Genomic DNA, 62,021 nt, shown 5'->3' on the forward strand with positions numbered 1-62,021 from the left:
TAACTTTGCGTAATTAACTTTGCGATTGTTTGTCGTTTCTCTATTTTTGCTACTGAAACAGAAAGCACCCAAAATTGTTGGTTCGTGCAATTCGGACGATCTGCGACCGGTGCAGTGCCATCTCGAAACGAAGGAGCTGTGGGACAAGTTCAACGAGCTCGGCACCGAAATGATCATCACCAAGACGGGCAGGTAAGCTATTGGCAACAAATAATTACATTTTATCACAGACATTGATACCAAAGGCAGGACTGGCAGTAGTCATTAAACTTTATTTTAATTTCCCCCTGTTTATCGTTTTCCTCCCCTTTTCTTTAGACGCATGTTCCCAACCGTTCGCGTATCGTTCTCCGGTCCAATGCGCCATCAAACGGCGGCCGATCGGTACGCCGTACTGCTCGATATCATTCCGCTCGATAACCGGCGCTACCGTTACGCGTACCACCGCTCCGCCTGGCTGGTGGCGGGCAAGGCCGACCCACCGCCGCCCGCCCGCCTCTACTCCCATCCGGACACTCCGCTCGGGCCCGATGCGCTGCGGCGGCAGGTGATCTCGTTCGAGAAGATCAAGCTCACCAACAACGAGATGGACAAGACGGGCCAGATCGTGCTGAACTCGATGCACCGCTACCAGCCCCGCATCCATCTGGTGCGCATCGGACCGAACCAATCCGTGCCGACCAGCCCGGCCGAGCTGCAGGAGCTCGATCACAAGACGTTCGTCTTTCCCGAGACAATCTTTACGGCTGTGACGGCGTACCAGAACCAGCTCATTACGAAGCTGAAGATCGACTCGAACCCGTTCGCCAAGGGTTTCCGCGACTCGTCCCGGCTGAATGACTTCGATCGGTAAGTTCTCGCTCTAGAGGAGCATTGAGGAGTCTCCCTGTTTTTTTTCCGGATATTAATAGCATTCCCCTTCTTTTCTCTCCTTTTCTCTTCTCCAACAGTGATCCAATGGAATCGTTCCTACTAGAGCAGCATCTCCGATCTCCACTCCGGCTGTTCCCCGACCAGGTAATGGCCCAGCTGGGCGGGGCCGGTGGTCCACCCTCGATGCAATCGAACGACCCTTCCGTCCTGCTGGAGAAGGCTCGTCAGCAGCTCCATCTGTGGGGCAACCCTTCGGCCGCCTACAGTGAGCTGATGCTGCAGCAGCTCTACCACCAGCGGCCCAACTTCGGACTGAACTTTGGGCCACTGTGGCAAAGCCAGTGGCCGACCCAGCTGCCACCCGGCTTCCTGCCCAACGTAGCACCTCCGCCGGCACACACACCGGCCATGCAGGGCGTAGCGGCGGCCGCTGCTGCCGCTGCCGCCGCTGCTGCCGCCGCCGCCAACTCCGGCCAGGGTGGTGGTGGTGGTTCCAGTTCCTCGTCCCCTTCGGCAGCGCCTCCATCGGGACCGTCGGTTTCGCCGGAAGTGCGGCCGAAATCGTTCGCCCGCTTCACACCGTACCAGATTCCGCAGCATCCTGGTTCGCCTGCACCGCCCGGCCCGCCCGGCCATCCGCACCATTCGCCTGCAGCACGGTCCGGTTCGCCCGGCTCGTCTCGATCTCCTTCGCACTAAAAGAACACCCCTAGCCGGTATCGGTGCATGTACGTGCGTGTGTATGAGTGTGTGTGTGAATGTGTGTTTATAGCTTTTTTGTTGATCTCGGCGGACAGGGAAGCTAGAAACCACACGCAATTCGTGATAGTGTCCGGGGAGCGCATCCCGCGGCAAGTGTATTAGTATTAGTGTGCACACTAGAGAGGCTTCAGTTGAGTTATAGTGAGTTCGTTTATAGTGGTTGTTTATAGTAATTATTAGTTTCTCAATAGCGCATAGCCGTACCGACCTAACCTAATCGACACGTAGCCAATGTTAATCGTCATTCGCGTCAGGATCGTTTTGTTTCCTACGTTTTCCCCCCCACATGACACTACCCCTATTCAACCGATCCCCCTTCGCAACGAAAGCAAAACGAGCAAGAGTGTGTGGAAAAGATGTCTTTTCTTGCCTTCCGAGTCTGTATTGGTGTGAGAGATTTGTTCGGAATCGGGTAATTGTAGTCGAATGATGCTGTAAATACTGTCCTATCCTTCTGTACATATACATCACTGGTGCACGTTTCGGCGCAGCCCGCAAATCTCAAATCATACGGAAAAATAAAAATCATTATTTAAAAATCATAGCCAATAGAAAGATGCAATGTGTTCTGTGTATTTTTTCTCCCTCTCTCTCTAAAAAGTATTTGAAAGAAGTTAATTTTTGTTTAAGTCTTAAAAATGGTCGTTCGGTTATTTTCTAATAAATCTGCTTGTTCGTGTTGATAGGCAAAGAATCATAGTGCCAAATTGTTATAATTTTGTGCTGTTCCATCGTGCTGTTTTGTAACAAGGGTAATACTTCTCTAATGAAGTTGAATCAACTTCCTTCATACGATCTACATATATGTTTAGCCACACAAACCAAAGAGGTTTAATGAAAGAGTATATTAGTCAGACTAGAAGGTTAAAATCCTTAACCATATTAACATTTATATAATGTATACATCATGCAAAATATTCCAGATAAGCTATATTTTTCTTTTTATCTATTCATCCTTCAAATTCTATTTTATTATTTTCCCCCTAAAACATGAGCGGATGTGTTTTCTTTCCTTCACACATTTCAATAACATACATCCAAAACATTCCTAAATGAAATGTTGATAAATCTAGACGACAGGTCAACAATGGGACACTCTTGAATCGCGAGTTTATTAGTAAAAAAAAATCTACAAATACTTTCAAGATACATAAGTGTATCACATTTATTAAATCGATATCTCTGCAAAAATAGAACTACAATCAGTTATAAATGTGACACTCAAGAACTGTCTGAGAGCCACAACAAACAGCCTCAAATAAAGAAAAATTGAGCTTTTTTAGTTGAATTGTAGAAGAGTTCATTTACGAAAAGAAACGTACATTGCAATGTAAGAAAAATGCGTAAATTTATCAAGTTTATTTAAACATGTTCACTTTAAACATGTTCTGCGAAGCAATCTGACACTACTATTAAGATGTGTGGAATCTGAAAATAGCCTCTGAATCTGAAAACTGAACAATACTTGAATAATAAGTCGATTATTCAGATTCAGAGTCAGAAACGTGCGTCGTGTATTTGAGGCCTAATAGTTTTACTGAACGATAATCAATTTTTGCCTAACCTGTTATTCTCTAGGTAGGGTAAACTATTAGGTTGCATGGTACAATGAAACCTAGTATGTATAAAACCCGTACCATAGTCCCGTGAAATAGTGTCCACTTCGTACGACTCAATAACATGCCCGTCATGAGTTCAAACCTAGAATGGGTCGTCTCCCTGTAGCAAGGATTGACTATCCTATCTGGCTGTGTGGTAATGAATTAAGTCTCGAAAGTCTGTATAGGCTAGCATGTCTGCGTAGGACGTTACGCCAGATAGAAAAAGAAGATGTATAAAATCGACATATCCAAGGTAATCAAGAATAAAAAGAATAGTAATAAAATTGAAAATAATAACATGTATAAGTCAATATCAGTGTTTTAGATCAAACAGTCCCTGTTAACAGTCCCAATTAAATACAAAATTCCCCCAAAATTTGATATACAAATTCGTATCGAGATAGAACGATCCACCACAGCACCCTAATGGTGTAATACGAACCTCTGGCTTTGTTCAACCAATAAACTAGTTTGTAATGTGAAGTTGCACAAAAAACGCTTCATAACGCATGGGAACGACTCATGCCAAGAGATGAGCTTTTCAATGAATTCTAGATTGGATTTGAATTCCTAAAGCTGAGTAATAGTATAATAATAAAATTTAATTCTGATAAAAAAGGTCAGGCCTCATACCTCCAATACGGCTTGCTAATGAAGTGCAGCAGCTCGATTTATATAGTTTACTTAATTCATTTTTAAATTATCCTCAAAAACAAGCAAATAATTTTACTTCAATTATCAATTCTACCTTTGTGCTAGTTTAAATATCTCAAGTATAGTTTTGAAAGATTTGTTCACCTTATTCAAATAACTTTTATACCTGAGTGAAAAAATAAACAAACACATTTGCGTTATTTTAGCTTTCGTCACAAAGCCACGACGATGAAACATCTGATGGCCGTTAGGGATTTCTCAAGGCATTCCATAAACCATTAGCTCTGGGAATGCAAACGGTTTATTATTATTGCGTTCTTCACCTTTTTCCTCGATTGCTTTATCACCCACTGAGCTTCTGAGCAATTTACAAATTAACTTCAACTTCGTGTTTTGTAGCCAAAAAGCTTTGCCGGGTACCGTAGGATTTTGTTTACACGACTAATTCCAGCCCCCATATAGTCATCAGCTACCTTGTTGCTTAAATGATCGAGATTAGAGTTAGGCCTTCGTCGTGCACAACAAGTCAAGGCTCGCAAAGGAAAGCAAGGTAAAGCTAGCAGTGCGTGTGGATAGTGGCCTCTCTCTCTCTTGCTCTGTCTCCTTGATTCTGGAATGGAAGGTTTTATTTCCATCAGGGACAAACCATTCCCCGTCCGTGTCCTTGCATTGTTCCTGCCTTGACGGCTAAGCGCAAGAAGCGTTCCTTCCCAACTATCAACACACAGCATTACTTTCCACGCGAAAGCAGATAACACCGAAACCGAAAAGAGACATTAATTTTGAAAAACTCTCGCCATTTCGGAGCAACCTGTCGTTTGGGCCCGCGCTGCTAAACCTTCCCATAAAACTCGCCTACGGTGGCACGTGGCACAGCCTTGCCGGTCTTGTTCCTCGGCTCGTGGACGCTTTTATGGCACCCATCACGGAGACACACCATAACAACGAGAATATCCTTCGGGCCCATTTCTACGACAATACTCCCGAGGATACGCGTTTTCCAGCGTGCGGGACAGCTATGTATGTATCTGTCCTCCGTGGCCGGGGAAATAATTCCGATTCGATGCACCTTTCCTCGGAGCGTGGTAACCTTCCGCCTTGAAGCTGCGTGTACGCCTGCTGCTCGGGCTGGTGGGTCCATTTCGTCAGGGTCGCATCACCGAGTGTGTCGGTTTGCAGGGGGCTTTCGTGCAAATTTCCACTCGTCGCGGGTGTGCCCAGGAAGCCTGGCCGCTATCCACAATTTGTCTGGTCACGTGTCGACCTCGGCCCGATCGGCCTTGCCAATTTATCGTGCTTATGATTTTAGCGTGAAGTAGTTTAGTTGGTTGGTGTTCGCCCCGTGAGATAATTGGCCGGGCGTTGCCCTTGCCCGTGCCAGTGCGTACGCTCGAGGATGCATCCTTTTTAGGGGATTCGAGCGTGCGACACATTACTCGTTGCCGGGTGGGGCTTGAAGGTTGGGCAGAAGAATGAAACGATCATCATTATCGTCATCATCATCGTCACCACCAGCATCGTCATGGTCGTGATCAAGGTGATGTACATTCGGCGCGGGGTGATGTGTCATCTAGTGCGGTAGATAAACGCTTGGCGGGGATGATGTTTCTTCAACATCACATTGGTTTTAAAAAAAACTAGTATAACTAAAGTTCTTCCAAAAATAATACTCATTACTTTATGAAAATAGTTTGGAAAAGGTATACTTTTTACATTGAACTCTTCTGAAATTGGATTTTATAACACTTATATTGCATATTAAACTTTAATAAATTGTCATACATTTGCCATCTTTTTCACTCTTTATTCCAAAAAATCAGATTGAAAGGTTCGTCCCGCGATGCCAGTTTTCAAAGCTTCTGTTTCACTGAAGTGCTGATTCTCATAAATTTCGCTAGTGCCTCTACGCTGCAGTGTTTCGCGCTTTTCCGACATTAGGTTTGGAAAATGCTCTATCGTATCATTTCACCCTGAAAGCGCAGCTGGGAAGACTTTACGTTCGGCCACCACTCTAGATATCACTACCCATGCAATGTCCCAATAAGACCAACGAGCAAAATAAGGCCACCACGACGCCACATTGTGAAACGACATTCCAAATTCTTCGCCGGGATCGCCACTGGGACCGCACAAACGAGGGATGCAGTTTTATGATGACGTGGCGAGCCCGATACCACGGTCCACCGAAACCCAACGGCCGGCTGACGTGCGGCTGGCGAATAGGCAATTGCTTCGCTTGTCGTCGCGACACCAGCAAAGCATCGAGCAGAGAAATTGCGTCGACAATGCGTAAAAGGCACCGGAATTGCGCCCAGATCACGCGGGAAAGTACAATTTATCTAGGATGTTAGAAGTGTGGGAGGTAGTTTTTTTTTGTTCTATCGCGTCTCCCGTTGAAATGCCGTTGAATTTGCTGAAATTGAGATTTTATCGTGCGTCGTATTTGGCGCCCGCTCGCCCTTTTTGACAAAGGCCGCTTGTATCTTGTACGGTGTCGCGAGACTGTTGTTGGCCGAAAGTTGCCCGTGGTGGTGTGACGTCGCTGGGTCGCGGTTCGGTAAGTGCATTTTAGCACCCGACAAGCAAATTGGATGGTATGAGGTGACAAAATTTCGGCGGGCCTGTTCGATGCAGCGTACGAGGCCGTACGCAACGCCGGTCCGCTGAATGTGCGTTTGGCGGAGTGATGCTAAGAACTGTGCTGTAGTGTGAACACATTGACGAGGAAAACTATCCTCAGCATTTGCCAGTCGCTGACGGCGTGCGTTAATGTGGAAAGATGGTGATAGTGATTTAATAAAGAATGGACGAGGATATGCTTTGAAGAGATTTTATTAGGAAAATTTGAACATTTTAAAGTAAATTGAAGAAAGTTATATTCAATTACATGTCTTTGTTCTATTCTTCCTTTAACCTGTTTCTTTTATTTAGTCTATTTTGTACCTAAAATGGTTTATTTACCTCTTCCACTATTTGTAGCATTTTATTTATAAACAATTTTTTAATTTGTTTTTTTTTTTTGTATTTTATAACATTATTATTGTTTAACATATATTTACTTTAACTTCTTTCAATTTAAAAAGGGGCTATATATGTCATTTTTACAAGAATTTTAAATACTTAACTTACTTGCAGTTGAAAATGTCTATATTTTTTTCAGTTCAAAATGTCTTTTGATGTCAAGTTCAGTTAAGTCCAATGTTAGCGTGCGCTTGTAAAAACTTAAAAAAAATTTGTAGGTTAATCTGATCAAGATGACTTATTAAATAATTCATAATACATTAAAATAAAAGTATAATAAAATTGTAATATATTTTCCATACTTTGTCTGATCTAATTTAATTTGTAATTATTGATATTGTCTCGTCCTGTTTCGTCATCTCAGTTTTTGTGTTGTGAAAACCAGAAAAGATTAAAGATAAAATTTGTTCTGCTTGTGTTTTCAAAACTTCGTTTAACAACAAAGCCAAAAAAAACAACAATCCCAACACTGATTAATCAGCGTAAAAAAGGTTTCAAGAAACCATGTCTTGGCACTTCTTTAATCACATCACACTAATTTATGTATTAAATAATGCAATTATCTCTAAAACTAGTCATTGTCATCACATGATTAGAACACAAATTAGATGGTACCGTAATCATAGTAAAGAATAAAGACAATTTTATTACTGTTTGATTCCGAATAGCTTACTTAAACACTAGCATGTGCCGCCGTAAGAGATTCAATAAACAATTGAAATAAAAACGATAAGCCAACAATTAATCCACATCAAGTGGCCCACCGCCAACCGCGCAACGGGCGCGCCTGTTTCGTATTCTATTTTTCGCCCCATCAACAATGATGATAAAGCAAACATACACAGCAGCAGCGGCATCACACATGCGGATATATTGCGCACAGCAGCCCCGTCCTCACAAAAGGCCGACCGGCGCAAATGGAATGAAACATAAAATCAAGCATTTTACCAAGCACGGAAAAGCCAAAAATCACACCCAAAACTCGACGGGACGCCGTGGCACCCCTCGGGGGTATAAGGGCTTGCCCAGCCACCACCACCATCACCTCCGAGTCGTAACAAGCGTGAAATGATACCAGCGTATCGCAAGGGAAGGGGCAGCAAATACAATGAAAAGGACGCAATTCGAAAACACCCTTCAACGGGCCCTGGCGGTGTGGCAATGTTGTATGGGTGAAGATTGAGCACGAGCAGAATCCCTCACGGTGCGGAAAAGATTCCCTCGTTGGTAATGGAAAGGAAGGTACCGGCAGTGCGAGCGAAAGCGGGTGTGTGTGTGCACTAGCATTGCAGGAAAAATGAACCCAAGAAACATCCGAACGGAAAGCGATAAATTATATCAATTTAGCTAATGTCTAACACTTGTTCTGCGAGGATTAAGCGGTAAAGTGGCACTTCGTAATTGAGCTCGATTTCTTTTTGTTCGATCCCAATGCACAGTGTGCCGCACTCTCTGTACGAAGGGGGAATGATTGTTTTCCTTTTGTCATACCCGTTCCCTATTCCACCGTGAATTGATAGGGCATGCTCGGGTATGTATGTATGCGTGCGTGTGTGTGTGTTTGTGTGTGTAAATCTATATTTGAGCACAAGAAACGCCGCCGCCTGTGCTCGATGTTTTTCCGCGCGAGATGACGGGCGCTTCTTGGCGCTGTTCTCTCCCGGGGGAGAGAAAAGTTTTCCAATCGCGGAATCGATTTTTGCACAATTTTCCCACCACTCTCTTCCGGTGCGGTGGGATGTAGCGACGCAATTTGATGGGAACCGATCAGTGGCGGCACTCGGGCACCGTCCCGCGGGAGGACCGACGGGCTAGTGTACAGGGGAACAACGGGGGAAACCGGGAATCAATTGATACGCTGCTGGGCGCGGTACATTTGTCGTCGGGCGGAAGAGATTGATTTATCGGCTGGTGAAGCAGAATGGACAGGTTGTCTATTGTGCATGGGCGTATGGCGCGGCGGAGTCTTGGGAGTAATTTGTTGTAATTTAAGTATGTGTGTGGGTTACAGTTGCTATTTTTTTTTTTTGCTAGGCCATGAGAAATCAAAAAGAAATGGTTCATTTTTTAAGGGAAAATTTGTATTATCTTTTCCCTAGACAGGTTCTATGAGGTTTGTGAATTGTATTCTTATTGATTGTTGATTATTATTTTTACCTTTTTATAACGTATCTCAAGAATTGATAAAGTATGAAGATGAATACAATGAAAGTATGAAGATGAATTGAAGCTAAGCGCCCAGATATGATTTGGTGTAATACTTCACACTTGAAGAATTTTTTTTAATTCAGTTATAAATACTTTATTTTATTTGCATATTGATCACTACTTCGATAATTCTATTTCGTGCATAATTTTTCATTTATACTACAATTTATTTTTGTTTTTTTTGTGATTAAGCCAGAACTTTTTAAAACTATTTATGCAGTGAGTTTATGTTTAGTGCGAGAGAAAAATTCGTTTAGTAATACGCACAGAAGTTGTACAATCTATGAGGTAAATCTTTAATATATTCAACAACTTAAAAACATATTGTCTATGCCTTTAAACATACATTTCAAAATAACGACATAGAGAGACAAATTCCCACAAATGATCCGTAGACCTGAACATAACAACATGTTTGCAATTGAGGCTCGGAATAGTTATTTTCCTCGAAGTGTTTTAATGTTCTTTTTCAATAGTTTGACAGTTTGATTCATAAGTATTACTTTCATCAACCTTTTCATTCACACGTTCGACCAATATCATAATCATAAAACCATATATTGAACTAAACTAAACCATAGGAAGCCAAAAAATCTAAACTTGATCTTCGTTTAGCATTTTTTTGCAATTTTGCACAATATACAGTTCCCCCAAATACAAACTAAACCTAAACAATCAACCAAATCACCAAACCAACCCTTTTGACCGCTTTTGTTTTCGCTTTGTCAACCCCTATGACCCTGGGGTAGCCCCAAACCATCGTTAACGACTCGTTTTGCACATCACGCTAACACGTCATAATTATCACGAACCTCACATTCCTGAAAAGAGGAACACAAAAAAACAACAACACCAACAAACATGCATCGATCGCAGGCCACCCTCGTCGTACCACCCACGCCGGGGATATTGGAAAAGGGCACCGGACCGACAATGGGAACATTTATTAGCCGCTGTACGACAACCAAACAAACAAACAACGCTCAGCCCGCAGTAACAGTAACGATCATCATCCGTCGTCGATCGGGGCCCCGGGGAAGCTGGGAAGAGGGGCAGCAGTAGGAATCGGAACTAGAGCGAACGAAGCGCAGCTTTTGGGAAGCCGGGGGAAGAAAACGCAAAAGAACCTAGTCGAACATGGGCAATAGTGTCACCCCGGGGTGAGAGAAAAAACATTCGCTGAACAACGGCACGGTTTGTGAGGGCAGGCATTTGGCTCTAATTGCATATTAAGGATGGGGAATGGGAAAAAACACACACACACAGACACCAAACTTAGTGCAAAAGAAGATCCTAAACTGAAGCAGAAGAAGGCGCGGGTGAAAAATAGGCTGTAAAAAAAGCAAAAAACCAGAGAAGTACACAAGTGCAGCCTCGAAACACGAAACCGAAACGTACCCAAATATTGTGCCCGAGATTCCCTTCATCGGCATAATTTATGCGTTCCTTTGCTACTGGAGCATGAAGCGCATGGACGGGCGAACGAGACGGGTGGATGGGCGCGTGCATCCAGCAGGACGTGTGTGTGTGTGTGGCCGTGTTAGAGAAATGGTGCCGCATCACCTCACCAAACGAGGCCAAAAATCTCACCCAGCGAATTGAAGAAAGGAAGAAAAAATACACGAGAAGATCAAAACAAGAACTACGACTCTACAGAAGCCGAAAAGAAACACACGAACGTGATAAACCCCGTACACGATCACGTGTTTGAGCGAGGGGCACGCTGCGCTGGGAAACGGCAGTAAAGGCCTGGCACAACCAAAACAACCCATGGCAGTGTTGAAGCTGTTGAAAAACGCGATCTTATTAAAATTTTACACTCCACCGAAACGGAAATATTTATGCGGTTGCACGTCGACCCCGTCGGCATCGCGGCATGGCGCACCCCGTGCCAGCATCCGTGGAGCAGCACCAGCCGGGAGAAATGAAAAATGGGAACTTATGCAGAGGTTAGGTGGATGTCGTTAGCATGCGAGCTTACCTCTCGGTGCAGGGTGACACACTTCTTGTGGAATTTTCGGTTTGATTTGTGCAGATTCGAGCAATAGATGAGTTATGTGTTATCAAAAGAACAATCAGTAAATATTTTTTAAACATTGTTGACATTTTCCAAAGGAACTAGTACTTAGAAATAATGAAAAATATGTCCCACTCAGAGCATTGATATTGATAATACGGCAAGTGAAATGGCGAAACGCCTGAAACGGGACACCTCCGAAAGCTAGATAACCGGTCCCGTAACAGGATACGAACGTCCTCCTATCGCCCTGAAGAAACATTCGTGGGACAGACTTTCCCGGATTTGGCTTACCGATTCCGCTTGCGCTTCGTGTGTGTCCTTGCTGGATGAGAGAAGAACAAAAAAGAAACACAAATGTCAAAACGATGAAGGCGTGTGCGTAGGCGTTCGCGAAACTCCAACTCCAACCAACGGAAGAAACAAAAGACGGTGGGCAAGATTTATGTGAGCCGTGAGCGATGAAGCGCGATGAAGTTTGGTGTTCTTTCGCGTGTTTGGTGTTGTGGCACTGTTGTATTGTTTCCTCTCTTTTTTTCTTCCTTTGCTGATTTGTGTGTTCTCCGTCACGGGTGTGCGCTTTGCTTCTGCTCCTTCGGGAATGGTATTTGCCGGTTTTGTTGCTTTTTTTTTTAAATCGTTTGTCTCGTTTCTTGATGTTGTTTGGTGGGCTCTGGGTGGAGACGATTCTTCCCGGCACGTCCCTGTCATTTGTCCCGATGTCCTTGCGGGAAGAAATATGTAGGGAAACGATCAGGTTGACGTTGGAATTTGCCTCATCATGGCGGACATTGGGACGAGATGCTCGGGAGCAAGGGAATGTATAAGGTGAGTAAGAAAAAGGGAACACGTTAATCGCAAGAAAGTTGTGATAATAATTCATGAGATTATTTAAATTTTTAAATAAGTTTTAAATAAGTTAAACAAAATAAGTGTTGAAGTATATAAAATTAGGAAATTATAGCAACTTAAACAAAAAAGAAGCATAATAAATCTATTAAGAATTTTTTTTTGAAATAAAATAAAACATACTATCAGTGGTAATGTAAGAGAAATTTGTATCAAATGTTGTGACGATAAAAAAATGGAATAAAGTTATAAAGAAGAAACAAGACAAATATCGGGAAAGGAAAAATATTAAACAGTAAAACTGGTAAAAACAGAATAATGTGTAAAATAAAGTTGTAAATGAAAGGAATAAAAGCATAAGGAGAAAATAAATATTGTCGTAGTTCACAGAACGATAAAGTTCACAGCATCTCTCTTACAAAGCATTGTGATGAAGCGCTGATGTTAATGATGAACTATCGAAAGGAATAAACCCCTACCACTACCACTTCTATTCACCCGCGGAGGGTTTGCTGGTGACGCGACTAGTGCTTTGTGCTCAGTTCATCACCTTCATTTACAGATTTTCAACGGATACTCATCATCTTCAACATATCCGCGACATGCCAACCCTCGACCCGTCCAAGAAGAGCCCTCTGACCTCTGGCGGCGGTGACCCCTCCGATACACTCACCGGACAGGTTGCCGCAGCGTTCAGGTGGAACAAATTCCTGTAAATTGATCCCATTTTTCAGCCTCATTCCTGGAACGAACCAGAACGAACCGAACCGAAATCGTCCATCCGCTCGATCGATCGATCGATTGAGCGTGGCAATCCATCAGGTCCGCATTTAGGTGGCTGGAAGTGCACACAAACACACACAGACGCGCAAGACACAGCCAGAAAACATGTTACAATGCGCAACCGAAACCGAAACAAACAAACACGTCCAATCGAAACAAATTGAAAACAAACAATCGAACAAACGGAGTAATTTATTAACGCACATTTATTTCGCCCATTGGTTGGGTTGTTTTTTCTTTCTTCTTCTTCTTCTCTGGCTTGATCCTGGAACTGGCGCTGTTGGTGGAAAGAGGTGAACACCGGCTCACGAGAAGACCTGCAGTCTGACAGATTGATAAACGTCACTCAAGCGCCTGGATGAAGAAATACAAAGGCGCACACACGTACATCCAACACGTAAGGTGCCCTGGTCGATCGTTTTGAGCTCATTACTTCAGCCCAGCTTGACGAATGGCTCACATCACCAGGAAGGATGATCATGAGGATGGTCCGAAAATTGAATTTTATCAAACTCCCCGCGCATCTGCTGGTTTATTGTGACGGACCTCGCTCAACCTTCGCATGGACACCCGAACGTCTGTCAGCGGGAGGTATTAGGCGCAGAGGTTCTAATCCAGAATGGTTGCTCCAGCGGGCTGTCGCGCGCTACCCGTTGAAAGGTTTGAGTTTATTTTTCATCTTCATAAAGGTTTGATGAGTTCGAGTGAGGCTCAGTGTAGAAACCCCGTCTTACCCAAAGCTGTGATGAGGAATGAGTTGGTAATGAGACGGATCTGCCCGTAAGCCCGCTTGCTTGGTGCTTGACGAGCTTAGACACTTTGGAGCAATAATTTAAGCTGTTTCCCTAGAATTTCGTGTTAAATATTTTAACGAAACCTACCATATGAACACACTCACCAGGTATTTATTGCACACGCACATATGAAAGCATTTTGGTAGGCATTTCGGAGTATTTCGGGGATGCTGTGGTGGTGGTGGTCAGTGGTTTTGCTCGAGCGCGATGAAATATCGTCACGGCGGGTGGCTTCTTTTACGACGGTTCAGTCTCGTTTGTGGCTATAGCCACTGGCATTCCAACTGGACAAAAATGCCCACGAAACCCGCTAGAAGGTGAGGCTCAGCAATCGTCATATATTTTTTGGCCATCGGTGAATTTTTGGAAAGCAAGACTCCCGTGGGTGGAACGGAATTTGAATTTTTCAAAGCATTTCAGCTATTTCTTCACGCAGAAGAGAGCGGGAGAGCAGAGCTGCGAACAGTTTCGTTTGTTTGCTCGATTATGATTAAGCAATCTGGTGGGGCGAGAATCGGTAGCTACGATTTGCGCTATCTATCACCAATCAATGATGCTGGAGGTAAAATATTTGAAAGCGATCAATTTTTCACCCAATGTGTGGTTTTCTGGAGTGTGGGACGAGTGTGGGGAGAGTTAGCGCATGGTTTGGAGTTGAACTAGTCCGTCCTGTTTGTAGCGGTGGTTTTGGAGTGGGTTTTCTTGAAGTTTGTGGTTGAATTTGTTTGAATAATGAAAAATAATGGATCGTGGAAGAAAAGCAGGTCAGATCTAAATTAATGGTCGAAGGAATAGATACTAATGTGACTTTGGATTGAGTTGATAAGAAAGAAGGGTGGATGATTTAGTAGCTTAAGTAGATTTGGAAAGGCTTTATGTTTAGTAGTAATGCTTTATGTTTAGTAGTAATTAGTAACAAATATAGCGATCGTCTGAAGCTAAACCATGTAGTTCTTGTAATCTTTGAATTTAGATGGATCGTTGATATTTGATCCACTGTTTTAGAAACAAAACAGTCTACAGAAACTACCTTCAACATTTTAAGGTTACAACCTTTTTGTGAATCAGCCAAGAACAGTCCATTCAGCTTGTACATAAACTCCATTTTTGGGGCCCTTTCCGTTTGAAACTCGTAGGCTGAAATTTCAGCCTGTCAGCTGTTTGCATTGTATAGCAGTTATCGAGCAGCTATCTGAGGGAGTATAATATACAGGTGGGCTTATCCCAATGTGTATGAATTTAGAATGCTGATTTTTATCGCTTCTACTTCTGAATGAAGATATTAAGAGTGTTTTGATTATTCGTTAAGCCTTCAGAAAGCTTGTTTGAACTAAAGTTTTCACCCATCGTGTCATAAAGTGATATTCAAATTTGGTTTTAAAAAAACATACTATGAGACCACCTGGACTACATACACTTTGATTGTAGATTCCACCCCGCAATCTCTTTAATGCACCTTAGGGTAAATGTAAACAACACCGTGTTTTCGAGCAGGTACTCGAATCTAATTCTAGCTTTTAGGCTAAAATTTTCTAGACTGAAAATCGCAAGCTAGTTTTTTGTGTGGTTTTGTATGGATTGTTTACATGATTTCAGCCTCCAACTGTCAAACTCCATACAAAAAACTGACTAGAATCGTGAAGGCCCCCTTTATTTGATTTTTTGACACCTCGTTTCACCCTCCGTGTCCTAGAAAGACTAATTCATTTTAAGCTGATATTCATCCATTTCCAAACATTTATCATTTAAAAACCTACCATTCTACAAATCAAATGTTTTCATACATCAGTAGCTCATCAAATCTCCCTTTTCGCTTCATACATCATCATCACCACGGTGACATCATCTGTGCGGGACCATTTATCTTTCATCGACCTAATCGTTCAGAAATTAACTTTACGCTTCACTCACCAGCCAGTCCTCCGAAACCCAAACTGCGCAGAGTATATCAAATTTTGCTTCCAATAACCCACCATCTTTTTCTCTCTCTCTCCGTATCGCGCACTCTGCTCGAAATAAACCCCATGAAAGCTAATTGACCTCCATCGGCGGTCACGGAGTAAGATGTCAATCCTGCGCCGAAAAAACGACAACATCCACTTAATGATGGCAGATTTAGAGACCTCCCTTTCGGTGACCTCCAGATGTTTTTCCCCCCTTGCTCCTTGTTCCCATGCCCCATGCCACTTCACTGCCGACGCACCCGAAAACGCTTGGAAAGTTTTCGCAAACGTTGGTCCGAAAAGTTGAGCCGTTTGACGCCCTGCCGTTTCCTGCAGAGCCTTGTCATCGACTACCCCGTGGAATGTCGACGGTCTCGGGGCAAACGGCTTCCCGGCAAAACTTCAACAATCAAAACCAGATGTTCGTAATGTACTAACCCCGTTCAGGGTGTTGGTGGTGGTGTTACGGATTTTCCTCACAAGCCCACAACAACAACAACATGATCCGAAATACTCCTGCTCTACCCAATCTCACGCCCGGCCTTGCGTACCGAAGCCAAACCAGCCTTCTCGCTGTTCCATCAACCAGCGCGGGCAGCGGACGACAATAAAATAAAATGTTGACATCGAAATTATCATTTAAATAACATCGTTCCAAATGGATCACTTCATTTCCACCGAGTCAGCAGCTAGTTTGCCCCTTTTTGATTCTGCTGACGGGACGGGACGGGACGGCTCGGGCGTTCCGACGTTCCTGAAACGCATCGATCTTTTGCGATGAAGTTTTCGCTTGGATGGTGCCCGGTTTCAGAGCAGAGGAGGAAAACGGGATGAGAAAGGTTCAGGAAAATCCTTCGATTCCCTTGGCGACAAAGTTATTTAAAAATGAATTGCTTTCGCAACTGTTTCCCTTTTCGCTTCGGTTCAAATCAGTGGTTCTTTACTCTTTCTCGCTCCTGCTTTCTCTCTCTCTCTCTCTCTCTCTCTCTCTCTCTCTCTCTCTCTCTCTTACATACACCAGGCTGTTCGTTTTTTATCCCCCTCTTCATCTTACCAACAGTCAAAAAAGGGGTAATACGATTGGTTGCTCTTTTCCTTCCCTCACTGGTACGGCGTTAAACCGGGAACCCCTTCACCGATAGGATGCTCTTGGGCCTAACGATTTTCCGCCCCGATTTTCGACCACCGTTTAGCAAATAACCCATTCCGACGGTGAGGTTGGGGAGGGTTGAAAATTTTTCCAATTCAACGTGCTACACTTGGAAACGACGAAGGGACAGTGATTTGAGATTGAGAAGATGCTTGAGCAAACAGGGACGATTGAAGGGAGAAAAAGTTTCGTTGGAGCTTGGTTGAATGGGATTGGAAATGGGGTTGGTTGGGAAAGTTGATTTAAAATTAAGCGAATGAAAAGTATGCTTAATTGTAGTGCGTAAACTTGGCAAACATTTTTAATGAAAGAGTTTTGTATGAAAGTTTTGGGGATTGTTTGAAGAAATGATATTTATCGGCTAGTTTAGAAGCGCTCCTCAATGTTTGATCTTTTAAAAATCAACCTCATGCTAACTTTACAATTTATCCTAAATAAATTAATTTCATTAAAACTAAAAACTAGAATTTAAATAGAAAAGGAAGTATATGAAGCTTCATGAGTAAGTAAGAGGATAGAGGGATGATAATTTCAGTTGTCATAATGGGCTATAATGGGAGAAACCTACAGAAGAAATTGGTTTAATGAACTGAAGTTAATCATTTAAAGTAATTAAAGTTAGTTTTACTTGATTTAAATAATTTATATTTTCTATTAATTATCAACGTAAGTCTTATTTAAAGCGTTCAAACCCTTTCCTTTATGTATTATGTTTTATTTTCCAATCAGATAATAAATGGAATCATCTATTCTAATGTTTTTCTTGTACATTGTGAAATGATTAAAATTCTTAATTAGTGATTTCAGAAATATGTGTTTGTGTAGTTCTATTTTTAAACCACTAAGTTCTTACTATACTTTCTTACACTCTCTTAAAATTCGAATTCAATGACAAATCTCTACATCTTATTTTTGAACAGAATTTTAAATTCACCCTCGTTTTTTGTCCAAAGCAAAAGCAACAACAGACATGCGTCGGTTATGCAAACAAAGTTCTCGAAGCCCTAACACCGACAGCTCGAGATGCAATCCGACTTGTAAAACATTTATTCACACCCTATTCCCTACAATTCGCGAGGAAGACTCTTGCACACTTGCAAAAAAAAGAAAAACAGGCCAACGCCAAAGACAATGGCTGCGAAACCAATTTGTCGCTTTACTGCGCACGCCCAGGAAGACCTTCCGGCGACTCATTACTGTTTGTCTTTGCTTTGTTAAAAGGGAACCTTCCGCCTTTGCCTTACAATTCCTTCCAAGGGCTCCATCCACACACACACACGGTGTGTAGGCGCCCAATTAGCAAATCAATCACAAATCGCCCGTTCGAATGCATTTTTCTGTCGCCTTTTGTGCATTGTGTTGCGCTGTGGCGTGGTTCGAGTTTTAGCAAATTATTTGCTCCGTTGGCAACCCCCACCGGCGGCCCATCTTCTTCCCAAGTGGTGCGCCTTTTGGCAAGCGGAGCGGGGGGATGAAGTGATTTGATGCAACCTTCAGCGATGCGTGAAGGTGTGACAGACGTGAGTGATGAACCTTGGAATTGAGCGAACCGGGCGTGTACAGTACGGGGCAAACTTATTTTCAGAACACATCGAGAACTGTTGGCGCTGGTAGGAAGAAGGGGCGAGAGGGCGCTGTAGCTTGCTGCCGCTGCCAAGATGACATTCCAATTTGGCTTTTCCTGTAGGTGGAACGCGGCACAAGAAAAGGCAACGGACACCAGTGGAGAGGGGATGAAGAATTGTAATCCATTCTTCAATCAATCATCGGCCACCAGGCGTGGTACATCGTGGTGTCGTGAAAGTGGAGTAGTTTTGAGCAAATTTTACGCCCAATTACCAAACGGGAAGCAATAGGGGGTTTTGCGGAGGCAAGGTTTGGGCCGCAAAATTCGCTCGCATCGTCCAAGAGATGCATTTCAACACGTCGCATCGGACTGCAAGCATCCCACCGACGGTCTCTAATTGCACAAAACGCTTGGCGTACATTTGCTGTTGCCGGCTAAATGAAGCAAGAGAAGCTGTGGAATGTGTTCGTGAAATAGTTCACCGTGCTAGGATCGGACCCTGGGTTGGTGCTGGCGAGAGATAAGTTAATTCTGAGCCAGCATTACGCGGCTGCAAAGGGGTAACAGTTGCATCAATGCTTGCAAGCGGCTTGATGGATGGTCATTTTTATTGCACTAAGTGACGACAGGCGCAGGCACCGGCTCGGCTCAGGGGATGCCTTTCTTTTTTCGTTAGCCACTGCCACAGACCGATTGACCTTTTTGGCAGGCAGAAGCACGACACCGTCCAGCTGTTCCGGCTGACAGGTACTTTCGACAACTGTTTGTCCAAGTTAGTCGTGCAAGATGCGACTACCGGTGGTATTGTGCTCGTTTTGTGCTCGAGCCGCAAGCAAACGACTAAACGACTGTAGCGTTTATGTGTGCGCCGTCTCCAAAAACCGAAGGGCGACAATCATTTATCTTCCTCAGGTGAATCCAACCATACACCCGCGTTTGTTTTCCGTTCTGGTGCAAAATAATAGCTTACGCGTAGCAGGTAACTATCTCGAAGCCGGGGAACTATCCCGGCACCCGCTGTGCTACCGGGGCAAGGATGTACATACGACCCAGCGCTAATGATGTTCGGGTCCGGGTGAAGTTGGTGTGGATTCGATTGTTGGCCCCGGGAAAACCTTGCATCCCGATCGGGACCTCCTGCCGCGGTGCCGAGTGTTTGCTTAAGGAAAAGCGTTTCGAGGAAGCGCTACGATGTTGTCGAGAACTTGTTGAAGGATGGACAAAACAAATATGCTTACGCCGGAACAGAATCGTTATTGAGCTGTATTTGAGCGAGTCGGTGGTGGTGTGCCTTTGGGAATCGGGCGAAATCGATTTGATTAATGATGCGCCTGCTGGAAGGTTGCGAGCCTGCTGATGCGGGTGTTTTGCCGATCGACAGCTGGTTTCGATTTGGGGTGTGTGTCTGTTGGTCCGCAAATTTAACGCTGGTAAGACCGGACAATCATTCTGACACTAAATACTGCTACTTTATCCACGCTTTACCACATATCTCTTACAAACTGGATTGTCTCTTACGCTAGGAGACAGATTTTTGAGACAGCGACGTGATGAAAAATGAATCTCTAATCCTCACCAACTAATATCCCAATACCTGATACGAATGTATCGGATCTCTTATTTAGTTCTCGTTTGCTTGCTCGTTCCTCTCAGCTATTCGATCCTGCTTCAAACGCAAATGTCTTTCAACGGTTCTTGATGGTTCAAAGATGCTTTCGTGAAGTGTGTGCGGTTATGTAGCGGTGTTCTAAGCCTTTACTATACAGTGATCCACGGTTGCTGTCCACGTTTTCCTCCCTACCACCCGCCACGGTGACAGGACGTGAAACGAGTCAGCTCACGCTGATTCTCGCTGGTCCCCGGCCACCCCGTGCTTCACGGTTCCCAGTTGCAGCACCGCGTTCAATCGAAATCGAATGCCCAAGTATCATCAATAATTCTTATTAATATGTTTTTTAACTAATGAGGATGATATATGTTTGTTTTCATTAATTACAAAATGATTAATGATCCGCAGGATCCTGTTCCGCCTGTCGCCCATGTATGTATGCAGGCCCTGCTTTTTCGCTCCTTTTTTCATGGGGTTGTACGGGCGTTCCGTTCCGTTTTTTTACCGTTCGCTTCCCGCCACAGCCACACAACGGAGCCATTTCTGATGGGGCTTTTTCATTTATGAATATTTAATTTCGGGTTTATCTCTGTGTGTCCTTTTCCGTGCCACTTCGCTGCAGCTGATCCGTGCGGTGATTGCCATTGATAGGAAAGGGGGTGGGTTAAACGAGAAGCGCTAGGCACACATGAACTGGTTCACTGTGCTTCAACATGTTCAGAACAACGAACAGGCGCCCTGTTCGGTTCGTTGGGGAGAGAAGGCGAGAAGGAAAGCGCTCTTAATCGAGGACGATGTCGAATTTGGCGTGTAGGTTTGTGTTGGTTGGTTCGCGAGAGGCTTTCTTGCGGATGCGACTCCTCGCGGGTGTTTGCCGGGCTCACTACACACCAAGCTGGGCCGAGAACATTAGCATTCAAATGCAACTGTGCATCCCATGGCGTCTCCAGGTCCCGGTCCCGGGTTGGGTCGTGTTGAAGCGTTTTTCGTTAAATGATCACTTGCTGCGTTTTGACGCTTCCAGATGAGTTATGGTTTGCGGGCAGCAAGCCACCTTCATTGTATGCGACGGTTGGGATGAATGTTTCGGGGTTTGTGGCTAGGAGGATGGTTGTGTTGGTTGGGGATAAAATTTAGTTTAGTCTAAGGTGTGTGAGGATGTGTTCTGATGTTATAAAACTCCTTTGACAAATATTGTATGGATTGAATTTTTCAATACAACTCGTTTTCTAAATTAAATTTCGATGCTTGTTTTGTATGTAATCATCTTGAAGCTTAACAAAGGTTAGCTGCATATCGAAAATGTTTATTGATCGCAGAAAATAATTGAGAAAGATGCAGACAGTTTAAGTGCATAAATATGGAAGTTAAATATGGAAGATAAAAAGAATTATCAAAAAATTGTTAGCTAAATTTTTATACTGGAATAAAATTTTATTTTTATTTGTTCTCTTTTTAAACATATTGCTCATGAGCTCAACTAAATTATCGCACGAACTAAAATGTCTATGAAAACATACTAAGGTATCTAAATCATTAAAAAATAGTATTTAATTAATAATTAATTTATAATTTAAATGATAATTTAAAATGAACAACCGGTTGAACATATGAAGCAAACTAGTCTATTTGATCTATCATGCTAAGGAACATTTTTTCATTGGGTTGCTTACCTCTTGCGTTAATAATTGTGTGGCATAGACAACCCAACCATTTTGATATTTTTTTAATTCATTTATTTAAAGATAGTTTATATAAAACAATTTAAAATTTTGGTTGTTAAATTTAGCTTTAGTTGTTTTACTGACATTACAACAATCTTTTAGATTCATAAAAAACCGTTCGCTTTCGATCTGTGATTCTGGGTACCAATAAGAAACACGAAACACCAACAATCATCGTCCCATCTGCCGCATCATCATAGTATGAGAGTAATTTTAAACAAATCATTCCATCACCCTCAAAAACACCACTTAATGAGTGTTAGAATGATGTGGAAAAATAAACACGAGACAGGTTTCAAATGCTCATTACACGCACAGACATCTGACTCCGCGAGCAGTGCGAGGGGCTTCTTGTTATGTTTGTCACGTGATATATTGATACACGTGTTAAGATGTTAAGCTGCAGATCAACCGACTGCATGTGGGTGGCACGGCAAAAGCGACCCGAGCGATCTCTGACAGTTGCTAGTTTCAATTTCACTCAATGTGAGTCCGTTAGAATAATCCGAGGGGAGCGAACCACCACCGAAAGCCGTTGCGGCAGTTTGATTCTCAACATTTTAAATTACAAAACGAAGCAAACAAAATAATTCGTATCATTTGCCCAATTCAAACAAGATGTTTTGTTGATAAAATAAAACTGACCTTTTCTCTCCAACTGCTCACTTCCTTCATTTGTTTCTCCGCTGCTCGTGCGTTAAGCGTTTGACAAATTGTTTCAGGAAGCAGTTCCCAAAAAATACTCCATTCACCTGGTTTGTCCTCCGCCCGCCGTTACGAAGATCGGTTACAAAACGATTCATATATGTGACACAACAGAACAAAACAGTACAGATAGAAAAAGCAACCAAACCGACACAGTCTGGCAGTAGGAGTAGGGGAGACTACAGCATATCATAATGGTACCCATTAGCTGATTTTGATGGTCCGTAATGATGGAGGTGGACAGCAGCAATCGCCGTGGACAGAAATTTGTCAAATTGGCGAGACAAATGCGTCAACCTCCGGACCGCCATCACAGCAAACAGTAGCTTCCGGGGTGCGGAGAGATCCCAAACCCTGCCCCGTTGCTGCACGGTGGAGTGAATTCCAAGCGCCGAATGTGCGTCGGTCGTATGGAAAGATCGTTATCAGATAATTATGATATCGGGTGCGAGTACAACCATCAGATACGCGATTTCGGTGGCTCGAGAAATAAAAGGCCTGCGTAAGGCGGACCATCATCGAGTGGGCCCAACAAGTTGAGGTTAGTGTTGATGGACCAAATGCTTCTTTCCGTGTGTTTTTTTTTTTAACTGAACATTGTCGTGACGATGCATTTGGCAGCACTTGGGGGTTGAGGTTTGCTACGGATACCGCACATTATAATCGTTAATTGTCATTATGCTGCAATGTGATGGTTGGTTCGATGGTTATTTTGGGAGTTGTTTTGGGGAGTTGTTACTGCATCGGAATTATATGCAAGCTCATCTACAACAACAGTCCCATCATCATCATCATCATCACGGCGGTCATCACAGTTACACGGACGGCATATATACACAACACTATCACGAATTCTACAGAAGCAGTGCGGATACAAAGTAAAATGAGTGTAAGCGCAACTAAAGGGAAATTGAAGCGTTTGAACTTCAAATTCACTTCACTAAAGGGAAATTGAAACGTTTTTTCTGAGGTTTTTTTTAATTTCAAAATTATGGGGAAACCCATTTTAAACACGAATAGCAAGCAGGTTTGTATAAAGTGTAAGTATAGCATATTTTAGATTAATATGGAAAGAATGAACGATTAATAAGGAAAAATACAAGTTTTCCTGCATTTAGAGTTCGGCTTATTCAAGTTTTGGGCCTTTAATATTCAATATATTAAATCTGTTTATCAATTTCAACGCTGTTAGGCCATAAACATCAAACCAATGAAAATCGCAAGCAGCAATCGCGACTGAATCTCTCTCCCCATAACCTCGTTGACTGCCAGCATTTTCCATCAGATTACACGCGGATTAACACACCACTCAACAAACCACGGCCCAAGAAGGTTCGCGCAAGGAAATCATTTGTTCAAAATCATGCTTCATTCGTTCCTGCTGCCAACTGAAGCGTTACACAAACCGTCGTGGGCGGCCGACCCGATACCGGTGCTGCATTATTGCATCGCCGGACAGCGAACAGTCATGAGCTTGAGACATGTTTTGACATCGGAACAAAGCACCTTCACGCACTAACACTCTCACCGACACACTTACGAGAACCCGCTGTAGCCAACCAAGGGTTGTGGTTCCAAGTCATCGTCCGAAGGGAATTTGGAAGGATCTGGTAGGGGATGGTGTTGTGTCCAACGACCAACCACCGTGCGGCATGGAACGGAGGATGCACCCTGGGCTTGGGCCGTTTTCGTTGAAGTATTTTTCAATTAGTTCTGATGCCTGCTTTCAGCCGCTCCTTTGAGCCTGTCAATCATCTCCGCACCCGCGGATCCAGGATCAGGAGCGAACGCCGCCCAAGAACGCGCTGCCCACTTGCTGCACCGTGGAATGCAAATGCAACTCCGGGGGCTTAGTTTGTGTGGTGTGCGCAATCAAGCCTCCGTCATCTGGAGCATCGGTCGGGGAATTAATGTTGAAAAATGTCAGCCGGACCCGAAACGCCTTCAGGTGGCTCAACTTCTTCTGCTGGCCAGGACCGGACCTTCGGAGCAGGATGCGCGAACGATCGTATGCCAGAAGATTTTGCGCTTTGGTCCCCTTTGCGAAGCGAACCCCCTTTTTAATGAAGCGCAAATGACAGGCGTAGCGAATTGGGGACGAGTGAAGGCAACCCTTTTCGGATCACGGGAGGTACGAGAGGACCTATGTATTGCCGAAACGATGGGTTGAGAGATGTTTCGAAAGCTCCGATTAGCTTTCCCGCGGGAGAAGAGTGAGAAAGTTTAATTGAATTTTGTGCGGCACGCTTGCTCGCCGAGCTTCTGAGCGGGAAACTGCATCGGAGCGGTGTGCGCGTGAGGCTGTGTGACGGATGGCCGATTGATAAGGTCAAGGAGTGGAAAACATCGTCGGATGGAAGTAGCCGAAGGAAACGAGATCGAAGCTGTGCGATATCAGTGACCATCGGAGTAATGATATGTGCGTGGGATAAGGTGATGGCGCGTCGGTTTTCATGGTGATGCAGTCTGAAGGTGAGTAGATTAGGTATTGCGAATGAGTTCCTAGTGCTGCAGGGGGAGAATTATATTACAAGATGAGTAAACTCACCGATCATAGCTTCGTTAACTGATTGATGGTTTTTATAGATATTGTTCTCTATAGCTGTGGCGAGAGCATATACTTTAAACTATCTTGAGGCAATTCTTCATGAAACAAAACAGCACTTGCTAGCGTAAATATGATATTATATATAATATTGAATAAAGTAATTTTTCTTGATGTTTGCAATTATTATTTAAACCATTGTTGTGGTTTAATATCTCCCTGAATGTGCTACTTATCTGCATTTTGAGTTAAATTTAGTACACTTTCTTGTTCAACATTTTCAAGCTTGTTATGGAAAATCAGACTCAAATCTATTTAGGAACCAAAATAGTTGCAATGATGTATTAACAGAAATGGCATCAAGGATCTAGGATTTTAGATGGATTGTACCATGACATTGTTAACGTTATACAACTAAAACAATTTTAATTTTCGGTGAAAGTAAGAAAACGTTTAAAATTATCTTCAATACTTAAATACTTCTCTAGTGGTATTTTTGGAAGAATATCATCTGACAAATGATCTACAAACCGTTGCAGATATTGGAGTACCAGTAGAAATAAAGTACTAAAGACTACCAAAGTACTCCAAAGAAATGGATAAAAGTACAGCTTTGTAAGGAATTCATTATTTATGTACTATTTCATTCTTTTAAAATAATTTAAACATAACATAAACCTCCTGAAGCCTCCTGAACATAATAAAATTTCCCGGAAAATGTCATATCAATCAACCAAATCCTAAATTGCTTGCTAATATGAAAACCGAAAGTTCATAAATCTCTCCTGACATAGACGAACGCAAAAATTGAGTTAGACTACCGAACAGGGGAAAAAAAACTCCAAAACGAATGCGATGAATCGAAATCACACCACCACACGTAAAACATTCACAGCTAATGAATGTTTCATAGAGCAATAAATTATTCCCCAACCGGTGAGGATTATAATGTTTGTCATTTATATGCTCATTACGCCAACACACCGAGCCAAAAAAGGTAATATAGAAGTAAAAACCCCAAAAAAAACGTCATCAACGCATCAGGAACGAATCTTCCTCACAAATCTAGGAGCAAAGCGTATGGTTGATGCTTACCGAATTGCGCATTATCCTGCCGCGTCCGCGAGGTACGCTAACTCCGCCAGCTCACCTATAAGCTACTCGTTGCCAACGTAAAGAGTTGTCAACTTAGTGACAGTAAAGTGGCAGACGAGCGGACAGCGGCTCAACTCTGCCTGCCTGTCGTTTCGCCACAAACAGCCACACCACGCCGCACTGCCGACCTGTCAGACACGTCAACCGCATGCCTGATGACTCCTCGCCCGCTGGAAGACGCGTCCTGGCAGCTACTGGCACAAATTTGTGCGCTTGTTAACATTCAAATTATAACTTTCTCCCCGCAATTGGTACGGTCGGTGGGTATGAACGCTCCCTAAAAAAAGGAAACCATCAACCGTTTGGAGACTTCCACGAACTGAGTGGAAAATGATTATGTCTGGCCAGTGGAACTCGGTGTGTGTGCGCACTGTGGTAGGTTTTCTACAATAATTATGTCACAAAGTCACTCACGACTGTAACCGAAAAAGAAATCACCATTTCCCGTTTCTGTTTCCAATGTCACTTCTTCCTTCAAAGCGGAGGAACTGTTGGGCGTGCGTTCGTGTTCGTGCGTGTGGTCCAACGTTTGCGAATTGTGAATTCTTGTCTTTCACGCTGCGTCGCCCAGAAGTCGCCCAAAGACGCGTCGCGGAGTGGAAACAGCTGAAGAGTGATACCAGCGTCAGCCCATGTCGTTCTCGTTCACAATGCGCTTTCCTCCCCCCAGATGGATGAAGGATTTTGGGGGGTGCGTAAATCCGTCCGGAGCCGCGAAAGACATTCCACGGTTGTCAGTGTCAAGTGATCGCCGTGGTGATATCGTCGTGTTTCAAGGTAAAGATTACTGAGGCTGCTGCTCTTTCGTCCCGGGAGGTCCTGTTTCAATGTTGTTGAAATATTTTTGAGATTTTTTTAAATAAATTTAATAGGATTGTAATAAGCGTTCGGAACTAATACACAAAATAGTTTATTCAATTAAATTTCTTTGGATTTCCATAAAATCCGGACGATATAGAAATCAGTTTTATATTGTCTTCTTTTTCTTGAGACATTTTATTTTAGTTTTTCATGGAGAAAATGATTCCACACTTTGTTTTATATTCCATTGAACCTGATCATTTGAGTAATCCAATTTTGAAGCAACTTTTTTCTACTTCAGCTAAATTACCTTTCCAGTAAATTCCATCCATCCACCAGCTGACACATCCAACCCGAACGGAGAAAAATTGTTTTCAAAGTAATTAAGACACATAATTTCGTAGTTAATTATTCACATCGTCATCGTCATTGGTGTCGCGTCTCGCTGCTCCGTACGGAGCTGTGACATTCGTTGCCACATTCGTTGGGTGGCCAACTCAAACGTTTTGTTGTGTAACGAAGTGGCTCAGCAAAACGAAAGAAAAACGTTTTCTGACTCCTCCACCACTCTCGTACCCTCACATGTGTGCATAATTTGACGGAGCATTTTTCAAACGCTAGTGGCTGGCACCAACGAGCGTTAACCGAGCGAAAACCCACCCAGAATTTTTCTCGCATCACGCGCACTTATTATTTTGCACCCTGCCAGTCTGGCGACGAGATTTTTCTTTCGTCAAAACGCCATCGCAGACAACCGCCGCTTCCTCCGCCCGCTCGAATCTCCGCATGAATGATCCACTGATGGGGCGACCGAGCGACGGCACTGGGTACTCCTTGGGTGGAGACAGATCCGGATCGGTTGCAGCGTAACGAGCCCAGAGAGAGAGAAGTTTGCCGCACCTGAAATTCGCTCGAAAATTTTGACAACTCGACAAAGTGATGTGTTAGATGTGTTGTTCATATTTACACCAGCACAAATTGTGCGGTAAAGCTGTCACACACACACACAACGAGGAAACACCTACTGTACCCCGGTCTGTGGAGCGGGTGGGACGGGTGCGAGATAATTTATGAGATTTTCCGGATTCTCGTGCATGAAGAGAAAAACTGCGTGTGTGTTGTGTGTTTTTCTAGCATCTTCTGGTCGATCTCGCACAAGCGATCGCCGTGGCTGGGCAGGAGGCACATCCTACCTTTGCCGCTGTCTGGCTGCGTGAAGCGTACAGGCACGCGAGATATGTACGCAGGGCAGAGTGAACAAACTGTTTAGAAGAAGCTTGCTAGAGCAAACACACACGCACCGTGCAACATCGAAATGTACAATCAAACGATCGCTGAGGAGTCGCAAGGAACCGTCGTGGTCCGTCGTGTTTCACTGCGGTTGACTACGCTAAGTGACATCGGCCTGACACGCACTTCGGACGTGATTTATGTTGGCTCTTTAACTTATGACACCGCAACAACTGACGGACTAAATTACTCTTAAAGTTTTGGCTGGGAAGCCAGCGTCGTTACTATGTTTTGCCGGTTTCGGGGGTGGAGGTTGGAAGATGAATGGAAAAATGTCGCCCAGAAGATGGGTGCAAAAAGTAAGGCAGCTGAGGAAAAGAACAAGCAGCACAGCCAGGCGTTATGGAGTAGTGAATGAATGGTGTCTTCTGTTTTATTAGTAATTAGATCAATTGTATAGATCGCTTTGGATAACATTTAGTACCATAGCCCAAAATAGAAATTAAGTACAATACTTACTAAATTTTATATTTTTGGTTCAAGCTTTTGGGGTTCAAAGAACATTATGTATTATTTTTATTTTAATACTCAAGTTTTTTGTTTTAATAAAATCCCCAAGTACATCACTCAAATACTAATAAAGTTATTGCAAACAAAAACAAAAACTAATCGTTGAAAATGATTATTTTCGGTTCCAACAAAACAGAGCCCTAAAAATATTTCTTCAAAGATAAAAATTATTTCAAGAATTGTAAATTGTGATACAATTTACGCTTTGTCTCATTAAAAAAAGGATTATGTAAGTTATTTCCTCTATTATAAAACAAAACTTTATTCACTCATAAAGCTTGCGATAAATATAAGCAATTTTACAGTCTTTTATCATTCCAGGCCAGTTCATGACATCTAAAAAGTTATATGTGAAGTCCATTTGTCTAAGTCCAAAACTTATTTCGAATCTTATTCAAAATAGTTATTGAACACACAAATCCTTAGTTTTTAACAACTGGTTTAAATTTATTACTTGCAATAGGCTGTTATTCACAAACTATCGCTATTTTAAATCTTCTCTTCTGATCGTTTTGATACAATTCTGTGAACTGATTTCACTGCCTTTAAAGCCAGATATTGTTGTTTGGAAATCATATCTTCTTGAGTTGCTTTTCATTATGTTGTATAATTATTCTGTAATATCTAGTAGAGCCATTGCGAAGATAAATAAATATAGCATGTTACGAAAAACTAACGCTTGACCTAGATGATTCATAAGCTCTAACACAATACTAACCTTGCGGAACATTCCGACTGTACTAAACATTGAGTACATCTCTCAACCACTAAAGGAAAGCTTCAATCACTTTAAATCACATCGCAATCAACACATGACTGGCAAATAAAAACCAACTCCCAAAAAATTACCCTTCTTTCAACACCGACCATCTCATCCAACCATACCAGAGTCTTTATTGACCCTGCCAAACCATGCCAGTTCGTTCACATCACTCATCTGCAGATCTCCAGATCAGCAGCCAAGGATGCCCTCCCGAGGTGAAAAATGTCCCATCCCGTCGCCGCGGATGGCATTGATAAATTAAGTTTCCACGCCTCCCAAACCCCTTTGCGCTCTTCGACAGATCATTAGGCGCTGATTTCCGTTCCACAAGCACACAGCCGAAGAAAATCTCCACATCTAAGGACACTCTCAATTAACGAGGGCGCAAGAAAGGAAACCCGTGGGGAAGCGAACGATCATTCCTTTCTCCTCCTCATCCCTCGAAGCTCTTCGATCGATCCTTCGTGCGAACGAAGTGTCGAACCTGCACTCGAAACGTTCAAAGCCAACCACTGGCAAAGCCGATGATTTCCCGGCAGGTCCGTCCGTCCCACCGCGGGACCATAATTTGTCAAACGTCATTTATTTCTAAACACCATTTGACGACTTGTGAAATGACAAGTGGAAAACGGGGGGGGGGGACCAGTTTCGCTTAATTAGGCTGACATTAAAGCGGAAAGGTTCGCCATCGCAATCCGCGGCCCACTGTCCTGTCGCGGTGCCAATCGCGCGCCGCTTGCCAACGTTAGCGTGCGCGGCCTGATTGTGGCCCACCCGGAAGGAACGTGGTGCGGTACGCGGTGCGCTTTTGCCGAAAATCAGCACACCATTTCGCAACAACCCAGCAGTATGGGAGGGGAAAAGGGGAGTGAGTGAGAATTTGAAAAATCATTCGCGGAATTTAATTAGCGCGGATATTTGCGGATGTTGCAGCGTCCTGTGCGATCCTGGGCGCGATCGTGTGCATCACATTCGCCCGCGGTACGGGTGAAGTTGTAAACATGCTCATCTTCATCAGCCTGCCCGACCCGTCCGGCTCTGGTGGCAATGAGTGGGATTTTGTGTGTGTGTGTGTGTGTGTGTGTGTGTGTGTGTGTGTGCGGATGCGTCGTTTTTTGGTTCTGTTTGCATTCTTTGGTCTCGGGGTTGCGGGTTGAGGGTTCTGAAAATCTTAATTAGCCAACATAGCTCAGTTTCGATGAGTCGTTTTGGTGTGTTGCAGTGGGGCCTGAAGCTCGAAGTCACAGAGGCAAGAACAGAACCGTGCTTCGTTGATTTATCGATGTGATGCTAGGATTGGGGAACGCTCTACGACGTGCTGTAACACAAGCGAAGATCACATGAGTGATTGTTGAAAGTGCTCGTTATGTAGCGTTGACTTTTCCGTCTCTCCAATGGGTGCCAGCATGCAAACAAAGGACTGTTTCCATTAGGAGCAGCAGGAACTGTGAAACGATTTTTTTAGCATTTGAAGCGAAGTACACTCTTCCCGATTTCATTTATTTTTAAACTTGATCCGGTTGTTTGAAAGCAATTTAGAGGTTCATTTTCCATGGAATTTCCCTTGGAAATCATATCCTCGAAAACGGACCACCTTCGCTCAAACGCAACCAAACGATTACGGCTGCAATCTGACGACAAGAAGCAGGCAAGAAAAACATAAGGAAGCCTCCAGCAGGCTTGGTCATTACGCTTCAAACGGTTTTGAGATCGTTTGACTAAATTGCGTGCACAAACATACCAATGGCCAGAGTGTTTCTTGGGAGGAGCTTAACCCCCCCTTTGGGGGTAACTGGGAGTAGTAATATAACGCATCGCAAACCGATCTCCTGAAGCCATTTCTCCGTACGAGCCCATTAGCTTTTATCGTTATTATCTGCAAGCGCATAGCAGCACACCAGCAACTCATATCTTTGCATCCGAACAATATGTGAAGGCAATTGAATTTTACGGTTATGTTTGATTTATAATTTCATCCAATATTCGTTTTTGTTTGGCTCAGCGCGGCCCGGCGGCATGATTTGCTTGCTAGCTTGCGAAGGGAAATTGTTTTGTGCCGCGGGGTTTAGTACGATGTACGGTGGTGCGCAAACAAGTGTAATCGTTCGGCGGAAATTCTTATTTCCGAAGCCAGGTGGATGAAACGTTCATGCTGATGAATAAAAGAAAGCATTACCTGCAACATCTAAACGGAGTGCACTTGTTTTATGTTTTAAGCTAACAGTTGAGCTTCCATTTAACTGTTGGCAAACAAATCAAGGGAACTGAACTGTGTAATAAATAGCTAGCATGCGTTATTAAGGTTGGGCTAATAAAATGGCTTCAAAGCTTTGATGTACGTCTTCAATTAGGGGTACTTGAGAGTGTTACTCAAACGTTTATTATTTTTTAGGAAACGATATTCCTTCGTATCGGATTTAGTATCATATGATAACATATGATCAGTTATAATTTTCAAAACACCTGTATCCTGATTACTTGACGTCACTTGATTGAAGAGATAAAATACTTAAATAATAAACAAATGGATTTAATTAAAACGTAAGAACAGAAGATAAGAAATATGTTGTGAAAAGATGTACAGTGAAGTAAAGAAAGATAATTAAATTTAACTTTAAAATCCATCATTATTTTCAAAGAATACAATGGATAAGTTGTATTTAACAAACACAGTATTTAGTTTCAGTTTCATATGAACAAAAGCAATCAAAAACAAGCCTAATACTGAACCTGAAACATTGAATTTATTTCAACCGTTGTCTAAATCCAGTAGTTGCTATAAGAGACATGTCCATTTATAAAGTACAGAACCAAGTACAACACAGAGGATGGAAAAAGCAAAGAACTTAATTATTTATCGTCTAGTATCGCACTTAAAACTTTGACTAACGTAGGCTTAGACATTATCAATAAGGATATTCACGGCATTTGACCTAGAACTGTTTGACAAGAACTTTAATCATAACTGGGACCAGGACAAGTAAGCAATCATTCAACAGGCCATATCTAACTTTTTACGCAACTTTGCTGGGGGTTTACGAGTGATTATATTTCGTTTGTTTCTTTTCAACATAGAATATAGGATTGAAAAACATGCTCTTGATCTCACGAAGATAATTAGTTTTAATCGCACCTGTCTCACTCCTTTAGCAATAACGATCACTTTTCTAAACTTCCGACATTTAAGCCCAATGGAAGCTTCCAACACCTTTCTTTCGAAAACTTTACTTTAATTGATCGATTAATCCCATCGCACAGTGTCTTCAAACCGTACTCAAGCCATGTGAAAGAAATCATGCCCCGTTCTGAATCGAAACGCTGCACTTGCGAGAACTGTTAACCTAACTCCTTCCTCAATAGAGCTGGGCTTTAATTTCCGGTTTCGCTCCAAAACATTAACCTGCTGTATGGGTGTGAACCATCGCTGGGAAAAAAAAAATACCTACCGGGAGCGCAATTCCATTGCGCTGTATCATCTTCATTTCTTCGGTCCCATCAAAATGGTGATAATCATAGGTTCCTGTGCTTAAACGAGGAAAGATGATACTGAAACGGGATCACACAATAAGATGGTATCCCCTTCAGCCGCTAGAGCATTTCTCAATCCACGCCGCGCAGGCAGGTTAAATGGGTTACTGAAAGCAATCAAACAGCCTGCTCGCGAACAAATCGGAAGCAAGAGTTTTATCATCATTTGCGGTTAAGGGTGCTCCCAGGCTATGACTCCCCGGCTTAGATATTAACGTTAGACTAACCACAATTTCAGTCCATCGTCTTGGCCGGTTCCACCGTTCGTAGATGGTTTCTATGGCCTTCCACTACTGGAGGGCACACATTTGACGTGTGAAAATACTTACGAAACGTCGGGAAGTTGGATAATTAGAAGCAACGGCAGCCTGCAGGCTCGGAAGCACTGCTAAGGTAGATTGTGTTAAGGTTGTGTAAAGAACTGGCCTCTTCCCCCCGTCTTGATGGCCTACACAGAAGCTAATTGGGATAAGAACTTCCGAAAGGGATTAACGTTCGATGGCATTTGAGAATGGATAGAGTCGATTTGGTTTGACATTAGATTGGATGGGCTTGAACAGTTTTCACAGGAACTCGAAGGGTTTCTTATGACATTATTTAAAGTTCTATTATGAAATTCTGGCGGTGAGTGAGATGAGTGTTTCGGAAACAAAATACCTTTATGATTATCGATGTGTCATAGATGCAATTTAATGTTTAATCATTTCTTCCTTGTCAGATCTACATCAACAAACCACTAGTGTCCCAACTTATATTTAATTTAATCATTGTCAAAAATGAATATTTTATTAAAACGGATAAAAATGTCACGAATGTAGTTTTCATGTGCTTAAATCTGACAATCTTTTAGAAAACATTTTTTGAATGAATCAATTTTGCTTTTGGCATTTAACAGACATTCAAAAACACTTTCTTTATTAATGCAGCAACCAAACAAAATTCCTGATTTATTATTAATCTTAAAGTTTTCAGCGCCAATGAAATAATTCTATTTTAAATTAGTTTTTTATGTAAAATATATTTCGATTTGATTTGATGATATGATAGTTTGAACCATGAAAAAATAAAACCAATAATTGGTCATTGACCAAGAAAATACATTTATTTTATCAAAAATGCCATTCTATAGTCCGCTTGCAATCAAGTTTCATTGCTTAATCTGTTATGGAATCTTCGTCCTAATATTTCTCTTTTTGCAAGAAGCGAGGACCATGAATATTTGTATTTATTACATTTTTGAGCCTTGTATAGTGATTATGCTCTCTTTTGTGTCATAATTTAATTGGATTTTTAAATGGTTGAGCGTTGCCGTTTTAGATTTAAACAAAAGTAACTTTGTTAAATTCTTGTTTTTCCCAATTAAAATAATTAATGACATAGTTGGGTGAAATAAAAGAAACGCTTCGTTTATAGCCTATTAGTCAATAATTAAGTTGAAACTTTCTTATTACAAATGAAATGTTTTATCTTTGCAGCATTAACGTTTTGTTGGCCTTGAAACCGTTCAAAAATTTGCATTTTGCGTCCTGCAGACGTGCAGAAAAAGCAATTTTAAAAAAAACCATTTCCAACGCGCTCAAATCGAAATCGCCCCAGCCAACCAAGAGATGTAATGAACAATTGCAGCGCCACCAGCAGTGCAGTCCCGAATTAGCATCCAACCGCTACGACGCATCATTTAGCGACCCATTACAATGCGCCAAACCCGATGGTTTCTTCGTGCTTTTACGATGTGGTTGACATTTATGTTAATTAAGAAATGTGCACAATTCTTCGCTCCTTTCTTTGCGTAGAACAACGGACTGCAGTAAATGACATTTGTGACGCCTCCTGCTCGCCCGCCGGCCCATTGGCCAGTACCGGTACGCAGTTGTTTTGGCTTCTGTCAGTCGTCTCCCCTTTTCTGTCTGCCAAACCTGTGCCTGCCCCGGGGGGCCACGCGGCTGCATAATTCATGGTTGTTCGACTGTTTCCGCTCCGATCCGAGCAAATCGAACTGACCAAATGGGTTTCACGCGCAGCCACCGAAATTGATGCAGCCAGCAGGATGAATGGAGCCCTTTTTGCGCCCGTTGCAAAATTCCTTTCTTCTTTTCCGCCACCGCCCTGGGTAGGTTTGTTTGCCGCTGCCGCCACTGTTTGCTTGACGTGTGGCCCTGACCTGAACGCTTCAGCACCCATCGGACACGGACCTGACAGCCAGCGAGACTGCACCGAGCAAGCAGACAAGGCAAGCCCGGTAGCTGTTGCAGGTTCGTTACTGCGGACAGCTTCCCGACTGCCCCGAGCCGGCAAATTAATGGCCCACTACACCGGGAGGGATTTTAATTTACCATACCTGCTGGGGCGCACACACACACACACACACACACACGTTGAGTTCACGTACACAGGCTGCATACGTGTCACTGGCGCGATGCGTCGAGCGAAGCGCATTCACTGCCGGTGTTTTTTCCATTCCACAAGAGCATATAAATATTATTTACAGCTTTTCGTTTCCGGTTGCATAAGCGCGGAAGGTGGTGGCTGCAGAAGATAAAACAAGTGAGTTGGGGATGGCGGCGATGTGGGGGTTGGTTTTGAGTGGCTGAAACGAGCATGAGTTATGCTCCGCTTTTCATTGTTCAAAAATGGCATTTACCTTTTGCTTTTGCTGCTCCTAATTGAAGCACCTTTCGAGAGATGGACGCAAAATCACTTCGAAAGACAGAAACCTTCCCGCTGAAGTCTTACATCACGTTCAGTGTTTCAATCACGGTGCACAACCTGTCACCATTGCAGCCCAGGAGAGTCCTTCCAGCAGCAGCAACCTTCATTCCAGTTGCATCATTTCAGCTTTATGATCAAATAATCCACCCTGGTCACAATCGTATTACGGTGAACCATCTGTGATGCTGCTTCTGAAGCACCGAAATCGGTCGAGTGTGGCAGGTCTCCGAAAAACGGCTACCACAACAGTGGCGCCACTATTGCTGACCTGCCTGGAAGATTTTAATAAAGCCACAAATTACACACTCTGCATCTTGGCTGCTTATCATTCAATTGTGCCAGTGGAAATTGTTCGGCGATGACAGACAGGACCGACGTCAGCCAGCAGCAACCATCATTGCAGCACAACCGGGACCGGATCTCTTATCTCCGTCCCCAGTTGGTGATGGATGAGCCGTGCTGTTTATGGTTTAATATCCGTTTCTCAGCACAAATCTGGTCCAATCCAACACCGAGACCGATGCTCGTCCGAATGCGACGTTGCAGAACGATCCATTTTTACGACAAATCACTGTTTCGGTTCATCTTGCCGTCACTGGCAGTTTAGCGCATCACGGGGTGTGCACACAACGGGTGCGCCAGATGGTAAGGATTTGGGTGAATCTCATCCTAATAAATCGAGCAGTGCCGGTGGTGAAAGTCAACCACATTTATGGTCGATTCATTCGACACAGAAGTTGGTTTATGAGTTTGCAAGTCGAAATTCATCAACGCTTGGCGCTCGCGCTTGGTACGCGTTGGAGTTGCCCAGGCTCATGCCTCTCTCATCGAGTTAATGATGAAACTGCTTTCGATGCAAGTGTTTGCATCTCGTTTGAGTGTGTAATATCGGGCTCCTTTCTTGCAAACCCCACAACACGATGAAGATTGAGCCCGATGTATTCTGGTCGAGGTCTCCAGGACTCGATTGTTTCAGTCTTCCCAAAGTGCTCAATATGCTGCTGCTTCCTTTTTGCAGGCGCGAAAGAGGAAACATCCTTCGAACTATTAAATACAACCTAGCGGTTCCCTTTCCGGAATAGGCATAGTCCATTTCCCGAACGTGCAAGCGGGTCATAAAATTATGACGTTGCCAATTTTCATTAGAAGCACACGGTTGCGTCAATCGGTGGGACGTGAACTTACGCTCCGGTCCGCCCCAAAAACAAGCACGCGTGCAGGCGCTCTAGAAGCTGCTACTACGCACGTGATCGGAATGGTTTAGTTGGGTAGGCATAAAATCTGGAAAGGATGATAAGCCAGCCTGCTGCCCTTGCCGAAGGGGAGGGACGGCCATCGTCGTCACTTTTGCAAGATGCCGATGCTATTGATGTCGATCTCGGGCGAAACGGTCTTCGGGGTTGACGTGAAGAATGCTAATAGTGCTCTGGAGGCCAACAGTCAGCAAATGATATGCAGAAACGCACAGAAGAACACATGATAGCGAAGAAGGGGTTTTGCTGAATACGCTGGAAACTACCAGCTCCAGATTACTTTGCGTTAGTGTGTGTCTGTGGCAAATCTTAATATGCTCGTGAGATTGGTATGCAGATTAGCGCGAGATTATTGACGCTTGTAGTGCACGATATTAATGAGCATCTCTAAATATGGTTCGAGACATCATGAGCAATCTGTTAAGGGAGTTCCATACTAAAGATGGTTGTTGTATCAATTTCCATTTTTTGTTTATACTATTATAACCACCCAATCCCAAAAACAAACACTACGACCAATCACCTCCGCACCGTGGATAAAAGGTTTCTCTCGCTCGTTTAGCAAAGCCTCTCTCCCAACACCCATGCGAACCCTTTTGCCCTGTAAATGTGTTACCAAATTTGCTGCAATACAACCTCGCACCGTTTCGTGAGGGTCGCGGGATTAGAGCAATCTGTTACGTTGTTTGTGTACAATGTTGATTCGATGTAGCATATTAGACAAATAAATAGGGCCCACCGGTGGAAGGCAAACACAGCCCGATAGGCTACTGTCCCCCGTGATAAAAAGCGGTAGTAATTGAGCAAACTGAGCGGAATGGTGAGATGTTTTGGAGTTCATCATGGGGTGAGAAAATAGAACCGAACATACTGACTTCAAGTAAAGATTTATAAAAAAAAGGAATAGAGTAGCTACTACCCTGTTCAAAGCGTGCAGAAAGCAGCTCGATTTGCACACGACGAGGAGAAATGGTGGAAATTTGTTTGTTTGTTTGTGACATTCCAGATTGAGACTGGTGGAAGGTGTCGTCTCCCATCACCGGTAAATTGGAAATTGGCAAAATAGAAAAAAGGCGCTACAAAAACAAATCCAAACTGGGAAGCAAACAACGAAGACAAAAAAAATAAGTTTGAGCAGTCACGAGAAGGAATTGTTATTCTATCAGGAGGAAAAAAATAAAATACCAAAATGTCACAAACAAGTGGAATGGAACCGGCCACACACACACACACACACGGACCAGTGTAGGGAGAGTGCAGAACACACGCTACCAGGAGTCTGCCAGAGACCGCCAGCACATTTCCTTGGGTTGAAATTGAGTGAACCGGCTGCAAGGCAGAAGGCGCTCCCGAAAAGCCCCGGATCGCTGAAGTCAGCGAACCACCCGGGCGGAAAAGCAGTTCATCGTTCATGAAAAATGCTTCGCCCAGCGACACATGTGACATATGTCAGGTTGATCTAATGGTTCTCTAATAAACCGTTCCGTTTGTCGAGATTGCAGTTTTCGCCCTTTGCCTTTGCCCAAAGGATCAGCTACGTGCAGTGAGTGGGTTTGAACGAGAAGGAAAAAGCGTACAAAAGAGACGCACAGCGCAGAGACCACAACGAATGGGAAAAGGACAACACAAACTGTGCAAAAGAAATCCCCCGCACTGCTGGCTCACGCTTTGATGGGCTTAACAGGGCGGAGCAGGAGAGGAGTTTTGAGATTCGATTCGGAGTCCTCAGCCTGTGTGTGTGGCTTGTGGCGAAAGCGAGGATGTGGCACGTTGCGGGGTATTTGTTTCATCTGGAAGACAAACTGTCACCAGCGGGACCTTGCAGGCAAGGTTCCTGCGTGTCTCGTGGTGAGACGAGTGGCGGCACCAATCCTTGAAAATGTGTTTTCCATGGGTGTGTGGCATTTGCTGCCTTCCTTCCTCTTTTGGACGTTTTTTTTGTTTCGGTTCAGGATATCCTTTCACGTGAGCCGTTTGCCGGGGGGAAACACTTGCCCGCTTTGCACCGGGACCGGAGATGTTTCCACACAATTTTCAAACTATCCTCTTATCTCCGATGGGAAGTCAGCGATCGAATTAGAAAGGATCGGATTCGGTGCGGTGCTTGTTTCCTCCTCTTTTTTGTTTTTTTCTTACCGCTGTCATTAGTGTGAAATGAAAGGAACCAAAATAACGAACCCGAAAGCACTCCGAACACGACAAACAGTGGAATAAAGGAGCCGAAGAGCAACAAAAACAAAAATGGAAATCCACAAGAAAAAGGACTCGTTGATGCTTCAACTTGTGAGATGAAAAGCTTGTTAACAATTTTGCTTGACAGCATCGGGTGTGTGTGTGTTTGTGTGTGGTCTTCGTTCACAGGACCCTTGGTGATCCTTTTTTCCCCGTTTCTTGGCGTTAAATTTTTGTCGCACGTTTGGGAATACACACGCATGTCACGTTCTACCGGTGGGTTGCTGCCGGCCGTTGTTCGTTGTTTGCGTTGATTAGCCGTTGTTTTTTCCTCTTTTACAACGTGTAGTAGTACATCGCCCGAAGAAGCGGCCCAGCATATGTATGCTCTCCGCCCGGGCGTTTGTTGTACGCCCCGAAAAGGTGTTAGACATGTAAATCTGTCACGAAAAAGAATGCCGACTGACATGTTTGCAAATAGACTGCGGATAAGCTGTGGGACACGACCTTTCGAAAGGGAGCGAGCGTGACCGGGTCGGGATGGATGATTTTGCCTTTGTCGAAGGGCTGAAAAAGTTAATTACTTGTTACAATGGATTTTATGTATTTTTGTGGGAGTGAGCTCGATCCCTAGTTCCGTTGCATTGTGTGTGAATTCATATAGGAGCATCGAACGGATATTTCAGCAGTGAATGGAGTTACATACAGTTTGTAAATTTTAAAATAGAATAATTGAAATGGGAATTTGAATATTGATTAGTTTTACTTATACATCGGTAATCATTTTTAAAGACTAAATGGATTTGTAGTAGTATCTGAAAAGAACCAATGTTAAATGGTTAAACTGTATCATTCTGGGGCAAAAAAGTTTATTAGTTTCAGCGACTGAATATGCCACAACATTATGCTGATTTAGCACATGATAAAGAAAAATTACAAATAATTATGAAATAACCATTTAACCTCCTTATTTTATTTCCAACAATGTTAAAGGTTTATAATATAAACAGTTCCTTTCTGTTTCAATCACTCTATCATGTATTTTTTTCATTTTAATTAAATCATTAGTTGAATAAAGTATGAATGCACCAGTTTCTTATTTGTTTATTTTGCTATTATACTTGTTCATAGCTAAGTATTATGTATATTTATTCATGAATTTTTCTTTCATTTTTTCGTAATTTCCGCATGATTTTCTTATATTTTATCTCAGAGTACGATATTCTTACTACAAAGTGATATTTGATTGCGTCTTTTCAGATTTTTGGTGGACGAATTTCTTGTTCTACTTCATGTAGGATGTACTGATTAACTGTGATTATTTTACAAAAAAATCGAGATGTTAACTTACAATTGTATCAAAGCTCTTGTTATAACCAAGGGAACCAACCTAATTATATGTACAATTAAAACATTCATAAAAAAGAGACGCTGTTATTATTGCTACTGCAATTTTACATTAAGCATACACAGTTGCATGTTAAAAATCTAAATAGCTTTGCCCATAACAGATCGCAACACAGAAGATGCATTTATGCGAAAAACTATGCATGCAATCATGCTTAAAAGCTGTACTATTTAACAATGTATGCGAGTATTTTAGGCTCAATTTAATATCTACTTTAATTGAATAATGTGTTCTTCAAACGAATAATGTTTTACAGAAGTATTTGAAACTATGCAAGGATTTAACAGTATCGCGAAAAAAAAACAGTGGTTTCAAACAAACCCTAAATTGAACTAAGTTCACTAACCAACCTGACCAATCTGTTTACACACATATAATGAAATAATCTTTTACCACCAGCTCGAACGATTTCACTATGTGTCAAAAAAAAAGAAGTAGAGTCCCAACCGTCATGATCCACTCGATCACGATCAATCTTCCTGGAGGATAAAAGAAACCCTCCACCACACAAAATCACACACACACACACACGCGAGATTCAAACAAACAAAACCCCTCGACGCACAGTCACCCACAGGATGAAAAGACACAAAATCGATCATTCACGGTACGTTACAGATTGCGCCGATTGAAAGCGCGCCATTTTAAAAGCGACCAAATTTCAACGATGAGCCTCTGAGCGGTCCATGCCCACGGATCAGACGGATATTAAATTCACACAAGCACATGATGTGCTTCCACTAAAAAAACACCAGGTAGCCAATGGTGTGTGTGTGTGTGTGATTTGTGTTTTCTGTATCTTTACCGTTTCTCCCGATTTTGGACACCTCGCCACAATTGTTCAAATTGTTACAGCGAGGTGAAGAATATCTCCACCTTCTTTAAATCCCGCGCTTGCGATCAATCCTGGAGGTGGTTAGAAAGAAGAAGAAAACAACGAACAAATACTTAATCCCGTGATCCTCCAACCGGTGGTGGCGAATGGTCGTCCCTGTTGGGGGAATAGTAATAATAATAATAATTCTTCAAGATTGATTTTCCAACCTTCCGCGATTGTTGTCGAGCGAGGAGCGGAGTTTGGTTTACCTTTTTTCCGTACGCAGTTTCTTTTTTTTTCGACTCTTTTTTTAAAGCTCAGACCACCATCGTGGCAGTGCGTATGTGATCGCGAGATGGCCATTGATTGATTAGGTATTTATCCGATTGGGGATCGGGGTGGCAGCTTATGCCACCCGACCACATATGCGCTAACATATTCTCCAATTCTCCGCGTCAACTCACGATCTTGCGCGCGCGTGTGTGTGTGTAGGTGCGTTGTCTGTTTGCACGGAGCGTGCGGGGAAAGTTCAAAATATGTTAAGCTGTTAGGAATGGAGCGACTGCACATGGGTGCTGCCGAAGAACATTTCAACCGTTGACGACCGTTGAGATCGCAGAAACCACCCGGAATCCGTCAGCCCGGGGGGCGAGGGACGGAGAGCAAACCTTCAACTCCTGCGCTGGGGCGTTGGAATTAATTGTTATCAGCGCGTTTCGATCTTCCCTTTGGCTGCTTTCCGGAGGCCAACACGAATGGAGTACACTATTCGGGTTGCGTGCGATCGATGTTTGTCGCTTCCAACTTCAGGTGGCCCACGGAACCCTCTCCTCCCTAGGGATGAAGGTGGGGGATCTCCAGCCGCAGCGGGAGTAACACAACAGTATTTGCCATTCGAAAAAAGAAAAGCAAAGATCATTGCGTTCGTTGCCTGGTTGGTGATAAATCATGTTTGCTTTCCACGGCCAGAAGAGGGTGCATTGGGGTTGTTGGGGCGGGGAGACTGGTCCAGTGCGCATGGCCTCCGGATTGGTCGCGGAGGAATGACAACCGACGATCCATAATTTAATGACAGGTTAGGTCTTCTCTGTTTGGAGCTACCATTTAAAGCACGCCTCGCTGCACCAAACCCCCCCCCCACCTCCCCACCCTTCCCATTCCCGTAATGCTTTGTGCGGATGCCCCCCCCTACTCCAGGTCCGGGCCCCACACGGACAGACATTTTGATTTTCTTAAGCCATCACACGCGCAAGCAACTGACGTTTGGTCCCGTGGCTTCCAGGAAGCCTGTCCCGGGTTGGGGAAGAATTTTTGTACGGCTTCACCTCATCGCCGAATAAGGTGGCCTCCCATCGCTACAGGTAGCGGGCTGAGAGGTAGCCCCCACAGTCCTGGAGCTGTTTTGCCTTCAGGGATTCATCACTCCGCTGACGAGTTGGCTTCTGGTTTTGATTTGGCCGTGCGATAGGGCGATTTCCTCCGGAGTTCCTGCTGGGTCCGTGCACGTCCCGGGACACCACATGCGGGGAGGAATTGTGCTCCTTGATCATGGACTCGTGAGGATCAATTATGGCGCTGGGTGCCGGTGTAGTTGGTGTGGTGTGCGTTGAGGCAACCGTAAAGTGACTTTGCTTTGTAGTTTACCAAAGCGTGATTGGATTAAATCACTGTAGCATTCGTTTCTTAAGGTTAGTTTTTGTTCTTTTCAATTGTAGAGTGTGATGTCTAAAAACATGTGGCTGGTGAATTCATTTGTTATCTTCCTGGGTGTTATGTATAAGATAAATAATTATGCAGAGACAAGCTGTGTAAATGTCCTTTTCACGTATGCTGTTTATTCCAAAGTCACGTAATACATGCAAAATCTAGTTAGCAAATCTAACACATTATTTATATAGAGTTAGCTTGAAGTTCTCGTTTTGATTTTCAGTCAGTGCTATGGGTTATTAAGCTTTATTTATTTAGTGCTTTCACGACCAAGGGAAACATTTTTTCCTTGTGCAAAATTAGTTTTTGCTTATTAAATTATGAGTTTATTTCAATTGTCTAAATCCTTGGCCAACTTTTGCCAAATTACATGGCAGGAGCATCCATACTACAGCTCGCGAGTCACCTGCGGTCCTCGATAGCCTATAACGCGACACACAATAAATTTGTAAAGGATACAATAATTATTTTATTTTTTCCCTCTTACAATGAAAATTTTAATAAGTTGAGACACAATTGGCTCGAGACAATTTTAAATAATTGCAATATAAAGTTGTTTGAAATATTTAGTTAGTAATGTCATATCAATACATGATTTATTTTTTCAATCATTGGCTAACAGGTAACATCTAAAGGTCCTCAACATATTATTATGTTATATACATGTTATATACAATGTGGTTTGCCAACTGAATAGGTTGGACACCCCTGCTCCAAGGTTTGAATAATTCATTTTTGAGGCACTAATTTTTGTCAACTTTTCATATTTGTTTTGTTTGAAATGAATTAATATTTGATGGTAAGTAGGAATTCAGCGACAACTTATGTTAAAACTCCTGCTTAATATAAATTTGATTGTTCAATTGTTTGTAGATTTATTTCAAAAATAAATCGAGGATTTAACATACATAATTACATTTTTTTGTTTTAATAAGTAAAGTAAAGCAAATCATTACGGCTTAAAACCAACTGGAGCTTTCTCATGTAGCACTCTTAACTATTTTCACCGTCTACTCCCATAGCTTTCCACGCTAGCTATAATTCTGGCATTAAGAATGTTTAACAAATTGCGATCAATAAATTTGAATTTTACAAGCTACTCAAAAGCTTTACCTGGCCGACAATCGTAAAGCCAATAACGAGCCCCAGGAAAAGGGAACATTTCTTTCCGGCGGCCCTAATCTAATATTCCACAGTGGCGTAGCGCATTTGGGAAGAGCGATGCGATGAAACGGTTTCAGAAAGCGCTCTCCCATAACTCAAAGCAATATTTACGATCTACCACATAATCTACCGTGGAGATGTGAATCAGACTCCGAAACCGAATGGAAATCAATGCGCACCATGAACCACGGCCGAGATCCAGTTTCTTTCGGCTGGTGGCTGGTGTGATGTTGAGAATGCCGTCGGATTAGCATGTGCTATGAAAGCTGTGGAGGTAACGAATTTAGAATCGGACGAGTTGTTCCCACTTTTCGGCTGGTTTTCTTTTCTAATCTGGTCACATGCGTAGAAAGCAAGTGAGCATCTGTTATCTGAAGTGTTGTTTGTAGCTGGCATATGCAGGCATCTGTTGAGAATGAGGCAAGAAGCGTTCCCGGCACTTGTGTGACATCGGAGAAAGTGATTACAGAGCAGACGTGCGCTACCGCTGCCAGGCGGATGTTTTAGCTCTTCATTCTGCCGGTAGATAAACCCTTGAACGGTGTGATTAATAAAAGCGGAAGTCTACAGTGCATTTCCTACTCCGATGCAACTAAGAGGTATGCTATTACTGCAGCTTATTAAACATATCTTACCATAGTGAAGGTCTCGTGCACGAACAAATCGTTTCTTTCAATGCCTGAATCAATCACACAAAAAAACAGAAGCCACACAAGATAGATAAGGAGCTGCTTTGTTGCGTCTAGCAGGCGCCTATCTATTCGTTTTGAAATAGATAGAAACACCATGACCCAACACTCATACACCCCGCTCGGCCACTTAGTGTCTGCTACGAGATTTTGACTAATTTGAAAATTATCTTCCCCTTGCGATTACTTCCGATGGAGCGATGGAGCGATCGTGGGGGGCATAGTTTGTCATGGTGGCATTTTCCAGCAAATCCCAAAACCACCGTCTCCCACACCGTCTCCAGCACATCTATCCGATTCGCTGCCCATCGCTGAGCTGATGACGGTTTCGGCCTGCATAACTAGGGAATAGCGTGCCGGCGCTCTATCAGCGATAAACTTTACATAATTACTCGTTTGTTTATTGAATGCTCTCCCGAGGCTGCCCCGGTTCGTGTGGGACGTTACGCTGTGATGACGCGGGCGGGCAGGATTTCCAGCCCGAACCGATATCCTTGAGCCGAATGACGAGGATTCTAAATTACAGACTGAAAGCGCCGAGCAAACGAGAGAGAGCCAGCAATGGGACGGTGGCGAATGAGGAGGAGGACGATCGTTTTTGATAGTCAATTAGCTGATGAAGTAGTGCAGCTGGGCTGGCTAATCGGAATCAATTTGGTAATATTTCGAGTCGAGTGGAGCTGTCGCGGGAAATCGTTGATATTAATTTGATGTTTCTGGTCGGTTGGTTAGCGGCAAGTCGATTAAATAGCCGGCCAGGGAGTTCGGTCTGCGAAGAAGACAGTAGCTCATTTGTCCCGACGTGTTTTAAAGCCAATGAAAGGGAATGTATCATATTATCATTAGCAGAGTATTTTCGTTGATAATTATTATAATGGAGTTTCATGTTTAACTTGTGAATTATTTGATATTACATTTTAAATTTATAAAAAAAATCCTTGTAACAGTAAACAACAATTTTAAATAATAATACGCAGTAATTTAGCAAAATACTGAACTACCGCTGTGTTGTATTTTTTCTAAATATTAGCTCTTCTTTAATTCATGTTTAAATAAATAGTTAAGATGCAATTTCCTTTCCACTGTCACATGTTCAATCAATTTGTTAAATGAAATTCAACTTATGGGATCATTTGAAACATTAATGTATGTCTTGTATCTTGTTTATAAGCTTATTGTTTCATTTTTATTGGATCGAAGTTACTTTAGTTGAACACTAGTAATATTTTCAAATAATTCTGATCAAAAATTAAGATACAGTTGTGTTCTAAAACTCAACTTGCATTAAAAATCCTGATTCATTCCTAATTTTAAGAGCACAAGTCTTATAAATTTAGAAAGAAAGATCATTATATGTATTTTAGAATTATCTTATTTGAGAAAAGTTTGAACAATTCTAGGTACAAGACTATATATTACAAAATACACATTATTATTTTATATACTATTATGTCAATATTATATTCTATTTTATATCAATGGTCCCCAACTTTCCGTAGCTCAAAAAATAGATACTACAGATACTGTTTAAAGAAAATACATTTGGATGAATCGTCAAAGTGTATTAACCATGTTCAGATCATTTTAATGACACCCACTGTCCATCGGTCGCACAGCATGTGTCGCAAACGGCCTCTAAAAGACCAATTTGATTTTCAAAAGCTGCCCAAAAAAACCTCTTCCTGCCTTTTTAAAATATTTTAGGGAGTGCCTTGGTCAAGCTTCAAAACTCATCCTCCTCTCATTATCATCGGAATTGCGGTTCGTCAATGAGTATCGCCGTTGGCTAGATGTGTGGAGTAGCTTTTTTTTCTGGAGGAAAGCATCTTTACCCCCCTGTCCTCTATCATCACACACCTGGAAACATTCCTGAAACGGCAAAAAAGCGAACAAAAATTCATTCACCAAAACGTAAGCTTCCATTTATGACCATCAATGATCGAACATGGAAAGCATCACTCCACAGTCCCCCGGCATTCCTCGCACATTGATTCACCCTTTCAAACCCATTTGTCGAAGTGTGAATCTAATCGTTTGTCGAGTCGAGTCCGTTATCGTTTGGGCCGGGAGAAACAAATTTAGTCATTTTTTGATATCCAAAATCGTATCGTATCTTGGACTCTTGCCCCGCGCGCGGTGATCAGTCCTTTCTTCACTACTTCCACGCATCTGTTTCTTCGCTTTTTGTGAAAGGGGGGTCCACGCAAGCAACACAATTTTCATGAATGGAGCACCAACAAACTAAACCGGTCGATTGGGCAGCCCAAAAACCCGGTTTGCTGGGTGTGCGATATTATTTATGAATGGATTAAAATATCCAAACAGAAAATGATCTCAACGATTTCTGGAGAATGATCAAGAATTCATAAACCGATCGCGACCCACCGAACAACGGGAGTGTTTGCCCACCCCGAAGAGACAGAAACGGTTGGGTTTACCTTTTCCTCCTTTGCTTCCCTTTTCCCAGTCCCTCTGGGGATTTGCATGTTTCGTACATTCCGTGCACCCCGCTTTCCGAGTTGGTGTTGATATTTTATTTTAATGTCATATTTTATAACAATTTTCATAATTTCAGGCTATTCGTTGGGGTAAAATATGTCTTCCGTTTTTTTTATTTCATTTCGTTGTCATGATTCATTTTGTACCTTGAAGCTCTGTTTGGGCAAGCGATACAACTGTGTCTCAGAGTAAAAGATTGTGCTCTACTTCAAATAAAGCAAAGACCGTGTATATGAACTGCTCAAAGTTTTACCTTTTTCTCTAAGTTATTTCTCTTCATCTTTTTCCTCAACTCTAACGCCATCGAAATGGTTGAAAATTTCTTTTTAATCAAGAGTATCTCCAAACACAGACTGGGGCCTTTTGTCCGTAACAGCAAACCAACGTAAAATACTGTTTGTCGCTCCAAAAGCTCACACTTCCCGCCGAGTGACAACTGCAGGCGAATGTTATATTCTCGCACTATTTTTGGCACCTCGCCCCAGCACGGTGCACAGAATCCATGTGGGGCCTACCCGGACCAGCCCCGGTCAATATCGTATTACGGCTCGATTATGATTATTAAATTATAATTCATGCACGTATCTGCTTCGCTTCGGGAAAGCGGGTTTGAATTTCTTAACCTGCGTTGCTTTCTACCTGGTTGGCAGGGCTGAAACCAAGATGGAAGCGTTTTGTTTGACCGGGTTTGGGAGGTTGTGTGTTTTCATTTTTGTTTTTGTGGCTGGTCTTGCAGACCCGGGACACTGAATGAGACATCCCGCTGGGTGGCAAATGTGAGCTGTTTGATTCATTTCTTCGAGCCTTAGACACGAATGCCGGTGCGTTGGGGGATAAATCTTGTCCCCTTCTCTTCCCTGTACAAGCTGCGAGAAGTTTGCGTTTTTTGGGGACGAATGTAATGAAACTGAGCGTACGAAAGTTGATGAGTCTGTTCCGTACGCAAATAGCTTACCATTGCTGTCTCATAAACATGCATGTTTTTATTTGAACAGCGCGCGCGCGTTTTTGCTTCAGTTGAATTTACTGCCACACGGGCGATTGTTCGTAAATTCTGTACGAAAAGGATTCATGCATTCATTTACGGATGAAGTGGCCAAGCGAAACATTCTCCTAAAAACAAACCAACCGAACAGTCGCATAACTCATGCACCAAAACCTGCAACTTGGAAGCTGAAATAAGTTTATATAGCTGAGCCATTTCTTAACGCTTCGATCACCACCGGATCGGTGCGGGAGTTTGCCAGAATCATACTTTAATTACACATTCATCTTAACCAACATGATATATTTCATACCCGAAACACTTCTACTTCACCAGAACGGGCTTCATGCTGGAACGGGGGCAATTTATTGCACCCGAAGAGCAACACATACCCGAGACATACATTCTCTTACCAAGCACAAGCTACCAACATCTACCGCTTTTCAGCAGCACCGAATCCTCCTGCTGGCCGAGCTCGTTCTGTCTTAATCTGTCGTCTTTCACGAGTGTTGAATGAGAAATCTTCACCCCGAAAAGGAGAAAATTGTCAAAACGAAAACATTTAGATAGGAATCATCCAACCCCGGCGGGCGGCCATCCTGCCTTGTCCTTTTCGACTCACAAACTTATCTTCGGGTGTTGTGCTGGTATTGCCCTGCCAGACTATGACCAGGGGGGGGGGCACAGTCGGAGACGGCCCTGCGAGAGAAATCCTTCATCGGTTGCTTTGACGCTGACTTACGAATTTCCCGGTTGTTAATCTTCACTAATCTGTGTAATTTATCTTTTGACTTTTATAACCGGAAAACTCGAGCACGAACTGCTTGCACCACAAAAGTTTCACCCTCCCGACACAAAAGGTCCTTTTGGTTCGTCGTTGGACCGAGCTCGCAGTGAGCTGGAACGGGCCAGATTGGCTTTCCACGGTAAACTTTTCGGCACATAAAATGTGCCCCGAACGATGAAAACATCGAACCGGAAACCGGCAAGCGTGACTAGCTTTGCGAACCCCCAAAATGGACGACTGTCCCTTCGGGGGAGCTTGCAGTTGTCTTCGAGTGCGTCCCTTTTCTATACTAGTTTGGCCACAATATTAACCTTGTTTGCACACATACAGATACATACACACACACACACACACACACACACACAAAAGCCCGCCGGCCCAAAAAGCTGGTGGATACTTCAGCAGCTTTTGGAGCACTTCTAGCCACACTGCTTCCCTCTGTGCTCCCAGTTGCGGCTTCTGGAGAAAAGTTTTGCAACCATTCTAACGGTACGAAACTTCTTCTCGCAAGCCATCGCACCCTAAAGGCAACGGCAAACGGTCCAAAATGGCTACCAGCATTGAAGATTTCTCAAAATTAGATCCAGATAACTGTACCGTGCTCTCGAGACCATCGCCACCACAACCACCACCACCAAACTGGGAATCAGCCTTGTTCTGTTCAGTCTACTAGTGGCCGGGTTTAGCATAAGTATGTGTTGGCGTGACGATAGTGTGCTAGTGGTGGCTTTCGATGAGAAGGTGTAAAGTTTGGTGTCTCCGCTATTTATCGGAAAGGGCTGCCAAAAAATCCCTTCGCTCGCTTCCCATCCCGGCTCCGGTTTTTACTAATAGCCCACGACAGAGCGAGTGCTTGGGTTTGGTGGGACGAGGGCGGCGGAAAGTCACTCGCTTCGGTAGCCTGGCAATCAACGGCAGAGTACCCCCGGTTCGAGTAACAAACTGCTCTGTGAAAGTGTTAACAATTATGAGAAACAGTGGCTTCTAAGCTGTTGATGGGAGTTGAGAAACTGTAGCCCGAGATCGAACCGATCTGCTGCAACTACCTGCAGAGCGGGGTCCGCTTGTTGGTACGGTAGCTCAAAGGTGTAAATTCATCCGCAACAAATGTATGGTGAATAATGTGCTTTATGTTGTAGAATGGGTTGAATTTTATGAAAAAGTTAAATTGACGAAAGTTAAAACGTTAACAAAGAAGAAAACGAAGAAGCGTTTGAACTTCAAGCGCTAATCGTAGCTTTTTTCATAAATGATTTTGAAAAACGAACTTCACCATCAGAAAAGGCAAAACAAACTTACGTTCCATTAGTATCAGTAACAGTTTTTTAATAAACACTTATGCACACAATCTTATTGAAGAGCTCTATAATTCTAAGTTATGAAGGTTCATCTTTGATGGGTGTATGAGAATTCTACTTTATTGCAACCGTTGTATATTTTAATTCTACTTCGAAAGCTTATCTCGCGCAGGATCTCTGTTTTGATATATATAAAAAACATTTTTGAAGGTGGGCTCGTCCGGGATTTGAACCCGGGACCTCTCGCACCCTAAGCGAAAATCATACCCCTAGACCAACGAGCCCGATGAAGAATGAGGCGATGGTAAGCAAACAGTATGCTATGAAAACACAACAAGTTTGCTGTCATGAATGTTAACTTTCACCATGAGCTCACCGTATCAACAACTATCACGTGAAGAAAATGTTGTTATTTAATATTTAATTTCAATATTTCATTTTGAAAGATGATGACGATGATGAGGATGATGATGTTTTTTTCTTGAGGTAACTTGATCCATTTTTGTGTAAATGGTACAACTTTTTTAATTTGCCTCAAATGTAAGATTATTTGCATTAATTATGAAATGTGGCTATAAAAAAGAATTTCATAAAGGCAATTGTTCTATAAAAATAATATTCAATATATTATAATGCTCTAATTAAAAAAGTCATAAATAGTTTGTTAAATTAAAAATACATTGATAATATATTTAATATATTTAATATAATCTTTTTGAAGCTCGACTGTAGTAAAAAATGCATTTTAAATACAAACTTAACAAAAAATTACAATATTTACAAAACGTCTGAACACAAAATGTTAATTTGTTAGAAAAAGTCCGACAACACGGTAGGGTCGCATTATAAAAAAAATAATTTAAGGATTGAAAAACTTCATAACATACATGGAACTGTCAATTAAAATCAACAGCAATTTGCATAAAGTCGAGGTTCACTTAAGAATGTAACTTTCAATAATTTTCTAATAAAATACGCAAATTAAAAGTATACAAGACCGATACAACGTGAATATGTTTAGCATGTATCATATCAGATACAATACAATGTTTGATGATCTTAAAAAATTAAATTATAATTTCACTCAAAAAATCGAAATATCACAAGCTATAATATCATACTATTTCTTTGAAAAAGTATATATTTAGTATGTAAACATTTAAATAAATCTAATAAGCATACAACATAGAGGAAACATATTGGTAAAAAGCAAACATGATAACGATGACTCATCAACAAAAATCTACTAATCAAATGCATTTGAACCACCTTCGACACATGAGTTCAGCAATGGAGAACAGGTTAAACGAAGCTTAAATCAATCTAACAAATAATCGAGTGTAAACAATACGATAACACAAGCCAGAAATTAAATTTAAATTCCAACAGTAGTAAAACATACATAATATAAATGTTTAAGGCTGGCCAGAGATCAGCAAACGGCTTGCTTGATGGGGATACCAAGAATGTGGTTTGCTTTAATAACATATCACAAACCCTTATTCAATTTACTCAATACTTCGATTTTGTCCTACTAATCCAATTATTAGACATTTCCAGATATATTGCCATGTTGGTTTATTACTGTTTTAAACTGACAGCGTAACATCAGATGCACAGTAACACTAAAAAGGTATCCTTTATCCACAACCCTAAACAATCCCGCAGATAAAAGAGCTTATGTCCTAGTTTTAATTATTTCTTTACAACACATTTACAGCTAACCCTTGCCTTGTCGTAAAAGCGTACCTGAAAACTAGGCCACAATTGGGTTCAACCTCACGCACTCCTTCAAATATCAATCACCAGAACTTCATCGAATCAAATGTACAATGTGTCTATCCAAACCCAAACTTCCCCATCCCTATCGACATACATGCGTATGTGGGTCAGGCAGCTGAAGTTTAAACTCATCTATTCCGTATCCCTTTGCCCCGAAAAGGGTCCCGCTGAAATCAAGATCTTTTGCGCTTTCCAAAAACAGGGCCACCTTTCGCTTCCCGAAACAGAAATGGCGCTCATAAATGTATTAATGATTTTATTTGTTTAGCTGCCATTCTAATTAAACTTTGTCCATTACACGCACGAGGTATCGGTGTTACGGTGGGCCGGTGTGCGTCGTAAAACTGTTCCTTCTGGTGCAGAGCGTAAGGACGACCGTCCTGTCGCCACCGTGACGCACATGGACACACTAAACACCGGCAGTATAAAATGTAAATGTGGATCCCACAATTTATGACACTGCCGATCGTGCCATGTGAGGTCGGTTTTTGAAAATTTATTATTCCAAAATCGTAAAACTGATCACCAAAAGGCTCGCTCCTACTGTTTAGATTCCCATGAGGAGCCAGCGCGCTGCATTCGGTTCATTCGGTTTATCCAGCGCCCAAATCAGGCTCACGACACGCCGCGAGAACGATACGTGAAGCCGCCCGCGACTAGACAAATGTCCGTGGCAAATTGAGCCACTTTCGGTTCAGCATGCCGAACTGGAGGCTCCACTCTATACACACACACAGGCACACTGTTGGTGGCATTGGCGGGAATTTGTTTCATTTGTTCCATCACTCCAACTTCACATCACATGGTGGCAGTAGGCGAAGTGCCCAGTCAACGTAAAGCCACCGTTGACGTTCGCAACGGCATAAAACGGCGCTGCTGGCCGTGCTCAAGTAGGCCAGAAGCCACAAAAGCTAGGAAATTTAATTAATTGGCTCACATTAAGCGTATTGGATGCGTTCGTTCGATAGGGCTTTTTTTAGTTGGTATCTTCTCGTTTGACTTACCAGGGTGCCTCACGGTTTCATTATACTTCCAACGGCGTGTGGAATACACTGAAAACCCCCTAATTCAATAACGATCACAAATGACCGAATATTTATTCTTTCCTGCTTGGCTGCCCTTAATCAGGCATCGTCCCGACGCATCTGCGTAATAGACGATCAAAACCACTGGGCTAGTTTCCGACCCAACCTGGAAGCAGCCTGATGATGGGGGATCTACCGCTCGTTACGAGATCTGGGCTTACTAATGGTATTAATATTTTCCAGAAACTGTCAAAACACACTTTTTTATCCCTCTTGTTCCCGCATTCAATCGAAAATTGGAAGGTGTGATCTATGTAATGTTAAAACAATAGATAATTTGAATTACAGCAAGGAAAAGGTTTTTTTTTAAATAAAGAATATATCTGGCTACAGGAAAGTTTTTATTTAGAAATATAATCCATAATTAAGTATTTAAAATTGCAGAGACATAAGTGAATTTTGCTCAAAAGTCTTGAATAAGTGTTCAATTTTTCGACACATGGAATATTCTTCCTATGACACACCTTGAGGTCTTATAAAATACCTTTTATTAAATATTTAATTATCAAAATCGTTCCTTTAAATAAGTTCACGAAAAGCTGGAATCAACAAACCACAAACCATTCTGCTAAAACATGATATTGTTCAAACCAAAACACTTTACTAAGAAAATCATTCTCTGTTTAAGATTGTTTTGTTTAATAGTACTTCGTTCTTAAATTTTGAGCGGAGTTAGTTTAGGGTTTAGTAAAAAGTTTAATATTCGTTATTACATAAAAATATTGCTAGTTTGATCTAAAAATAAGTATAAACTTCACCTTCAAAACTTTAAATACTTTTCACCGTAAGGTAGCATCAATTCAATATTTCTCTCAAGTTGAATCTACATATCATAATGCAAAATCCTATGCTTGTGAGTGTTTCTATTCTTTTTTCAAACAACCGTTCTCTATTTGAACGAACTGCACCAAAGAAGCTGTTTCGTCGCGAATAGTTTTCGGATAAAGTTTCCTTTTCTTTCTTTGGTTTTTGCTGCTAATAATTACCGAAGCCGTTGTAAGAAATTGCTGGTGATGAAGAGAGGGAAAAAGCCTTTTCGCCCTCTATTTATTAATTTATGATCGATAGAGATGTGTACATCAACGGGCGCGGATGTGATCCGATCCGCAGTTCAAATCTGCACGATTCGCGTAGCTGCTCGAACATCCTCCCCACCTTGACGAATGTCAACAAAAAGTTGCTTCCTAGACTACACGTGGTTTTCGCTATCAGTTCTGAGCGGTAAAACGCATATTTTCGTGATCGGTCGCGTAATTATTCCCTTAGCTGTCTTAAGCGTAACGACGCGTACTATCTTGTCTTCACCGGGATGGATTTTAACGATACGCGCGAGAGGCCAACGAGTGGTGGGTAACGATTCGTCCATGAGGATCACTAACCTGCCGGGAAGTATGTTGCTGTTGTTGCTGCCACCACTTGCATAACATTTCTGCATTTCTTGTAGATACTCAGTGGCCCAATGCTTCCAAAAACGCTGAACCAAAAGCTGCCACTTCTGAAGATCATCTAGCGTGCAGGATTTCAGCTGGGTGTAGTCCGGTTCAGGCACGGCGAACATCGATGTGCCAATAAGGAAGTGTGCCGGTGTGAGTGCAGCTAGCTCGTTGGGATCGTCGGACAAAGGCAACAGCGGACGGGAATTCATCGCTGCTTCGATTTGGTGGAGCACAGTGCAGTAGCCTTCGTACGACAGCCGCGTATTGCCCAGGTGACGATAGAGGTGTCGCTTCGCCGTCTTTACTGCTGCTTCCCATAATCCGCCGAAGTGTGGAGCCTTTGGTGGGTTGAAATGCCAAGTGATTCCCCGGTCAGCGCATCTAGTAGCCACGGTGTTGCGGTGTTGTTCGTCGTTGAACAGCTCAAAAAGCTCCTTCAGTTCACGTTCTGCGCCTTCGAAGTTTTTCCCATTATCAGAATGGATGTGGGCTGGCAATCCGCGTCGTGATGTGAATCGGCGTAGCGCTGCTAAGAATCCCGCCGTTGTGAGGTCTCCTACGAGTTCCAAGTGCACAGCTTTCGTAGCGAAACACACGAAAACGCACAGATAGCTCTTAGTAGCTGCTGCCTTCCGGTGCGCTGGCTTCAAGTAGAATGGACCGGCGTAATCCACTCCGGTTACAGAAAAAGGTCGGCTCGGTGTGATGCGGGATGGTGGAAGCTGGCCAACCGGCTGCCGGGCGAGTGCGGGATCTTGCCGAATACAGCGGAAGCAGTTTCTTGCAATGCTTTTTACCAAGCGACGTCCGTCCAGTGGCCAATACAGTTCTCTAATGCGGGATAGCAATAGCCTTCCACTAGCATGTTTCATCTCTTCATGATAATCTTCCGCAAGTAGACGGGTGAATTTGTGGTTCTTCGGTAGAACAGCTGGATGCTTGGACTGATACGGTAGTTGCGACAAGTTCAATCGTCCTCCCACCCGTATTACTTCTTCTGTATCCAGGAATGGGGTAAGTTTTCGTAAAGGAGATTGTTTCATCAATGCTTCTCCCTTTTTTAGCTGCTTGATTTCCGCGGAAAATGCATCTTGCTGGGCTAGTCTGCAAAGCACAATTTTTGCAGCATCCACGTACTTGGGCGTGATCGTCTTGGATGCATTGGTGTGCGGTATCGATCGCTGTGATCGCGCCTTCTGCTTGGTGTTGCGCACAAAACGTATGCAGTATGCAATGATGCGTACCATTCTGGTGAAGGATGAAGAAATGCCAAACCATGGATGAGTTTGTGTACAAACTAAAGCGGCACTCACCTGGCGTGTTTCTAGGTCCGCCTCATCGCTTGGTTCTGGATCTGAGCTGGGCCAATGGGACGAAGGTTGCACAAGCCAATCTGGACCGTTATTCCAAAGCTGATTCTGCGTGAAGTGTGCTGCCGACATGCCTCGGGAAACCAAGTCAGCAGGATTGGATGTGCCAGGAACGTGCCTCCATTGCCTTGGATGAGAGTAGTGTTGCACCTCAGCTACTCGATTTGCCACGAACGTCTTCCAGGAGTTGGGAGGTGACGCAATCCATTTTAGCGTCACTGTTGAGTCGGACCAGAAAAACGATTCGGCGCACACGATCTGCATTGCCTCCTTGACGCGATGATGCAGATGGGCGCCCAGGACAGCTGCGCTTAGTTCAAGCCTCGGCAACGTGACGCGCTTCAGTGGTGCCACTCGAGACTTCGAAGCTAATAGGCTGATGCGGACATCTCCCGCCGCGTTTTCACAACGAGCGTACACACATGCTCCGTAGGCGGCCTCCGAAGCATCGGTAAATGTGTGAAATTCTACTGTTGCATCTGGTAAGAGAGCGTAACGGTTAGTCCTGTACTCGGATAACGTTTTCCAGTCGCTCTGAATCGCCTTCCATTTTTTACAGATGTGATTAGGAACAGGTTCATCCCAGCCGGATTTGAGTAGCCATAGCTCCTGCATCAGCATCTTAGCACGCACGATCACCGGTGCTATCAATCCGAGCGGATCGTACATTTTGGCAATGCTCGACAAAATAGATCGCTTGGTCGACGTGGCTTCATCAGCCTCAGTGTTGGATTCAAAACACAGCTCATCCGATTCAGGCTTCCACGAGATGCCGAGTGCTTTGACCGTCTCGTTGGGTATAAAATGCAGCGATGAGTGTGTGCCGATATACTCGGTGCTTAAGCCGGAGAGCACGCTCAGATTATTTGATGTCCACTTGCGCAACTCAAACCCACCTTTGGCAAGTAGCGCTGATAACTCCTTACGCAGCTGAACAGCTTCGCGAACGTTATTGGCACCACCAATGAAGTCGTCCACGTAAAAGTTTCGTTTCAGGGCTGCAGATGCAAGCGCATATTCAGTCCCTTCATCATCTGCTAGTTGGATAAGTGTGCGTGTAGCCAGAAACGAGGAAGGTGCTAGTCCATATGTAACGGTGTTGAGCTCATATACTTGGATCGGAGCTTGTGGCGAGAATCGAAAGCATATGCGCACCAATCGACGATCATCAGAATGCAGCAATATTTGTCGGTACATTTTCGCTATATCTCCCACAAGTGCTATTTGGTAGGTGCGGAATCGCAACACAATATCAAGCAGCTCGTCCTGCACGATTGGACCAACACATAGAATGTCATTCAAGGAATAACCAGTGCTTGTTTTTGCAGATCCGTCAAACACGACCCTTACTTTCGTGGTGGTACTGGAGGCTTTAAATACGGGATGGTGCGGTAGGTAGTACGCCTGTTCATCCCCACTATCTTTGTTCATGAGCGACATGTGCCCCAGCTCCAAATACTCCTTCATGAAGGCATGATAGTCTTCCTTGAGCTGTGGGTTGCGTTCTAGCCTCCTCTCCAGCAGCTCGAAGCGTCTCAAAGCGGTAGTTTTAGACAGGCCAAGCTTTTCCGTGAAGTCGGTCTGTTTGGGCAATCGTACAATATAGCGACCCGACTCGTCGCGCTGAGTGGTTTCTTTATACAATGTTTCGCATCGCCGCTCATCAGGTGAGTACGAATCATTGACGCTTAACTCTTCCAGCTTCCAAAAGCGTTCTAGAGACTCCTCCAGGGATGCCATGCAGACGATTGTGGACGTGGCGGTACAATCGGTCGGAGATGCAGGATTCTGAGGAGAGGTGGGACCAATCATGACCCACCCAAACACGCTGTTCAGCATAGTTGGAAGGCTCGGAGCAAGCTCGTGCGATTTTACGTTCGTAAAGAAGGAAGCGTAATGACGGGCACCAAGGATGAGATCAATCGGGGCTGATTTATCGAACTGCGGGTCAGCCAAAACAAATTCCGAAGGAATGTTCCAGCCGCGAGTGGAAACATCATGCGCCGGCAGATCAGCGATCACCTTGTCTACTATCAGAAAATCGACATCCAAGTCAAAGTGTTCAACACGTGAAGCAATTTGAGCTCGAACCGACCTCCTCACCGTTCTGGTGGATAGTCCTGCTCCTTTGAGGGTTATGTTAACCGTGCTACTTTTCAAAGCCAACCTCTGAGCAAGGCGATTGCTCATCAAATTGGGCTGTGATGCGCTGTCTAAGAGTGCACGCACAGGATGCAGGATGCCGTGTGCATCGGTTACATTTAGAAGTGCAGTTTGTAATAATAGCTGGTATCGCGAAAGAATTGGTTTAAAATTAACAGTCGTTAAAAATTAACCAGAGTCGTTAAAAATTGCTAGAATTTGGCATCGCGAACGCATTGAGTTCATTTGTTAATTTTAACGACTGGTCCTATGCCGTCGTTAAACAAACGACTGTCAAGAGCGTATGCGATACAAATTAACAGTCGTTTAATTATACTGCTCGAATTTTTTCCCCGTGTTTGCCTATATGCGATATCGAGCAGTCGTTAACTGTTTTGACGGTCGTTTATTTTAACAGGAATGAACAACAAATGAACTCGGTTAAACCAAAATGAACTTTAAACGACTGTTAAAAAGAGTTCATTTATTCGCGATGCCGGCTAATATTTGTGAAGGTGATTGTTTTATTGCAGCTGCGTAGCTGCGTTGTATGCTAGCCGTGTGATCATCAGTGGCGTGTGTTGTGTGTGAAGGTTCATCTTGCGCAGCTAGCATTGGAAATGTAGTGGAAGATGTGCTGGGAGTGCTTTCAGTGTGAATCATTGTGTGATGCGCCAAGTTGCAATGACGACACTTGTACTGTGACGAGCAATCGCGGGCACGGTGATTGTCTCGCAGACAATTCAAACACAAGCGGGCATCAAGTACCTTACGGTACCGCTGGGCAGGATTCATGGCATTAAATCGCTGGCATTTTGTTATGGTGTGCGGCATATTGCACAACGGGCATTTATTAACATCGCGGTCAGTGGTAGCAAAACTAGCAGTGCGCGGAAAATTAGTGCGTCTTGGTGGTATCGGTGCTTCTATAGGTGATGGTTCTGGTTTGTTTACTAATAGCGTCTCGAGTACGCGCATACGGCGGTGCAAAAAGGCAATCAAAGAATCGTAGCTCGGATTGTCATTGGTCGAAGCAAATTCTTCCCAATCGCGTAATGTGTTAGAGGGCAATTTTGTGCAAAGTAAATGCTCTAATATGCTGCTCCAGCCGTCAGTTTTCTCTCCCAAGTGATTTAGGGTTTTTTTGTGACGCTCGAACTCGTCCACTAACTGGTGCAGGGTTGTCGCACTTTCCCTCTTCGCTGGAGTGATGCCGAACATCGCTTGTAAGTGGCGTTTTTTCAGTAAATATTCATTTGAATATCGCTCAGCGAGTGTTTTCCAAGCTAATTCATAGCTGGAGGCGCTTATTGTAATGGCCTCGATCACTTGCGCTGCTTCACCTTTTAGGGCTGCGCGTAGATAATGGAATTTTTGTATTGGCGGCAAATCAACATTATCGTGAATCAAACACTCAAAGGTATCCCTAAAGGTCAGCCATTGCATATAATCGCCGTCAAACTCCGGCAGAGCGATGGTGGGCAGTTTTATGCCTTGTAGCGGGTTCCTACCGGCTCCTTGCTGCGACACTTCGCTGCGCGGAATTTCTCTATATTTCGCTTTCAATGCCGATTGAACGCGAATCAAGCGCCGTTCAAAATCCTCCCTAAGGGCGGCATTGTGTGTCATCTCTTCAGCAGTGGTTGCACTGTCCTCCAGCTGCTGTTGAAGGCTCTCCAAATCCTTGCATATTTGGTCAAATTTGGCCATACGAGTTTCCACCTCGATAGAATCCCTATCGGGCTGGTAGTTTTGAAGAAACTCTTCGTAACGGGCCAAAATGGCAATCAAAATCGTTCGTCTCGACGACAAAATAAGCGGTTGAGCTGGCATCTTACTAAAACTGCGATTATCGTGTACGCGAGTGTAGTGTAAAGTGCAGTGTAACGGTCGGGCAGTGAAAGGCAAAGGTGTTTAGCACTTTATCGAAAAAATTGCGAATATTCAGGATATCGGCACAATCCTGGTCACGGCACCAATGTTTCGTCGCGAATAGTTTTCGGATAAAGTTTCCTTTTCTTTCTTTGGTTTTTGCTGCTAATAATTACCGAAGCCGTTGTAAGAAATTGCTGGTGATGAAGAGAGGGAAAAAGCCTTTTCGCCCTCTATTTATTAATTTATGATCGATAGAGATGTGTACATCAACGGGCGCGGATGTGATCCGATCCGCAGTTCAAATCTGCACGATTCGCGTAGCTGCTCGAACAGAAGCTAATCGCCAAGAAAAGTGCTCATTTATTTGAACCATTTTACTCCGCATTAAAATCGAACGACTGCATCAAAACAAACAAACCCTACCAACGACAACTTAAAAACAAAAAAGAGATAACAGTTAGAGGAAAAAAGTTTTACCACAAAAACAAATCACCGCCACCCCTTTTTGTGCTACCCTCGCAGTTCCTACTGCTCGTCCGTGTCGCGCACACCAATCCGCTGTAATTGGAAACAAATTTGTCGGATGTGGCTGATTCCACCCTCCGGCCCTGCCCAGCATGGTGGTGGCCACATGCGTCACCATATAAAAATGGACCATCGTATAATCGCCGGTGGGTGAGTTCTATTACATCCCTACCCCCTTCCACCCGATCCTTCCCTTCCCGCCCAGTACGTCCGTGTGAGACCGCAAAACAGAGCCGGCCACAGTGCAAACAGTTCGCCCGTTTGCCCTTTTATGATGATCCTGTTAAAGTGATTATCATAAAAGTTATCATAATTCTATTATCTACGGAAGATTTGACTTTCCTTCCACCTTCCAGCTGGGGTACTTTCCCCTACGACTTTCGTCCACACTGCCCGCACGCTAGCGCACATCACACGTTTTGCGCAATCTCAGCACATCGTGAGCCAATCGAACAAGCAGAATCCCGTTGAAGAGTAAGAGGGGTGAATTGCAACAAGAAAAAAAAGACGCAAGAAAAATGTGTCATCCAAAGGGGACAACAATGTGATGAGAAATTGCGCCACCCTCTCGTTAAGCGGGAGAGATAATAAAAACCGACGGCCACGGCTTACGGCACGAGCGATTCGTTCTGCGCGCTACCCTTCATTAGTCATATCGTTGGGAATTGTTTTACGGTTCACTTCTGGGCGAGGTGATTTGTTTTTACTGTACACGCGCGCGGGGGTGAGAAAAGAAGATGCGCAAGGACAAAAAATTGAGCACACGATATACCCTTGGCGTATCTTTTTTGTGTGTGTGCGTATCGTATCCTCGCTGTACTACTGTCCGCACCGGGAAAAAGGGATGCTTTGCACCGATTTGTCCTTCATTTCATAAATTCGGATTAGAACCATCATGCTGATGGACCATTACGGCATGTTAGGGTGGATGAAAATTATCCCTATCCCCGCGGTCCGCAGCCCGCACTGCACGGTGCACCCCGTAATCCTGTTAGAGTGTGTAATCGGTGGATGAGAGTGTGGTTTTAAAAATTGATAAAACTTAATCCACAATTTGAAACTGTCCAACGTGAGCTATTTATCATCGAGAATGTGTACCCTCCGGCATATGTTCTGTTTTTGCCACTAATTGTGTAGGAAGGATTCAAGTTTGTTTTCAACATTTTATGACATTAAGTTGTTCCTTTTATTTGTTTTTTTTTTTTTACAAACACGAGTTAAAACATGCAAAACAATATCTTTCCTTTTCTTCTATTTATTAGCCTTGTGTTATTTTACTACTATACATCAAATGCACAACAAACATCACCTTTCCATTTGGCTTTGAAGTTGAACATTGCAGATGAACGTTTAACTCGTAAAAATATAGTTTATGAGGTCGTGCACATCAAACAGGAGGCAAACATCGCGCACCACCCAAGAACTTGAAGCGTCTTGTTCCTTTCCAGGCGCCGAGTTGATGCGCC

The 62,021-nt window shown here is 43.2% G+C and overlaps 2 protein-coding genes and 1 non-coding gene across 3 annotated transcripts in view; 1 reads left to right on the forward strand and 2 right to left on the reverse strand.

Annotated features, from left to right (window-relative positions):
* Positions 1–2,197, forward strand: part of LOC120955927 (T-box protein H15-like) — a 4,897-nt gene extending 2,700 nt beyond the window's left edge. Inside the window, exons 3-5 of the mRNA XM_040377166.2 lie at positions 62–192; positions 319–849; positions 951–2,197. Of these exons, the coding sequence (XP_040233100.2) occupies positions 62–192; positions 319–849; positions 951–1,572 (1,284 nt within the window). The 3' untranslated portion in view covers positions 1,573–2,197. The remainder of the gene's footprint in view (positions 1–61; positions 193–318; positions 850–950) is intronic.
* Positions 2,198–41,342: 39,145 nt separating this feature from the next.
* Positions 41,343–59,988, reverse strand: LOC120961367 (uncharacterized). Its single transcript, XM_049610746.1, has 3 exons — positions 59,667–59,988; positions 54,587–58,040; positions 41,343–41,385 (listed from the first exon to the last, which is right to left on the reverse strand). Exons 1-3 carry the CDS (start codon positions 59,986–59,988, stop codon positions 41,343–41,345), a joined length of 3,819 nt encoding a protein of 1,272 aa, XP_049466703.1.
* On the reverse strand, positions 50,553–50,624 carry Trnap-agg (transfer RNA proline (anticodon AGG)). The gene has a single exon. It is a non-coding gene; the product is annotated as a tRNA-Pro (tRNA).
* Positions 59,989–62,021: the final 2,033 nt, after the last annotated feature.

The sequence above is a fragment of the Anopheles coluzzii genome, chromosome 3 (assembly GCF_943734685.1).
Source record: "Anopheles coluzzii chromosome 3, AcolN3, whole genome shotgun sequence".
NCBI classification, from domain to species: Eukaryota; Metazoa; Arthropoda; class Insecta; order Diptera; family Culicidae; genus Anopheles; species Anopheles coluzzii.

Excerpts from the sequence above, each read along its gene's own strand:
- LOC120961367 (XM_049610746.1), bottom strand. The coding sequence starts at position 59,988 with ATGCCAGCTCAACCGCTTATTTTGTCGTCGAGACGAACGATTTTGATT. Across the intron at positions 58,041-59,666 it reads AGTGTCGCAGCAAGGAGCCG|ACAAGGTGATCGCTGATCTG; the intron begins GTAGGAACCCGC and ends TTCTGATAGTAG. Across the intron at positions 41,386-54,586 it reads AGCAACATACTTCCCGGCAG|GGACGACCATTCGCCACCAC; the intron begins GTTAGTGATCCT and ends TTCCCCCAACAG.